General features: G+C 44.3%; 1 protein-coding gene across 2 annotated transcripts; it reads right to left on the reverse strand.

Annotated features, from left to right (window-relative positions):
- Nucleotides 1-3,559: 3,559 nt before the first annotated feature.
- CABP1 (calcium binding protein 1) lies at nucleotides 3,560-29,326 on the reverse strand. 2 transcript variants are annotated; one of them, XM_036741039.1, is made up of 6 exons: nucleotides 28,733-29,326; nucleotides 7,257-7,287; nucleotides 6,632-6,775; nucleotides 5,967-6,076; nucleotides 5,413-5,560; nucleotides 3,560-4,005 (listed from the first exon to the last, which is right to left on the reverse strand). In XM_036741039.1, exons 1-6 carry the CDS (start codon nucleotides 29,228-29,230, stop codon nucleotides 3,980-3,982), a joined length of 957 nt encoding a protein of 318 aa, XP_036596934.1. In that variant the 5' UTR covers nucleotides 29,231-29,326; the 3' UTR covers nucleotides 3,560-3,979. The 2 variants fall into 2 exon arrangements, with proteins under 2 accessions (XP_036596934.1, XP_036596935.1); XM_036741040.1 differs by lacking the exon at nucleotides 28,733-29,326 and adding an exon at nucleotides 12,027-12,134.
- Nucleotides 29,327-72,089: the final 42,763 nt, after the last annotated feature.

Consider the following 72,089-nt stretch of genomic DNA (forward strand, 5'->3'; position numbering starts at 1 on the left):
CATGTGCTTCCTATACAAGGTCCTCATTGCCCGACCTGTGGTAGAACATTCTGAGCTCGTATGGGTCTGACCAGCCATAGTTGGACACGCTGCACCTTGACTCTAACTTACTGGTGTCATTCTGGTCCTCTTCAAGAACAAAGGACAGCGACCAACCAACAATCTCCCCCAGTTGCTCGTGTCTCCTCTCTGAAATCACCTGTTTTTATTTTGCATATATTTGCATATATATCTTCTCTTCCCCAATCAAATGTCCTCCTCGATGGCAGGGAATGGTTCATTTTTGTCTTTGCCTCCCCAATGCCAGGCACATCAGAGCCACTTGATAAATGCTTGTTGGTTCAGCGATTGATTGCCTAGAACTCTTATGTTCTCACTGACTGATCAGTGTTCTGCCCCTTCCAGGTCTATTTTTTTCTTTTTTTAAAAAGAGGCCATCCTTTGCCTCATTTCTCATAAAGTCTTAATCACTGAATAGGCTTCGCCTCAGTCAAACTGAGACCTACTAAAGACTTTCACTTGAAAAGATCGAGGTTCCCACTGCATCCATCGCCATCTCCAGTTGTCCTGATGAATATCTGGCCACTGGACCCAGATGGCTCTGGAGGAGGAAGTGAGGCTGGTGACTTTGCACAGCCCTCTCTCACTTAAATCCAATTTACTTGCATGTCTTGGCATCACCTCCCTGATGTCATGGTCCTCTTCGAGAATGAAGGACAAACAAGACCCTCAGAGGCTAGGATTCACATTTATAGAACGTTGTTCCCTACACAGAATCCAGTACAGTGTTTTTCATCCAAAAATAGGCATTTTCAGTTCATGAATGAAAACCTGCTTTTAAGAAAGGCACTGCTCCCAGTCATTGACACCTTCACTGATACGAGCCAATACACATTTCCCCCAGCAATAGCTGCATTGCATGCTCTGGCTCTCCCATGAGGCTGTGGGCTTCTGAAGAGCAGGGTTTTTTTTTTTTTTACCATTCTTGTATCCCCAGAACTTAACACGATGCCTGGCACATGGTAGGTAATTAATTAATCTTAGTTAACTGACTGACTGACTGAAGTACTTGCTGCTAATTTTATAATAAAAGTCATCCAATTGAAGCCATCAATACATGGGTACTTAGCATGGTAAGCTGTGGTAGAGAGGTCTCTCACCCAGAAGACCTAAGAACTTCCATTACTGAAGCTGACAATGGCACGTCTCTGATTCATATAGAGTCAATCCCTTTTAATAACCCCTAAGCCCGTATTTAAACTGTGTTTAAACTGTGATTATCTTGCCAGTTATGGGGGGAGGGGGAAGAGAGACAGACAGAGACAGAAACAGATGGAGATAGAGACAGAAGCAGAGTCTGAGATAGACAGAAGCAAAGGCAGAAAAGACTGATAGAGACGGAGACATGAGATTATTTATTAAACACTACGTGCCGGACACTATGCTAAACTCTGGGGGTACAAAGAAAGGAAAAATCGTGGTCTCTGTCCTCAAGCAGCTCACATTCTAATGGGGAAGACAGCTCATGGAGAGCTGGAAAGTGGGTGGGGAACACATGCAAGCAAGGGCTGATTCGGTGATGGCAGAGGAAGGGAGGGGGAGACCTGAATCTGGTGATAGCTCATCTATCAGAGCCTGTGGTGGTTTCAGGGGCAGAGTCCAAGTTTCTGGTGGGGAGGTGACAGGGACAAAGGCTGGAGTGGAGTTGTGTGGGGACGTGGTTTGGAGATGGCTGAGTAGCAAATCTCACTATAGCCATCAATGAGCCCCATTCCCTTCTATTCCCCCCTGTTTTGTGAATCCAAATGAAAAAGAAGGGATAGGCAAAGAGATTTATCAGAAGGAGTATGGAGAAAAAAGCTGGGCTTGTCTTTGAAGCAGTGCAGAAAGTCCCACCTAAGATCAGGGCTCAGATTCTGCCTACCTAGGAGGGAAGTTTCTTTAGCCGCCCTGAGTCTAGAGGGGTACCAAGGTTCCACCCTGTTGACATAGTTGGCCCAAGTAACAGTCTGACTGAGCAGTGGAAGGATCTTCTTGGGGATTGCAAACAGGTACCACCTATAAGAACCAGATGGCATTGAGGGATGGATTGAGTGGTACATACGATTTGTCATGTAGCTCCACCCCTTCTTACCCAGCTCTAGGCCACCAAAGCAAGGCTGAAAGACTTATCTACTACAGAACGTCCTAGGCCATGTGGACCCAAGGGCAGCCATCTTCCTGTAACACCTTGACAATAGTTAGCTTGTTTAACATATAGGACAATACAATGATCCCTCAGGTCTACTTGGTTCCCTCATCTTTGACTTTCAGAAATTTATTTTGGATGAAAAGTCTTAATTGAGTTACAATTACTTTGTCTCCAGTTAAGAAAACTCCTAATGCCTAGGCAAAGATTGGGCTTATTATTTTTTTAAAACCTTACTTTTCCTTTCTCTCTGTCTCTGGTCTCTGTCTCTTTCCCTCACTGCTGTTTCTCTCCCTTGATGCTGTCTCTCTCCCTCTCTTTGGTGGTCTCTGTCTCTCTGTCTTTGTCTCTGACTCTGTCTCTGTGTCTGTCTCTCTCTGTCTCTGTGTTTGTCTGTGTCTGTCTGTCTCTGTGTCTCTGTCTCTGTCTCTGTGTCTCTCTATCTCTCTTTCTCTCTGTCTCTGTCTCTCTGTCTCTGTTTCTCTCTCTGTCTCTGTCTCTCTGTGAGTCTGTGTGTGTGTGTGTCTCTGTCTCTATCTCTCGCTCTCTCTTTGCCTCTTTTACTCTCTCTCTCTCTCTCTCTCTCTCTCTCTCTCTCTCTCTCCCCTCTCTGTCCCCTTGCTCTCCTCTCTCTCTCTCCCTCCCTCTCTCTCTCTCTCTCTCTCTCTCTCTCTCTCAGCAGAAACTGGATGACCATTTGTCAGGGAGGTTGGAGAAAGGATTCCTATAAAGATTGGGCTTGGATGAGCTGCCCCCCTTCCAACTCTGAGACCTTGGCCTTCTGTGAAGGAGGATCATCACTTTTCCTGGGCTGTGTGGACTCAGGGACTGAGGGCAGAGCTCTTCCAGAGCAGGTTGGGTTCAGCTGCCTCTGGGAGAGCTGAAGCTGGGACCGCCCCCTGGATACCAGCCCAGGATGGCCGGAAGCCAAGGATTTAACCTTGGAATTGGATTATTCAAGCAAAGACCATACTCAGAGTCCACTACCCCCAGAGACATGGCAAACATGAGGATTACCTCAGCCTCTAAGTGGCCCTGAATAGGGGATAAAAAGAGGAGGCAATAGCCCTGTTCTTCAGAGCCTAGAAAGTTCTGAGAGCCAGTGGTGAGATCCCTTCTTAGGCCCCAGTTAGAACAGGGCTTCTGATGGCAACTCAGATGCCTCTGGCTGCTTTTGCTCTTCTACCCAGCCTCAGTGACCATGGCTCCTGAGCAGGCCTACAGCCTCCCCTCCCCAGCTTTGAGCCCCTCTGTCTATGCATCTCAATGGAGAACACCACAGGGATATTGGGCATCCTGCCAGGGCAGATCCAGGGAGGTAGCAGCCCCCACCCACCTACCCCCATACACACCAGGGGCACACACCTCCACTGTCTTGTCTCTGAAATATTTATTGGTAATAGGGCCAAGGGAAGCTAAGGTAGGGTAAAGAGGATGAGGAGAGGATGTGGGAGGCTTAGGCTCAGGGTGAGACATGCCATGTGGGGGATCTGCTGGCAGGATGTCCCTAGCCCAACCACCATTAGCAACGACGGGGTGAGGGGCCGCTGGGGCCCTGCATGGCTTCCGCCTGCCTTGGCACTGCCACCTCATCCATGGGCACTGCCACTTCCAGTTGCAGGAGATTGTGAGTCTTTCACAGTGCAGAAGGGTGGGGGGCTCCGGGATGGGGCACCTCTCGTGAGCTTGGACAGGCTCAGTCTGGACGTCCTGTACATAGGAACGGTGGGGGGAGGTGCTCTTTTCTTTCTCCCTCTGCCATCTTGTCTGCGCTCGCAGGTCCCTGGACCCTCAGCGGGACATCATCCGCACAAATTCTGAGGAGCGAGAACAGAGGGAGAGAAGGATGAGGAGCCCCCAGACTCTCCCACTCAGAGTCTATCGGTGCCCTCACCTCTCCTTACCACTGGGTGAAGCTCTTCCCTCCTAGCCCTGAGTGGTTTAGACTGAGACAAAATGCGAATTTAGAAACATGAGCTTTCAGGGAAATGTTGAGTTACCAACAGTCTGATAGACTTAGATATTTGAGGGCTAATAGAGTATGCTTGAAATCAGGAAGACCCGAGTTCAAATCTAGCCTCAGACAATTACTAGTTTTGTCACTGGGCAAATCACTTAACCACTGTCTGCCTCAGCTTCTTCAACTGTAAAATGGGGATGATATCAGCACCTCCCTCCCAGAGTTGTTGTGAGAACAAAATGAGGTCACGTGTGTAAAGGGCTTTATGATAACACCTGGAACGTGCGCACTGCTTTAAAGTCTGCCAAAACACTTTATAAATACTGTCTTATCTAATCCTCGAAACAATCCTGGGAGGCCATCGCTGTGATTATCCCCATTTCACAGAAGAGGAAGCTGAGGCAAACCAAAGGAAAGTGAGAAGGGAAGGGAATAAGCATTTCAGCATCCTAGGACAGGCACTACATTAAATGCATTAGAAATAAAGAAATATCTCCTTTCATTCTCACTGTGAGGTAGGTGCAATTATGATCCCTATTTTACAGTTGAAGAAACTGAGGCAGACAAAGGTTAAATGACTTGCCCAGGAGACTTGAGGGCTTCACAGAGTATTGGACTTGAAATCAGTAAGACCCGAGTCCAAATCCAGCCTCGGACACATCCTAGCTGTGTGACCCTGGGCGAGTCACTCCACCCTGTTTGCCTCAGTTTCCTCATCTGTGAAATGAGCTAGAGAAGGAAATGGCAAACCCCTCCAGTATCTTTGCCAAGAGAACCTCAAATGGGGGCACAGAGAGTCAGGCACGACTGAACGACAACCCCCAGGCATAGGTGATATGCCACAAGATTCCCTGGCACAAACTACCTCACAGATGGTCTATATTACTTACGTTGGCATTTAATAATGACTCTTTGTCATTGTAAAGTCCAGGAGTAAAGTAACTGTTACACTAAATCTTGACTGTTCCTAATGGCGTGCCCTGCGCATCTCACTTCTGATACATTCTACACTCTAATCACAGGCAAAGGACTTCATTCCCCGTGTCACGTCTGTGAAGTGGGCCTAATGATGTCTGCTGTACCGACCCACACGGCAGCAGTAAGTAAAGAGTTCTACAAACCTTAAAAAGCCTCAAAAACTTGAGTTATTGTTCTAGCACGAGCTCCGCTGATATTCCACCAATGAATGAATGGATGGTGCCCCACGCCCCTCCCTCCCAGTTCCTCAGGGAAGCCCCACCCCCACATTGGAAGAAGTGCCTACCTTCGAAATCTACTCGCCCATCCCCATTAAGATCCACATCCCGGATGATTTCCTCGATGTCTCGGTGACCCACTTGGTGGCCCAGTAGCTTCCTCATGGCCTCCCGGAGCTCGTTGGTGCTGATCTCCCCATCACCATTGGTGTCAAACTGGAGAATTGGGGCGGGGGGAGTGGGAGGAAGAGGTACTCAGGTCAGGAAGACCAGCAGGGCTCCCCTGAAACTCCTTCTCTGTGGGCTTACTACTCTTCCCTTGGAGACAGCTCTTCTCCTTACTTCTCAGTCCTCTCTATGTTATGCTGCCCCTTTCATTCCCTAGGATTTTGGCTACATCTATCCCTGATGGTCTGAGAAAGAGCATCAAGGCTTTTTGCTCATCTATCCTGGGGTTCAATTCCTAGAGATGCCCTCAGTCACCTAGAACGTAAGCTCTTTGGAGTGGGGGTTGCTTTATTTGTTTCTTTTTGCTCTTGTCTCCCAGCACCCAGCACAGTGCCTGGAATGTAGTAAGTGCTTAATAAACACTCTACTGGTTAATTGATTGGGCAACACTCACCTCTCGGAAGGCATCTCGAAGTTCCTTTACCCCAATCATATCTGCTGTTTCTGCCAGGAGTTTTGGCCCCATCAACTCTACAAAGTCATCAAAATCCACATGGCCTCCCACTGGGAAGAAAGGTAAAGGTTGGCATGAAAGACATTCACCCCCCACATAGTTCTGCACCACCCCTGGGAATAGCCAACCCAATACTGCCATACTCACAACAGCATATACCATGCCCAAGAGTTGAGGAACAAGTGAGAGATTGTCTCTAGCTTATGAGGAGATGGATCAAGATAGTCATTTTGACAGAGCTAGATGGATGGATGAATGGATGAATGGTTGGACAGATGCATGAGTGGATACATAGATGGGTGAATGGATGAGTGGATGGTTGGATAAATGTATGGATAGATGGATGGATGGTTGAGTGGATGGGTGGATGGTTGGACAGATGCACAGATGTAGAATGGATGGATGAATGGTTGGATGGATGGATGGATGGATGGATGGATGGATGTCTGGTTCAATAGAGTATTCCTAGATTGATGAAGACAGTCTAGAAGGTAGAAATTGAAAGACACAAATGGGATTAAAGGGAAAGGGAGGATAAAAAGAGAGAAAAATTGGAGGATGAAGAGGAAAAGTGGAGGAAAAGGGGTGTTTGAGAGGAGACTCACAGTTCATATTGATTTGCTGAGAGAGTTCAATCAATTCCATCTCTGTAGGCATGTAGCCCATTGTTCTCATACAGTTGCCCAGATCCCTGCAGTTGATGTATCCGTCTTTGTCTTTGTCAAATTCTTTGAAGGCTTCTCTTAGTTCTAGGAAAGGGAAACCAAGAGGGACATTGCTGGTCACCCTGGCCATAAGTGGCTGGGGAAACAACTTCTGGGAATCAAGAACAGCCCAAGAGCTCAGACCCTCTCCTCCTCACCCAGTTAATTGCCCTGGATTAAGAAAAGTACTCATTGCCGCCATCTTGGAGAATTCTCCCAGCCTTCAATCCCTCCCCTCCAGCCCCTCTGCTGCTAATAGAGTCTGGCCCTGGAGCTGTCTAGTCATTCATAGACATTTGTTCCATATCAAGTATTAAATTTCAAAGGCTTCTGCTCATTCATTCATCCATCCATCCATCCATCCACATTCATTCATTCATTTGACAAATATTGATTAAGCGCCTACTATGTGCAAGGCACTGTGCTCAGGAGTCTGGGGACATCTCTGCCTCTCCCCACCAGTGTCCCCACCCAGGCAATCCGGGAGGACTTGACAGCAGTTTTGCCCCAAGGGGCCAAGTTTTACCTTCAATCTCCTCTGGCCGAAGCTCTCTGTCCTGCAACAAGAGAACACTCCCTGTTAGCACTTGCCAGTGGCCTAGAAGAGCCAACAACAAGGATCCTAGAGTCTCTCAGCTTCCTGGGGCCACAGAGCCCCAGGCCAATGGTAGAGAGCACAAGAGAAGAGAAATTGGAGAAGGGAAATGTCCGAGACCCTCAAACCCTCCCATGTGATCTCCTTCTCTGAATCACTCAAGAGCCGAGGGCACAGTTCCCAGCCCTCCTCTGGAGGGGTGATGCACAAGACCTCCACCACCACTCCCAGCTCTGCCCCAGGTCCTCCTGCCAGGACAGGTAGGAATGGGTGCTGCTGTGACCCTCCTATCCCAGATACTGGGAGGTGGAGCTCCGCAGGTTTGCAGGAAACAGAGAGCATCCAGAAGCAAAGCACCTGCAAGGAAAACAGGATGGGGAGAAGAGTCACAACTCAGAGAGAGGAAAGCAACCCCTCCCCAGAAGAAAGGAGAGAGGTGACACAGGACAAGAGATCTGGAATAAGAAGGAACCTCAGAAGCCAGTAACTCTGATCCCCTCATCTTACAGAGCAGGAAAGTACAGCCCAGAGAACTCCTAGAAGATTATAGTCTTGGGGTTGGGAAGGACATTGGAGGGCATCTAGTCCAATGTCCTCATTTGGCAAATGAGGGAACTGAGGCCCAAAGAGGCTAAGTGATTTGCCCAAGGTCACATAGGTAGTAGTAAGCTGGGATCTGAACCCAAGTCTTCTGAGTCCAAACCCAGATCTCTTTCCACTGAAGCATACTGCCTCCGATGAAGAAGAAAGAGCCCATAATTAAGAGGAAGAAGAGAAAAAAGGAGTGGAAGGGATGCTAAGAGGAAAGAAAGGAGGGGAACAGGAAGTCGAAAGGGTAATGGGATGGCAATGGGAGACGGGGGCTAGAGGAAGGAGGCAGAGTCAAGGACAAGCTTAGGGACTGAAGAAATGCATGGATGACTGGGGGCAGTGCCCGCCATGGCCAGGAAACTTGGAGAGGCCAATCTCTTTTCTCTTGATCTCTTCCCAAAAGATCCCATTTTCCTTCTACACCAGCCCCATCCTCCTACACAATTTGGACCATGAGAGATCCAAAGGCCATGTGTCTCCGGTCCTCAATGCCTTGAAAGGTAGTCTTCTGGACTCCTCCCCACCTCGCCCCACCCAGGGAGTTGTGAAAAATATGGGATGGTGGCAACAGATTCAGTGGAGGAATCCTCACTGCACAAGGCACCAAGAAATTGCAGGGCAGGGATCTGCTAGTATTAGGTAAGTTCCCTTTCACCCACCACTGGGGCAATTGGTACCACCAACTGGGTGGGACCATAGCAGAGAAGGCATCAATGCTCAGGTCTTTGGGGGGTGGGGAGCAGCATTAAAAACTCATACCTTTGGGAGAGAGCCCAGGTTTCCATAAAGTGCAGGTATAAGCATAATGGCGATGGGGTTAAGGGGAGAATGTCTGCTGTGGGGGGCTCCATGGGGGATATTCATGCATGTGTAAAGGGCATTTTATCAGGATGGACACGCTATGAACCATTTACAATCCACAGGGCTATACATACAGATTTTTGGAGAAGCCAACAGGTCTATGAAAAGCTGACCACTCACCCCAGATGGGCCCAGCATAAGGGAGCACAGATGCTCAGCATTGGACTCAGACCTGGAGGTGATCCATAAGAGGAAATACTGAGCCACATCTATAATGGGATTTCTTTCCCTGTAAGCATCATAGACCCCAAACTCCACCAAAGTGGATGAAGACATGAGGTCTACTCTGATGGCACAAACATGCTCACACTTAGTGGGCCAGCTAAAAATATCCAGGCCTATCCAATAATGTTCACTAATGAAAACAATGGACATCTTGGGATTTACATATAGATGAGAGATGATTTCTATGGACCTTCTTTGAGTAATTGAGTCTGGCACCTGTGGAGAGACGTTGCTTCCATCTTTATTCCATCTTGAGTTTCAGAAAGCAAGAGATGTTTCTGAATAGCAATTTTTCCAAGACTCTAAGCTTCAGAGGGAGTATGGATTCACACTGGTAAAGAGAAGTTTCCCTCCTGGAAGCTCTCTAGACCAATGCCACCACCAGTCCAGACCCTTTCCCTGTACTCACATATACATGTGGTCTCCCCCAGAAGAAGAATGTAAGCTCCCTGGGGACAGGATCAGATTTTTCCTTTCCTCATGCCCCTTAATTCCAGTGCCTTCCCTCTGTTAATTAGTTCCAATTTATGCTGTATAGTGCTTATTTATACATAGTGGTTTGCATGTTGTCTCCCCCACCCCCACCCCATTTGATCAAATAAGGATCCAAAAAGATATTTTATCCTTAATCGATTAGCACAGAGCCTGGCACGTAGTAGGTGCTTAATAAATGCTTATTCCTTCTCTTCCTCCCATCAATAGACTGTGAGCTCCTTGAGATCAGGAACTGTCTTTTGTATCCTCAGTGCTTAGCACAGTGCCTGGCACATAGTAGGTGCTTAACAAGTGCATATTGCTTCTTTCCATCTTGTCTTCATCAAAGTCAACTGCAAGTCATGTCATCATTTCCCTGATGTCATGGTCCTCTTTGCAAACAAAGGACAAACACAACAACCATCACCAATGAGAGGATGGGGGAAGAGGTAGGGTGGGAGAACTTGTGTGTATAACATTAGGACACAGTGATTATGCACTCACAGTTCAAATTATTCCTGTAACATCTTCTCAGGGAACCCTGCCCCACATTCCCCTAGCCTCGAGTGCTAGAAGGAGCTACTAAACATAACTGGAGACCCAGGAGGATGGGGTAAAGGAACAAGCACCTACTAGGGGTCAGGCACTGTGCTAGGCACGTCACCCATATTATCTCATTTGGAGAGGAACAGGATGGTACTTGCGACAGTGTCCATGTGTTCCTTCCCTCTCAGGTTTCCCCAGAGCATCTGGGCTAGGCAAGCCGTGCACTTTTCCAACAGCATGCACGGGGCATAAGCTGAACCAGCTGGGCATTGATCCCAGCCCTATGACCTCCCACTGTGCTTTGAAGTTTACAGATGAAATGAATCCCCGGGCTGCTCTTGGAGTGAGACCAGCCACATACACAAATACAGGGTGGAAATCTGTGTGCTCCCATGTTGGGGGGTTGCATGGAAACTGCAAATAATTATAGTAACCCATTTCTCTTTAAAGTTTACAAAAGCACTTTCCTCACATCAGCCCTGTGAGGGAGCTGCTGACAATAACTCACATTTGTATAATGCTTTAAGGTAGTTAGTAAGAGTATTATTAACCCTGTTTTACAGACAGGGAAACCAAGGCTTAGATTTCTCCCTCCACAGAATGTAATTTCTCCCTCCTTTAAAGCTGAGACAGGTTCAATGTCTTTGTGTTCACAGCACGAGGAAGACCCGGGTTCTGACACAAAGTAGCCATGTGACCCTGGGCTAGTTAATTAACTTCTCAGTGTTTTGGGCAGCTGTCAAGATAAGTTGCAGAGAGGGTGTTTACCTGCACTGAGGGAGAGGAAGTATCCCCACCTGGAAGTTCCCCATACCAATCAAATCACAGGTCTTAGTCCACGTCCCTATTCAAATAGGGCAGATTATAAATTCTCTGAAAAGGGGATGGTTTCATTTTTGTCTTAGAATCCCCAGTACTTAACAGTGGAGAGAGGGAATAAGCATTTATTAAGCACCTACTATGTGTCAGGCACTGTGCTAAGGTGATTTAAAAATATTGTCTCATTCGATCCTCACAACAATCCCACCAGATAGGTATTATCCCTATTTTACACTTGAGGAAACTGAGTCAGTTAAGTGACTTGCCCAAGGTCTCACAGTTAGTGTCTGAGGCTGGATGAGTGAGCAGTCTTACTGACTCCAGGCTCAGTGTCACCTAGCAGCCTCAGAATTAGAGTTTAGAGATTAGTGCTGGAATATGGCCAGTGTGGAGCAAATATTTATTGACTGATTGACTGACTTGCCGAAGGTCACCCAGTTAGTCAATATTGGGAAATCATTTCCCATCTACCCAAATAGTCAGTGGAGATTTGTAAGCAGATAGCTTTTCCAGGGAGTTGCAGCACCAGGTGCTTATAGAATATTTGTTGATTGATGGAATGGATGAATGGATGGATTTGTCCAAGGTCACCCTACTAGTCAATATTGTGGTCACCTTCTTTCTACCCCAATAGTCACTGGAGAGATGTAAGCACATAGCTTTGCTGGAGTTAAAGCAGTGGTTGCTTACTGAATATTTGTGGATGGATGAATGGATGGATGGATGGATGGATGGATGGATGGATAAAGAGATGGATGGATAGATGGATGAATGGATGGATGGATGGATGGATGGATGAATGGATGAATAGATGGATGGGTGGATGATTGGACGGTCTTGCCAAAGTTCATCCAGCTAGTAAATGTCAACGAGTTGTTTCTCCTCTATCCAAATCCACACTGGAGATCTCCAGTCAAATGTCTTTGCCAGGGAGTTGTGTCCTAAGCATGGGCCTCCATCACCCACCCAGTAGTCTGTGTCTTTGTGTAGGAGGGAGTAATTCAGGTGTGCCATGAGGATGGAAGGGGTAAGGTGAGTAAGTAACTTTGCCAAATGGATTTGAGCCACAGCTGTGTGTATGGAGCTGGTGTGTATCAGTGAGGTTTAGGGCTCCCCCCTTTATCCTCAGAAGCCTGGGTGATGGCCAGGCCTAGCCTCGCCCCACCACCAGGATAACTTACGTACAGGCTGCCTGTTTTCAGCGAAACCCTTGCGCAGGAAGATACAAGCAGGGCCCAGCAGGTTGTGCATGACCGCACAGTTCTGAGCCAGCATCATAAGTGGCCCAGGGAAGTCGGCAGCCACCAGCCCTTCCTCACTCGTCTGAACGGCTGTATAGCATGTCTTCTCCTCCTGGTGGATCTTCAGCCGGCACCAAGCAAATAACACAAGAGAGGAAATTACCTCCCCGGCTGACAGGAGTCCTTCCCTAGGGATCTCCAAAAGGGAGACAGGCTCTCTCCTCCAGAAGGGCTGGAAGCCCTGCAGACTTGGAAGATGGGCAGGCCCTTTACATCTGAGGGAAAGCAGCCCAGTTCCACTGCCTAGGACTCAGAGGGGCAGCTTTCAAGGGGCCCTCCCTCTAGCCCAAGGGGAGAAGGAAGCCTCCACTCCCTGCCCAAGATAAAACCAGATACCTCTAGAGAAAATTCATACACATACACACACATGTACACATACATACATCTATGTGCATGTACAGACAGAGAGGAGTGATTCTGCTGCAGGCGCTGAGGGGTGAGGGTAATGACCAGACCAATGATTTCATTGATGTGAGGAATTCCCAAGTGAGGAAACACCCTCTATCAATGCAGGTTGCCATCTTCTCTGCCATTTCTCATCTGAGAGCGTTGTCTTGAGCACTGAGATGAGATGGCTTGCCCAGGTCCACATACATATGTATGAAAATCCCCAGATCTTCCTGGCTTCAAGGCTATACATATACACAGGTATGTATCCATGCATACACATGTCCATGGACAGACAGTGGTAACCTTTCAACTGAGGGAATTGGATAAGGACAGGACATGTGGTTTCATTGGTATAAGGAACTCCCAGGTGAGGAAACACCCCTCTATGCAGGTTGACAGCTTCTCATCTTAGAGCTGCTTGGAGACTTGCCCAGTATGGGTCAGGGGCAGAACCTGAATCCAGGTTTTCCTGTCTTCAAGGCCAGTTCTCTGTCCACCAAGCTAGGCTGTCTCTTTTCACTGAGAGCTCGAGTGATATCTTTCCTAGGTTGGGGACCCTATGGTCTCAACAGTACAGTGTCTGAGACTGGGGAGTAACCTCCAAAGTCAACAAACTTTGTCCCCTACTTCCTCAGTCGCTGATCAGCCCCAGTATTCATGCTGAAGCCCGTGATCTGACCTGTAAGGTAGTCCAGCCTCACTTGGCGAGCCCTGCCCATGACCCTCACACAATAGTGGGGCCTAAGAAAGCTGCCACAAATGGACTTGGACTCTACCTGACCTTCTTTCTGGATTTTCTCATTTGCCTACCCCACCCACTCTTGCTGGTTTCCTCCTCACTCAGACCTCTTCAGTCCAGCCCAGCAGGCTAGACCCCAAGGGGCTGCGAGGCTGGAGCTTCCAGCTGGCAACAGAACTCATCCTTGCCGTATATAGCTGTGCTTCAGGGCCTGGGATGACTCCTTTTCTGCTATCGTTCCCATGAAGCTATAAAAAGTCAGAACTGCCCACTGGGCCTTCCCCCTTAGTGCAGCAACATCTAAACACCACGTTCCAGCCGTCCCCAGAATGCCGAGTATCCTCCCAGATGTCAGAAGGGAGAGGCTGGAAACTGACCTCAACACCCCACAATGTGAAATCTTCTTGCTTGGCTTCTGCTGATGGCATTAATCAGGTCAATTCAGGTACTGAGGATGTGTCCTCATCCTGGCACCCCAGAGGTACACTTTCAAAAAGAGCCCACCCTGACCTCCCTGCAGCTAATGCCCTTCAGGGGACTTCTAGTTCTCCGGTGGGATACCAGTATATCCACTAAGAAGGATTTAGTCAAGGGGCAGCTCAGCTCCCACAGCTAGGGAAGGGAATGACTCCTCCCCAATTACTCTTCATCTCAAACTCCATCGCTGTGAGACCAAAAAGGTCCCCAGGCTCAGTTCTCCAAATACTTCCTAAGAATGAGTGATGCTACCTGTTGGGGTGGGGGGAGAATCTTCTTTCTTTTCCTTTGTACCCCCAACCCTCAGCACAGTGTCTGGTAGAGAGCGAGTGCTTAATAAATGCTTCATTTATTATCTCTCTCAGAGGTTCTTGAAAATTATATTTTAAAGGGGTCTGTGAAATTAGGATTTAAAAAATTGTGATAACTATATTTCAATATAACTGATTTCTTTTGTAATCCCAGGCATTTTATTTGATGAATTTAAAAACATTATTCTGAGAAGATATCCATAGGTTTCACCAAGCTGCCAAAAAAAAATTTATGCCCTGAGGAAAGAAATACTTAAGACTCCTAGACAAGCATTCTTTTTCTTTCTTTTTCTCTCTCCTCCTCCCCCCACTCTCTCTTTTCCCCTTCTCTCTGTCTCTTCCTTTCTGAGTCTGTTTCTCTTCCTCTCTCTCTCCCTTCCTCCCTCTCTGTCTCTGTCTCTCTATTTATGTATGTGTGTGTGTATATATATGTGTATATATATATATGTGTATATATACACATCTAAATATATACATACATATATCTCTGTCGGTATGTATATACTTGGGGGAAGGGAGAGAAGAAAGGCATCTTGAGAGAGTGGAAAGAGCACTGTCTCTGGAGGGAGATAACTCAGAGGCAAATCCTACTTCTTGCGAGACTTTGGAAAAGTCACATAACTTCTCTGGCCTCAGTTTCTTCCTCTGTAAAATAAAGATGTTGGATCAGATGGCCTCAGGGGTCCTTTCTAGCTCTGGAGCTCTCTCTCATAATCCTGGGCCCTGACAGTATCAAAAAGAAAGGGATTCTGGTCTGGTTACCTATCAGGTTAGGTAACGGGAGGAAAGGGCAGTACATATAGTGCTCAAAGATTCCATTATATTTGGCAAATGTACTCAGGTCAAAGGGCAAGGCTCGAAGCAGATTTCCCAAGGGAAATCCCAAAAGAATCAGAAGGTGTGTGCTCAAGCACACACACTCACACACACACACACTCCTCCGATTTCCACAACTAAGGTTAGGGAAAGGCAGAAGGGGGTGGTGGAAGGTTGAGGGGCACTCTTTGAAGGCAGGGACTGTTTTTGCCTCTTGGCACAAAGCAGACACCTAATAAATCTGTGTATATCTGACCTTGACCCCAGCTGCAATTTCAGGGGCACCTGGACAAATATCAGCTTAAGCATTAGAAGAGTCTCCCAAAGCTGATTGTGTAGGGATCATCCCCAAGGCTTCTTGGGTTCCAAGATCAGAGATTTAGGGTTGGAAGAGACATAGTGATGGCTGAGACCCAACCCTCTCTTTTTTATAGATAAGGAAACTGTGGAAATAGGGTGGGAAATAACTTTCAGCTGGCTACAATCATATGAGGCTCAGAATGTGAACCGAGGTCTTTTGACTTCAAATCCATTGCTACTTCTCCTATATCGAATTACCTCTCGGTTTAAATTTCCATGAGCCTGGATCAAAAGCGGTCCATCCAAAGTGGAGGGAGGTATCTGGGGGCTCTGCTGGAGAGAGAAGCCCTTGACTCTAAGAAGCTGAAGAAGTCAGGTCCCAGAAGGCTGCGCTCAGCTCACCTTTGACTTATGTATGTCTACTTTCAAGACCTGTTTTGGAGGGGGGGTGAGGGTAGGGGTGATTCCCAAATCAATACAGAAATAAACGAGGCTCTCACAGCAGAGCATGGACAGTTTGACCTACGGAATGAACAGGGGATCCAAATGGCTAACATCCATAGTGATGCTCCTAACTCTAAAAGGGACCCTTAGACATCATCTAATCCAGCCGCCTCTTTACAGATGAAGAAACTGAGGGACAGAGTGATGAGATAATTTGCCCAAAGTAGCAGGGCTGAAATGCAATCTCGGTTCCTCTGATTCTAAACCCAGGGGCTTCTGCAATTCTCTGGCCAAAAATAACCCCTAAGAGAGTCTGGACAGCCCAGCTCCGAGCCCCTCACCCAGGACCACTTCTCCATTCCTGAGAGCTGAGAAGTTTCCCACAGACCAACTCTCTCTGTCTCTGGCAGTAGAGAGGCTTCTATCATAGGCTAGCAATGAGAAAGTATTACTTCTCTGCCTCTCCAGGAAGTGACCTTCTGGCCCAATGCTATGGAATATCACCAACACTCAAATTCTCAACTTTTAACAAGACTAATGCTTTTGGTGCTCAGCCCTGCTCCCCACCCTGCTCCTTGGTGCTCCCTTCTGCGGCAGAGGGAAGGAAGGGCGAATAACCAGGGATTGAGATAGGAGGAAAGCCAAGAGAGGCTCACAGATCTCTAGAGATGGAAGCCACTGTGGAAGGCTGTGGAGTCCAAACCCTTCCTTTTATACAGAGGAGTAAACTGAGGCTTACAAAGAAGTAATTGCCCAAAGTCACTGAGATAGTAAATAGCAGTGCCAAATCTCTGGAATTATCTCCAATTTATCCTGTCTCAATCCTGTTTGTCTGTAGGGCAGAGACTGCCTTTTGCCTCTTTGTATCGCCAGGGCTTAGGACAGTGCCTAGCACACAGTAGGTGCTTATAAATGCTCATTGATTGACCGACAGCAGAGAGATTCAGCTGAGATCAACTTCTTCCAGATGTAGTGTTCTTTCTCTCTTTTGGGGTGCTTTATTTCCCCTCCTCTTCATCTTTAGTAGATGGGAAAACCCTTTTGGGTTTCCCAAGGTTACTTCACACCCTCCTTCCTTCCTATTCTCTTCCTATTGGGTGGTATAGGGCACAAGGCTTGAAGTCAAAAAGACCAGAATTCAAATCCTGCCTCAGATACTTATGAGCTGTGGGACCCTGGGCAAGTCTTCTGTCTGCCTCAGTTTCCTCATCTATAAAATGAGGGGTTGGGCTGGATGGCCTCTAAAATAGCTTCCAACCCCAAATCTATGATCCGATGAGTTTTCTCCTTTCTTCGTGCTATGCTTACTCTTTTTTCCCTTCTCCAAATGGCAGATGGTAGGATGGAAAAAGTCGGGTGGGGAGGGGGAGAGAGAAGTTGGTAGCACGGGAGGACCCCAATAGGTTCTGACTTCCTCATTCAGGTCTCTGGATGAATCTGCCCTGCTGTGTTTGATTTCATTTCAAATCAGTCTGACTGTGAGCCTGGGGGCTATGGGCCGGCTCTTCCATGGGCTGGGACGCAGCTTCGGATTCTGAGCTCTGCTGAGCCGATGACAGGCTGAGGAGAGAGGTGGGGGAGGGAAGGAGAGCTTAAGGAAAACAATCAGTCCTCCGAGGGAGCCAGAGGAAGAGGGAAGATTAAGAGGGGTTTGATATGAGCTGCTTAGCTAAATAAAGAACAAGAGGGACAGAGATACTTGCAAATATAAGCCTGAAAAAAAGAGCCCATCAAACCAATCTTGGTATGACCAAAAAGGGATGAGGACGGAAAATCTAGGGGGAATGGGGGGCATGCCCCTTTAAATGAGCCCAGGAAATGAAAACCCCGGCTCTGTACACAAAATAATTTGGCCACGGCTATTTGCTTTACAGAAGGATTCAGCATATGATTTCTTGTTAGAGTAGACTTCCTCAGCCTAGAACATCTAAACTGAATTAATTTACAGAAACTGACTTGCCCCCTACTTTTAAAGAGCATAACTACAGTGTCTACAGTTGGAAGGGTACTTAGAGACCACCTAGTTCAATCCCTTCTCTTTATAGACAGTGACTTGCCCAAGATCACAAAAGCAGCAAGAAGCAACGACTCACACCAAGGTCCGGGGACTCCAAACCCAAAGCTCCTTTGAGTCCCCCAGACTGTACAGACCTGGCCTGGCCTCAGAAGGACCCGGTTCAGGGCCTGATCACTTGAGAACTCCAGACCTGGCTTGAACCCATGGCTAAGATTGTCAGCCCACATCCAACGGCTTTAGGTGGACACGTTAGTTACATCCAATCTCACTCTTTTGAAGAATGAGAATAGGAGCAAAAAAGGAAAGATCTGAGACCCAAGAAGGAAAAGAAAACCTGTAGACCTTCCATGCTGAGATGACCCACCCAGCTCGTCTCTATGGATCTGGCAGGAAAACTGAGGCCCCTGAAAACAGAGATCTACGGCTGGATCAAGTCCAACCCCGTTATTTCATAGATTAAGAAACTGAGGCAGAGAGGGGAGGTACCTTTGCTCAAAGTGCCAGCATTATTAATAAAAGATTAATTACCCAAGAATTATGTCTCTGGAACTTTTTGAACGTCACAGGTTTGAACCTAGGTTCTCTCCAAACCCAGCACTGCCTCCACTCTACCCGTGTGCCTGAGAGAAGGATTTACACCAAAGAAAACAATTCTCTTATTCAACACAACACCTATGGAGCGATCAGTGTTTCAGAACACAAGCGGGGCCAGGAAAAATATATACAGACCACACGCATGCCAAAGCAGGTTTTGACATCTGCCTGCTAGAACATGCACGGACAAAGATATTAACCAGAAACCCAAACAAGGAGGTGTGTTCAGACCCAAGCAGCCAGCTCCCTCCTATATGTCTACATGCACAGAATCATGAACACAGACATACTCTCTTCTAAGGCTTAAGTTCTGCAGCTGAGCATACCCCAAAGAGACAAAAAGACTTCCAAAGGAAGTTGGGGGGGTGGAGAACAGGGGCTTAGCAAGACTCTGATCCTCCTCCCTCCACATTGCAACTCTCCTTAGTCTCTGACGTGGCCAGCCGTGGTACCCCCTGGGTCTCCTCAACTCCACACCTACCTTTCTGGAGAGGTTTCTCAGTGGAGACTTCACACAGTTGCCCATAATATGCTGAGACTGCCTCCCCAGGGCACTTGTTCACAAGGGACTGGAGGTACCAGAATCCATGAAGGAGATTCTTTGAGGGGGCAGAGGGCCAAGTGGTCACAGCCAGCCCTCCTAGCCTCCTGCTCCAACTTGGCGGAGTCTCTTCCCACTGGGACTCACTTAAATGCTCTCCTGCGCCTGCTCCTTCTCCCTCGCTCCTCTCAAAATCTCTCTCCCTCTCTCTGTCTCCCTCTCTCTCTCTCTCTCTCTCTCTCTCTCTCTCCCAACCTCTCTCCCTTCTCTTTTCTATCTCTATTCCTGTATCTTCTCCTTTCTTTCTCTCTCCCCTCTCCTTGCCTCTTCTCTTTCTCTCTCTCCCTTCTCTTTTCTATCTCTATTCCTGTATCTTCTCTTTTCTTTCTCTCCCCTCCTCGCCTCTTCTCTCTCTCCCTTTTTCTCTCTCCCTCTCTTTGTCTTTCTCTCCCTCTTCCTCTCTTTGTCTCTCTCCTTTCTCTCTTCTATCCCTGTATCTTCTCCTTTCTCCCTCCCCTCCCCCTTTCGCTCTCCCTTTCTTTCTCCCTTTGACTCTCTCTATCCCTCTTCTTCTCTTTGTCTCTCTCCCTGTTGGTTTCCTTTCTCTCTTCTATCCCTGTATCTCCTCCTTTCTCTTCTCTTCTCTTCCTCTCTCCACCCCCACTTTCTCTTCCTTTTTACCTCTCTCCCTCTCTTTGTCTTTCTCCCTCTTCCTCTCTTTATCTCTCTCCTTTTCTCTCTTCTTTCTCTTTTTCTCTCCCCTCTCTCCTTCCCCCCTTCTCTTTCTCCCTCTCCCTTTCCCCCTCTCTCTCCCTGTTCCTGCTCTCTGATTTGTGCGTTTCTGAAGGCTAGATTTTGTTTTGTTTTGTTTTACTTTCTATACTATTTCTTGATGAGATTGAAGGGGAAGAGGGAGGAGCAAGCTGAAAAAAATCACTGAGTGAGAACAGGGAAAGCTGGAGAAGGTGGATGGATAATATACATCAGACTAACACTGCATCCCTTCCCCTCCCCACCCCCACCCCCTCCCACCAATCTGCAGGGAGATTGTCTCTGTGGCAGGGATCTGGAATGGCAGCTGCAGATGGGAATTAGGACAACAGTGCTCCTGGGAGCCTTGGGAATCTGGCTAGTTTAGGTCCCTGCTGCCCCCAAAGCCAACATATCACCCAGTTTCTGAGCTTGTACATGCACACACAACACAAGCATCCATGCACACAGAAGAAAATTAGAAACCCTGCAATGAGCCGTGAGCTCATTAGAAGCTAAAGCTGGTGACTCTTCCTGATAACCTCTTCACAGTAGATCCCAGGTCCTGTGTCTTGAAATCCAGTTTTTTTCTTCCCTCTAATTCACATTCATTTGGTTTGCTTTGGTTCAGACTGTACAGCCAGAAGGTAAAGCCTGGGGTCAAACCATCCCTGTGTCCTGGTGGCCACCAAGGAAAACATAGGGATGTTTCAGGGTATTTGTTGCTGGCAAAGAGGCTGAAGCCAAGTCCACCAATGTCCAAGGATCTTGCTGCACTCCTCCCTGAGAATCCTGAGGAGCTGGCTGCTGGACCCCAATCGGTCTAGCCTTGGTGGAGATGGAAGTATTTGAGTTGGTAAGCTATCTACTCCCAATCCCTTCAGGTTCCTGCTTTAGTTTAAGATTATTTCAAGCAGCTTGGCCTGGGAAGTCAAGGCCCTTTCGCTGGCTCCAAAACACATATTAAATCTTATAGTGTCACAGGGCCAGGCCAAGGTTAGATGAGTAAATCATCTGCCTGCCTCTTCAAGCCTTCCTCAGCAAGAAGGCCTATCCAGCATTTCTGGATCACAGCTCCCATGGTGGGTCATAATGTTTCTAAGTTGTTCTCCAAGGACTTTGTACCTCAAGATGAATAGGATTGGTCGGAATTCCACCTGCTGTCCCAGAGGGCCAGGTAGGGGAGGTGAGCAAACCTCCAATGTTCTTGGCCCCAGAGCCATAAGGACCTGGAGGTTAGCGACCAACTGTCATCAGCTAAGAGGAGGGGCTGTCAGGCAGTAAGTGAGACATCTACAGTGATTCCTCAGAGGCCCTGCTGTCATGGAAGCTGGTCCAGGAAAGAAGATGCCCTCCCCTCCCACTGCCTGTCCAGGAACCACTGGCATCTGAGTGGGAAGTCAGGAGTCAGCCTTAGGGAGGGAGCTCTGTCCCTGTCACAGCACAGACATTAATCAAGAGAGTTAGTTGGCTTTGGTGTTTCAGCCAGCCCCTGAGAGGGGAAGGCACTAGTTTTCCCTAATAGGAAAAGGAGGAGCCTGGCTGAATTAGAGTTCGAAAGGCTCAGAATGAGAAGAAAGCTTCCCTAGTGGTTGAAAGTCCTGGGGATGAGAAGAGAGCAGAGAGGGCAACCCAGATGGGTTCTTTGTACTCTCGCTCCATCACTCCCTCAGACAGAAGAGGGGAGGAAACACCTGTGAGGAGCACCAGGCTGGGGCAAGCTGAAAGTGCCCAAACTGAAGCTTTTGCAGGACTTAGGACCGGCAGGCCCATCATGTCACATATGAGAACACCAACCTCGGTTCATTTTGCTCCATCAAAAGACAATCTAATTGTAAACCCCTCTGCAAAACTTAACAAGCCAGATAGATGTATAATTATACTTATGGAGAGACTTGCCCAAAGTCTCACAGGCAGCAGGGATCAGAGGCAGAATCTGAAACTGGAGCCTCAATCCCAAATCCAGTGCTTTCTCCACTTGAAAAGTCAAACTAGGGTCTGCCAGCATTTATCACAGTGCCTGGCACATAGTAGGCACTTAGTAAATGTTTAGTGATTGATTGCCCATTTGTAAATTCAGAGCTTTATTCAGTCTAAGCTAGTAAAAGGCCTTGAACTCAGTAAATGCTTAATGACTGTTACTGATAAGACATGGCCATTCACAAAGTTAGAGAGAGGGAGTGGGTGGCTGTTGATCCCCAGAGAAGGTCTTGGGTTCATCTCATTATACTTACGTTAATGAATCCAGGGTCTGTCTTATCTCATCATTGAGGTAGGGAGTAAGTGATTCTGAGTTCATAGGAGTTTAGAGATAGAACTGGATCATGTGGCTTCAGAAGCCATCAAGTCTGACCCTCTCATTTTACAGAGGGAGGAGACTGAGGACCAGAGACATCACAGAGCCAGAGCTAGAAGGGACCTCGAAAGTTGGCTAGCTCAACATCTTCATTTTACAAAAGAGGAAACTGAGGCCCAAAGAGATTAAGTGATTTGCCTGAAGTCACAAAGCTAGTGAGAGGTAGAGTCAGGATTTGAATTCAGATCTTCTGTCAATCCAAGCTCTTGAAGGCTTTTCCAGTAGAGCCAACACTGGGATAGATTCTACTTCATTGTGGTCCTGGTGATGACAGACTGTGCCTGTTGGCTAGGGATCAACCTAGGGAAACACTTATGAAAGGTAAATTCAAACAAAAAAATGTTTAAATGGCTCTCTTGCCACACAGTCCCCTAAGGCTTCTGCAAGGGAATGTCAGAAAATGGATTTGGACCCAGTGGATCTGGGTTCAAACTCTGACCCCACCATTTACTAGCAGTATGATTTTGGATATATCACTTAAATTCTCTGGGCAGAGACAGCTTGGCACAGTGGGTGGAAAGCCAGCCTGAGAGTCAGAAAAAGCTGCATTTAAAACCCAGTTTAGACTGATCCTGGCTCTGCGGCACTGGGCAAACCACTTAAGCACTCAGTGCCCCAGGCAATTCTAACAGCATAAATTGCAGAAGAGGTAGTGAGGTCTCCAGTGAAAGAGAGGGTTTCCCCGCATGAAGATTCCTATGACGCTTAAATCACAGATCAGTCTTTTTATTTTTTCTTCAGTCATGTCTGACTGTTCTTGATACTGGAGTGGTTTGCTATTTCCTTCTCCTGTTCATTTTACAGATAAGGAAACTGAGGTAATCAGGGTTAAGTAACTTGCCTAGGGTCACGCAGCTAGTGTCAGACGCCAGATTTGAACTCAGAAAGACGAGTCTTCTTGACTCCAGGCCCAATGCTCTGAGCACTATGGAGCCACTTAGCTGCCATAAAATCACAGGTATGGTTCCCAAAAAGGGGGCTGAGAGTACTGAGAACTGTAATTTTTAGATAGCCTCTGTGTGCTAGAAACAACAAAATGGTATTTTCATTAAATTGTTTTGTTGTTGTTGCTTTAACCCTAAGGTGTGTTTTGTAGAGGGGAAAAGACTCTGCCTGCTCTCAGCAGCTTTTCCATTTCTAAGCTCAGTCCTGGGCCCACAGGGCAGTTCCAGTGTGAATGTGCTGTCCTCCTAAGGGCCCAAGGCTCATCTCATTTAGAATCACCAGAAGCATCCTTGGCCCTCCAGGGCCAGCTACATTGCAGCAGCTCCTGCCCCCTGGAGGCCAGACCTGAGCCAGACACCAGCTCGTTGACCTTGGGGGAAGTATCTCTGTCCTTGGGGAAAAGAGGGACTCATTGCCCATTGACTCCAGGCCAAAATGGCCAATCATGAGCTTTGGAGGATGCCCTGGAGAGAAACCCCTCCAGAGCAGCGAAGCCTCCTCAATAAAGGACTTGAGATAACTTGGGATGAGGGTGAGAAAGAGACCCAGGTGACCTCCTGCTCCCTAGAGCTGAAGCATGCGTATATGTGTGTGTGTATGTGGGGAGGGGGAAAGGTGACCTTAGAAGGCAGGAGGAGACTTAGAGCGCATCACAGAGCTGAAAGGGACCTTCGTCTCGTGTTCTTTCTTATTTTATAGATGAAGAAAAGAGATCACACAGTCGGCTTGTGGCTGAGCTTAAACCGGGGTCTCCTTACCCCAAGTGTACTGCGCTTCCTACTAATGGTACTGACATCATAGAATCCTAGATTTGGAGCCTTAAAAGACCTCGGGACCACCTTGTTTGACTCCCTATTTTTACCAACAGGAGACAGACCGAGAGCTTAAGTAATAACAGCCACCATTTAGACAACACTTTAAGGTTGGCCAAGCAAACTTTACCTAAGTTATCTTACTAGATTCTCGCAAAAACCCTGTGATATATGTGCTCTTATTGTACCCAATTTACAGTTGAAGAAACTGAGACTGAGAAGCTAAGTGATAATAATAATAGTTACCATTTAGATAGCACTTTAAGGTTTGCCAAGCAAGCTTTACATATCTTTTTGTATTCTCACAATAATCTAAGGTGCTCTTAACATGGCTATTTTACAGATGAGGAAACTGAGCCCAAGAGAGGTTAACTGGCTTGCCCCAGATTGCACAGCTAATAAGTATTTGAGGCAGGATTTGAATTCAGTCCTTTCTGACTCCAGATTCAGCATTCTATCCACTATACTAATGTGTATTGAATAAAATGGAACTGAATTTACTTACAGTAGATAAGGGAAAGGGTAGGGCTTTTTAGGGGGTCATCTTTCCTGGCCAGCTGTGGCAATAAGTAGCCATCAGGTTTAAGGAACATTAGAAATGGATAATTGGATCAGAGAGATTAGAAGGATAAACCCACCGCTGATTAGGAAGGAGATTGGCCTTTTCCCCTGATCCGTCTTATCACTATCCCTGCAGCCTGGACATAAGGCCAGCCCCCATTGGGAAAGGTCAGGGGGAAGAAGGCAATAAGTGTTTACTATGTACCAGGCTCTGGGCTAAGTGCTTTACAAACATTATCTCATTGGATCCTCACAGCACCCTGTGAGGTAGGTGCTGTTATTATCCATTGTACAACTTAGTAAACTGAGGGTAAGTTATCCACTTGCCCAGCTAAAGAGGATCCGAGACAGAATTCAAAATCCAGGCTCAGAGCGCTATCCACTGTGCCCCCCAGTTTCCTTTGTCTCATTCCCAAGGAAGGATAGGGGAGATAGTACAGTAGGATCTGAGTAACCCCTTCTACCCATTATGGGTCACTGCTTACAAGGATAATTGAAGTAGATGTGTTTGTTCCTGGGCTGCTGTGAATGTGGCTGCAGTGAGGTGCATATGACATAGAGTAATTAGCCTACTGAATGCCACTGAGGGCAAGTTTTCAGAGTCTTAGATTGAGAGCTGGAAGGGACATCAAATTCAAGCCCTTTTACAGCTAGGAAATGAAAAGTGACGAGGGGTCTTGAGGACAGGACCCTACAGCCCTTGGGTCTGAGTTGAGATTTGAACCTGGGTCTTTCCTGACTCCACTTCCAGCTCTTCACTATACCTTGTCAGTTGTTGTTTCCATTTGAAGGTAGAGATGGAGAAAGAACAATGAGGGAAGAGACAGACCAAGATAAATCAGTGGGGTAGGGAGCTCCCAGGGAGGAGCCTTCTCTGAATCACAGCAAGGGGTTCTGTGATTTTGCATCCTCACATCGTGGCCCTGGGGTCTTAACACAATGATGCACTGATATCATGGTCTTCCTCCAGCCTCCTCCACTTCATGCAATTATCTCTATTAATTAATGCATTTTGATTTATTTTGTTAAACGTTCCCCAATTACATTTTAATCTTGTTCAGGTTCCACTCCTGAGCACTGCGAGCCACATGAAACAGGCAGCCATGTGTCCTGATACCTCTGGCCTAAAGCACTGGAGGGGTAAGTGATTTTGCCCACAGTGACATAACCAGCAACCCAGGTCTTCCTGAGACTCCAAGGTCAGCTCTGTATCCACTACACCACGCTGCATTTCCATTTCACAGATGGGTAAACTCAGACCCATAAATGTAAAGTAATAGCTAGGTGTTGCAGGTATCTCCAGGAAGACCTGAATTCAAATCTAGCCTCAGACACTTACTAGCTATGTAATTCTGAGCAAGCTACTTTCTTTCAGGCTCAGTTTCCTCACCTATAAAATGGATGTAGCAACAGCACCTACCTCCCAGGGCTGCTGTAAGAATAAAATAAAATAATATTTATAAAGCACATTGTAAGCCTGAGTTTTGGCTCTTATTATCATCGTCACTATCGACAATAATAATAAAGCAATATCACATGACTCTTCCATGCCTGTGCCCAGATGGGAAGCCCAGATCTTCTGGACTCGAAGGTCAGTGCTCCTTCTACCATATCAAGTCACCTCTCCAAAGGCACACCCAAATAAGCTGGGCACTAACCCTGGCACGATGTCACTTTCCTGAAGCACCTTCATTGTCAGCCCTTCATTTCAGCCCCTGACTCTGTAATCATAAATAGGGATGGGTTGATGCTAAAAGCCCCCATCAGCAGCCCACCTCGCAACTGGAATCCACAGAGTTGAACTTGATAGCACATTTTCTACTGGCTTTATTCACCATGGCACAATTTCATCTAAACTAGACTTTGCTGGGCCCCTGATCCATCTATGGGGACTGAGAAATTGCCAGGGCAAATAGAGGTTAGGGAAGAATAATTGCTCTCTTTATGACAGGGGTCTGGAGGGTTTGGCACAAACAAACTATTTTTTTTCTATAAAAAGGAATCTTTACATTCTCTGCAGGGTGTAAACCCTAAATTAACTGGACTTTGAAGACAAAGCCCACAGCCCCGTTAGCCAGAGAGGCTCCCAGAGGGAGGTATTAAATATTTGATGGGACGTTCTTGCTTCACTGATTCCAGTGACCCCAGTGGCATTTCAGAAGGGTTGTCAGGGTACTGGGCTGGATTAATCTCTTCATTTACAGGCTAAGAAAGCAGAAAGCAGACCACGAACACACAGCTGAGCTTCTCTGAACAGCCACTGTAGAATTCCATGTCAATAAACACAGCAGGCCTGATAGCAGAGTCAACCATGGTCAGCAGAGAACTGAACAACAAGGGGGTTCTGCGATGCTGCATCCCTGTTTAGCCACAGGCTCACATTCTGGCCCTGAGGTCCTAACATCCTGATGCACTGATATCACAGCCTGTTCCCCCTCCCCTGCCCCCAACACCCTGTACTACCACCATACAAACTTGCCCTACACTGACACATTAATTAACTGCAGCAAGGGTCTCCCTGGAGCCAGCCCATCACCATGTAAGCTTTCATAGCCTGGCCTCAAGATCACCATCACAGAGAGCCATTTGCAGCTATATGCCACAGAGCACTCCCTGCAAGAATATATCAACATACCACTGTGCTACCAAGCCAAGTGATGGGCCACTGCTGCAATCTGGGGAAATGTGTTACTGCATTAATGTCAGACCTCTGCAATAATCAGCTGCTGCATAATAGCATTTGGAGAAGGGTTGTGCAATACCACGGCACAACCCACTGTCCCAATGGTACTCCCATATGTCAGAGAACCTAAGAAGCTGAAACTAACCAATTTGGTTTAGCTTAAATGAAACCATTAGGACAGTCAGGACAAAGCCTACTCTCAGAACACTCTATACAGTTTCTCCAAGCTCCAGTGAATACACTCCCAGGCAGGATGCTGCCGTCAGATGACTGCATTGCAACCTTCCCCTGACTGTAGCAACATCCTATCTCACTACTGCACCAGTGAGAGTTTTGCCTGAATCATACTCAGAGGATTGAAAGAAAGCCCCCCAAAAACATTTAAAAAAGAATGCCCAAGAACTGCTGGGGAGTTTAGTTCTCATTTCTCCCCCATCACCTCATTCCATTCTCTTGTCCCCTACTGCACCCTACTGCTAATGCTGGCAGTCAATTTTCAAAAGATAGACACCTTTCTGCCTAGTACTCCTGATCACAGACAGGACTATGACTGAGATGGCCTCTCAAGGGCCTTTTCAAACTTCATCCATCTGTACCATAGGGTTTGGATTCAGAGTGGCCACAAGCCACTTCAAAACCAGTGACCTAACTGCAGTCCCAATGGGATGCCCAAAATGCCAAGCTGCAGAACTCACCATTTCCTTCTATACTTCCCCATATACAGCCACAAGACAGTTTCCAAGCCCAGGCTTCTAACTTCCCCTTATATTACCCCATAAAAGCTCCCTTCTGCAACAGTCCCCTTCACTAACACGGAGACCATTTATTACCACTTCCCCTCCTAGTCCACATTCCTGGGAACTCGTGCAGACTTTCCCACTTCCTTTCTCTCTCCCTGGCTGCATTTGGCCTGGCTATCCATGCCTTTCAGTACGCATTGCCATCACAGACTCTGTGACGACAAATTCTCCGTCTAAGTTGCTTGTCCTTGACACTTTTCCCTGACCTGCCTCCCACTTAGTTCTCAGGCTGATTCAAACTCTAGGTTCCTTTGGGTCACGATAGCGTGGGCTGGGCGGGCGGACAGACGTACTGGAACCCCTTCCTCCAACAGACCTTGCTCCACCCTGCCCTGAACGGCACCTCACACCCTAGGTCCCACACAGTCCAGCAGCAAAGGTCCCAAGCCCAGCCCCCCTTTCCCGCGTCGACCCCCGTCTCTCGGTTTCTCCGGGCATGCTCCGAGCCCCGAAGTCCCGCTTCCAGGGCTGGCACTCATGCTGAAGGTTTCCAATGCCAATCGAGGGGCATCAGTGCCCTTAAACGAAGTGGACAGGAACGACAACTCCACTGACAGCAAAAGAACCGAGAGCCGGGTTCTTTGTGCTAGCTCAGAGCCGGGCAGTGGACAGCGCAGATGGTGCTGAATCTGTTTGGGAAGGGACGCAGCGGAGGGCAGAGAAAGGGACCGGAGGAACCGCGGGCCAGGGGCGGGAAGTAAGTACAGCGAGCGAACACGATGAGTAAGAGAAGGGGACAGCTGGCCAAAGAGCGGCAGATGTCGAGCCCAGGTCAGGAGAGGTGACGAGGGTGGTCAAGGGGCCAGAGAGTGGCTCTTTGGTGTTTGCTGGTCCCTCGACTCGCCCCTGAAGCCGCAGAGACGGAGCTAGCCCGTTTCCAACGTCTCTGCCCCCCAAGATGCCAACCCTCTCCTCAGCCTGTCCTCCCCCCGAGCCCCAGCTCGGCGAGTTGCTGGCGCCCGGCTGGCCAGGTGACCCTGGGCACAAGGTGGGATAGGGGGGAAAGCACTGCCTGACCCGGGGCTGGGGGCGGAGTGCCGGGCGCGGCCCTTACCTGGCCGAAGGCGGAACTGAGCATAGGGCGCAGCTGGTGGAGGAACGGGTCTGCCTCGGGCACCGCGGCTCCGGCTCGGGCTCCGGCTGCCCTCAGGGACTCCCGGGAGCGCTGCCGGAGGCCAAGCGCCGGGGACAGCCCCCGTTCCTCCCCATCCCGCCCGAGGGGCTGCGGTGGCGGCAGCGGCGGTGACTCCCGGCTGCCCGGGGCCGGGGGGCGCCGCCAGCTCCCCCGAGCCCCGTCCTCCCGTAGCCCCGGCCGGCACAAGGGCCTCCGCGAACTGGGGTCCCCGGGCGGCGGCGGCGGCGGCGTCCCGGGGCAGCCGGGCTGCGGGCGCGGGGGGCGGCGACCGTGGGGCCCCAGCTCCCGGGCCGGGCCCTGGCGGGGCTCCGCGCCCGCCGCCGCCGCCGAGCGCTGGGGAGCCCTGCTGCCCCCGCCCGCCGCCGCCGCCTTCAGCAGCGACGTTTTGGACTCGCTCTTGGCAATGGACGAGCTCATCGCGGCGGTGCCCGCGCTCGCATGGCCCAGCGGGGGCGGGGGTGGCTCGGCGCGGACCCCCCGCAGGCGGAGCCTGGGGCGCCCGGCGGGAGCCGAGCCAGAGGACGCGCTGGAGGCGGGCGCCGTCCCCCAGCCGCTTAAATGCGGCCCCGCCGCCGCCGCCACCGCCGCCGCCGCCCATGTGACAGCGCAGCCTCTGCGCCCCGAGCCCCGGGCTCCCAGCTAGCAGAGCCCAGCCTGAGGCTGGGGGCCGGGGAGGGGGGAAGGGAGGGGCCTGAGGCCGGAGGCGGCTCCCCCCCTGCCCCCGCCCCCGCCGCCCCCTCCACCCCCCCCCTTCGCCCGCCTAGGTGGCCCCGCCCCATCCACCCAGGGGAGGGCACTTGCCTTGGGGCTGCCCAGCGAGGGCGGGCTCTCTGCCCGCGAGGCCCGACCTAGAGGGATGGTCCGCTGGGGTCAGGGACCCTGTCTCGAGCCGGAGAAGGGCACTTGTAGGGCTTCCTCTGCCCCATCCCTGGCAACGGGCATCGGTGGCACCCCCCCTTGCCCTGCCTCGCCTCTGCTCTGCACCTTAACCCTCAAAGCCTCCTGAAAATGCAGCCCTCTTATAGATTCACCCGTCCACACAGACTTTTAAAGCCAAACTGGACAGGTGCTGAGATTTTGGAGTCAGAAGACCAGAATTCAAATTCCATGTCTGCTGCCTATTATTTGTCTTTCACCTGTGTGACCTTGGTCAAGTCCCTTTACATTTTGGGATCTGGGTTTCTTCATTTGTAAAATGAACTTGAGTAAGGATAGGACTAGTTAGATGACTTCTAAACTCTAAATCCTATGATCCTATGTACTGGAGACTTGAGAGTGTGTCATAGTGGAAAGTCAGGAACCAGCCTTGTGGGTGGCCCTCTGTTCTACCTCTGCTGTGTAGCCTCAGACTAATCAGTTCATCTCTGTAAACTTTTACAGGTAAGGAAACTGAGGCCCGGAAAGGATAAATGACTTGCCCAGGGTCACATGCCTCCTCATCTTCAGAATAAAAGGGGTTGATCTTAAAGTCTCTAAGGAACCTTCCAGCGGTAACATTCTAATTTATTCCTAGCAGTTCAGCTCAGTTGAATGCACAGTGGCCTAGGAAACTAGCTACCTAGAGGTCCAAATGAGCAGGGAAGTGTGGAAAATTGTTCCACAACTCACCATTCCCTTCTGTTGTAAGGGATTGAATTGCATGTCATAGCAATTCAATCCCTCTAAAAAGAAAGGAGGAAGGCAGACGGCAGCTCAGCTGCCCCAGTCACTGTTTGTTGGGTCTGTTCTAACAGGCAGGGTGGACAGAATCCATTCACCCTGGGGGATGGATGGAGTCAATCAATGTCCTGGCGGTTGCAGCCCTGTTATAATCGGGGTATGTCAGGATTAGCAGCAAATGTACATTCTACATAAAATACCTTGCTCAAATCCCTCCAGAGTTTCGATGGACTAGTGGGGTGTTTTAATCCCTGCTTTCTCCAACTCCCCGAATGACCTTGCCAAGATTCCCTAGGCTTGGTGGGCTGCTATAGTTTCTGTAAAAAAGCAAGAATTTTGTCACTTCATTTGCGAACATCAGAATACCAATTCGGCCCCATTGGGACTAATGAATGAGAGTCTAGTGGCTTGGTCTATACTTCTCCCCCCCCACCCCCAGGAACCTGATCTGTAAAATGAGGGAGTTACCTCACAGAGGGAGGGATAGCTAAGGAAAAGGAGGTCACTACAAAGTGCCCTGCCATTATATACGAGACAGTTATAATAGTTCCAATGCCAAGCTAGACTGGCAGCCTAGAAAGTGTGCCTGGCACATATGGGTATTTGAAGGGGCATGTGTTGTTTTGAGACGACCAGGTTTACCAAGAGTAAAATCGTATTTGGCTTGCTTGCTTTCTCATTTTTAAAAGAACCTTTTTTTTTTTCAGAAGGAGAGATAGAGGATTAAAGGCAAAAATCTTCAAATGCTTACTTTTATTTAACACTACCTAGCTTGTTAAATTCATTTGAACACTAATTCCCCTTTGCTACTAGTTAAGCATTTGCCATGTTCCCTAATCAGCACAGATCCCTAAAAGCCCAGGATGAAAATGCATTGAGAGTTTCTTTGACGGAATCTAAATGAATTCACTCTCTGGTCTTTCTTGTCTAGTTCATTTCTTTCTGCTGACTTCCTCTGTCCCCGGGATCAGATTTCATCTTTAATTTTTCCTCCCCTCACTTTGTTTTAAGAGGATAGAGATTGTTTGGTTTAAGAAAACTGGCATCCTAAAAGTGTTCCTAAAGGTGAAGCAGTGTTGGGGGCCCATAAGAGGTTGGGATAAGAATATTTCTGTGGATAGTGGACTAGAGGATTCCTTTGCAAGGATCTTCCTGAAGAAGGTTTTTGTAGCTTTTAAAATAAAATGTGCCAGGCAAATAGAAAAAAAAGCTGATTTCTTCTGAAACATGAGCCTTGATACTGGCAAGAAGAGAGGCAATGACTGAGATTCTATTAAGGACACAATTATCTCAGAGTAGTACTTGAATTGGCATTGTGTTAAAATTGAGTTTAAGATTATAGATTGATCCCCAATATGGCCCATTAGTTTTGCTGTGTTCCAAGGATATTAATCTCATCCCCTGACCATAGCTATCAATCTTACTATTACTTTGCTGTAAAGGGGAAAGATTGTGAATGGATTAGTGAAAACCCAGATTGAAAGCTGGAGGAATGTAGTCTAACCTGAAGAAATGGAGGCCAGTAAGCATAAGTGAACTAACCAAGGTCACACAGGAAGTAAATAGTAGAGTTGTGATTTGAACTCAGGAACTTGGTCTCCAAACCCATAACCCAGTTTCCTTAACTCTAAGGAGAGTTCTCTAACCTTAGCCACTCACCACTACTAAAAAAAGGGAATTCAAATCAAATTCAATAACCATTTATTCTTTGTGGTTATTCAGTTACTTCTTCAGTCATGTCCAACTCTTCATGACCCCATCTGGGATTTTCTTGGCTAAGATACTGGAGTGATTTGCCATTTCCTTCTCCAGATCATTTTACAGATGTGGAAACCGAGACAAACAGGGTGAAGTGACTTGCCCAGGTCACACAAGCAGTAAGTGTCTAAGGCCAGATTTGAACCCAGGTCTTCCTGACTCCTACTATTTAAAAGACACTATGCTCAATGTTGGGGACATGAAGAGAAAAAAAAAACCAGCACAATTCTTGCCTTTCAGGAGCAGCCCTAGTTCAGAGTCTCCTAGCATATGGGTCCTCCCAGGTATAGCTCAGTAGCTTCCTCTTCCTACAAGGACAGAATACTTGGATATTTACAGATTCTATCTTCCCTCAAAGTCTTCCTCTCTTTTTGTAATCTGGATCATCTTCTCTGCTTCCTGAGGTCGTGATTAAAGAGGGAAAATGGTCATCTTCCAGGCTTTGTGCTAGCAGCTGGGCAGGATGGTATCCAAAGGGACAAATTTAGATTTCCTTAGCAAAAAGTTGACAGATTCTAAAATTTCTAGAATTCTGCTTTCATTTGCACCCACCTAACTCCCACCCTTTAATGTTCCCAACTCTACACATGCCCACATTCAGACGGGCAGTATACAACGCAATGAAAAACATACACACATTCATAAACAATTTCCACTGGATGAGAGACAACTAAAAATTTACAGACTGTTAGAACTGAAAGGCATCTTAACCTTGACTTCTTCTTTATAGCGATGAGAAGGCAGCTCAGACAGTTTGCAAGCTTCCCAAGGTCACATAGCAAGGTAGTAGGGAACATAGAAAAGGGAAGAATCTGTGTCTCTCAGGCTTCTTCTAGAGTTTCCTCGCTTTCCTCCCTCCCCATAGTGTTCAGAGGAACTAAAAATAGCAAAAATCTCAAATTTCATAGACATATATCCTCTGTCAGGAGTTCTTAATCTTGTTTGGTTTTTTGGGGGGGTTGCCATGGACCCCTTAGCCTAGTGAAGTCTATGAACCCCTTCTTAGGATAATGCTCTTAAATGCATAAAATAGAGTATTACAAAGGAAAGCAACTATATTGAAATACAGTTATCAAAATAGGGGGGAATATACAAGTTCCCCAGACCCCAAGCTCTGAATCCCTGTCCTCTATTTTGATTTGATAAAATGATAATAAGCATAGCTAAGTGTCGAGACGTGGTTTTTCCTTAGATTAGTTCTGATACTGCCAAATTTACACCGTCCTTTCGATCCACAAATGAGCACCAAGTGTCCAAGCCTGCACTTTACCCCTTGGGCCCAGCCAACTTATTTCCATAGGCAAGAGGGTTCTGTGTGTAATTGACTGTAGACTTTATCCAAAATTAGAGTCAGCCAACAATGCAGTCTGTGAGCAGGGCGGTTACATCTGTGGCAGTTGGAGCTATGCCCGGCCCTATACTGAGCAGACCTACTGAGTACGGTGCTGTCAGAAACTGAGTGGGTACTGCAGATGAAGCTCTCCCTGCTTGAGTAATGGAGGTAGAAATATTAGAGTGAGAACTTCTAACAGGGTGTTTGCAACAGCTATTACTCTGAGTTCTAAGACTATAGGACTCAAAATAAACCTTAGCACTTGATCCCAGAGGCGGCTGTGTGGCTATTGTCTAGGATTTGGAGAAATGAAGATCTGAGCTCTAATCCTACCTCAGGGACTCTCTAGATGGGTAACCCTGGGCATCTCACTTAACCCCTGTTTTCCTCAGTTTTCCTCATCTGTAAAATGGGGATAAAAACAGCGCTTACCTGCCAGGGTTGTTCTAAGGATCGAATGAGATAATTGTAAAACATTTAGCAGAGTGCCTGGCACGTAGTAAGCCCTCTAGAAAGGTTAGCCATCAGCATTATTTCCGTCTGTAAATGAGGATAATAATAGCACCCACCTCACGGGGTTGTTATAAGGACCAAATCCACTATCAAGCACTCTATATAAATTCTAGCTATTCTTATTAGTAGAACACTGTTTATTTATGAGCTCGGATTCCTCAAATTCTAGGTAGAATGCTTAATGTGTGCCTGGCCTACAATCCTGTTTGACAAGGCTCTGCTGCTAGGAGGCTCACTCACTCATCATTAGCAAGTTCTTGGAAGCAGCTCCTGTCCTCCTGCAAGAGTGACATCACTGACCTAAAGTGGAACCCAGGGAAATTTACAGCGCTGACTAGGGGACAGTCATTGTGCAGGTGTGTGACTCACTTTGTGGAGAGCAAAGGACTAAGGGACCCGGTCAGGAAAACGGCCCTATTGACACGTCTCCATGCAGTCAGCCCCGAAACTGCTGCGTGTAACCCAGCAACAAGGAAGTAGATGGGGGCTAAGACCTAGGAAGCTACTCCGTCTCAAATGGGAAGGAACAATGTAGAGAGCCATGTTCTCCCAACTCCACTGTCAGTCCCTCGGTTCTCTGCCTCCCGCGCCTCTGATTAATCTGAGGATCAGAAGCTGAGTGGTGCCTGCGGAATGACAAAGAGCCAACTGATTCCCAGGAGCCAAATGTCAGCCAGCGAGCCCACTCCAGAGAGACCCAAGCAGCGTGTGTCTCCCGTTACCGCGAGCCTAGGAGTGTGCCCAGGTCTCTGCCTTGTCAACATCTGCCGATTCCTCAGGAGGACGGAACAAACCAGCGAGGCACGAAGATGAGATTATGTAACATCCAAAGGGTTGTTTTCCAAGAGGAAACAAATGGAACACATTGATCTGCTCAGGTTCAGTGTCAGAGACAAGTCACAAACCGAGACCGGTCCCTGTCTGCTCCAGGAGGACCTCATTAACCGGGGAATAGAAACCACACGCACAACATTCCATTTAGTTCCTCATGGCAATGCCACTTTGGGGAACTGAAGATGGTGCCGTTCCTAATCTTTGCTAGGGATTTGTGCAAAATCACAGCACATCCAGCTGTCCCTAAAGGTGCATAAAATCAAGCTACAATATTATCTATAATGTGACACTGGAGGAGTGACTTAAAGGACCAGAATTTAAGAATACTTCAAAGGACTACTGTGTGGTCCTTTGACCCACTACATTTTTTTTAATCCATAAGACAAAGAAAATAGATATAATAGGACAAAAATGTTTATTCTAAAGTAAAATTAATTTTTTGCAACAATTGACACACCTGGTCCTTCTAGTGTTAACCTCCCTGTGTCTCAGTTTTCTCATCTGTTAAATGGAGATGATAAGACCTAACCTCTCAAGGTTGTAATGAGAATAAAATAAGACATGTAAGGTATTTGGCAAATCTTAAAGTGCTATATAAACATTAGCCATCATCATCATCATCATCACCACCACCATTAATTTATCCACTATGGCTACCACTTTCCACTTCAATAAAATGCTTGTTAACTGACTGACTGACTTATAGTTTGATTCCACAAACATGTAGTGAATACATACTCTTCCTAGGCAAGGCATTGTGCCTATGAAGATGGGGGATTTCTTTTAGGCTTAGATGAGTAAAATGAACAAGGGCTGACCTCAGGGCTTTACAATCTAATCCAGGATATAAAATGCATTGATGCATTGATTTTCAAAGTTGGTAGGGATCTCCTGAGCTTGATCCAGCACTCAGTATAACTGACAAGTGGACATCCAATCTTTGCTTGAAGATGACCAGTAAGAGGAAGCTCACTCCCTCTGGGAGCAGCCCAGTCCACTTTGGGATGACTCTAGGTGTGAAGAAGTTTTTCTTTCCATCCAACTTAAACTTATCCCTTTGGGTCTTTCCTCTATTGCTCCCTATTTTTGCCCTTTAGTTCTGCACAGATAAGAAAATCCTAGGTACAACCAGATAAAAGTTTGATGAGAACAGAGAAGAGGAAGAGTCTGCTTCCAACTAGGGAAACAGAGGAGAAGTGGCATTTGACCTGAACCTGCAATGATAGATGGAAATATTTTTCTCAAGAAATATACTTTTAGGACCCATATGCAAAAAAATATTTATAGAAGCTTTTTTTCAGTAGCAAAGAAATTGGAAATTGAGGGGAAGTCTATCAATTGGGGAATGGCTGAACAAGTTGTGGTATATGAATATAATAGAATACTACTGTTTCATAAGAAATGAGGAGGAGGCAGATTTCAGAAAAACCTGGAAAGATTTGCATGAACTGATGCTGAGTGAAGTGAGCAGAACCAGGAGAACATTGTACATAGTAATAGCAACATTGTGCTATGACCAACTTTGATAGACTTAGCTTTTCTGAGCAATACAATGATCTAAGACAATTCCAAAAGATTCGTGATGGAAAATGCTATCCACATTCAGAGAAAGAACTATGGAGTCTGAATGCAGATGGAAGCAGACTATTTTTTCTTTCTTTTACTGTTTTTTGTTTTTTCTTTCTCATGGTTCTTCCCTTTTGTTCTGATTCGTCTTTTACAACATGACTAATGGAGAAATATGTTTAATATGACCATACATGTATAGCCTATATCAGATTGCATGCTGTCGTGGGGAGAGGAAGGGGAAGGGGAGGAATTAAGAACTCGAAATCTTATAAAAGTGAATGTTGAAAACTAAAAAATAATTAATTTTTAAAAAGATATGTACTTTTATGGGGAGGGAGGGAGACAACACATACATTTGAAAGAGTTGAGCTACAGGGCAGATAGAAAGGCTTACAGGTTCTAAGGGTGCAGCAGTGGGGTGGATGGCAAATCCCAGCAACCCTTAGCAGGCACAGGTAGGTCACATGGAAGTGCTCTGGGTCTGGAGGGCTTAGCGCCAAGGTAGCTAATAGAATACAGGTACCCCATCTTACTGAAAGATTGTAGTTGGTGACTCCCAGCTCACCCAAGCACTTTTATTTCTTAAAAAATTTTTTTTTCAATCAATGAAAACCCACTTTTTCCCCTTCCTTTTTCCCCCTTCCCATTGTCTCATACCTATACATACAATTTTGACAAGAGGTAGAGGGTAGAACTCTGGGCAGAGGGTCAGCAAATGAAAGCACCAAGGTGAGAAATGACAGTTTATGTCTGGGAATGGTCAGTAGGAATCACAGGATTTAAACGGCAGGGAATCTTAGAGATCACCTAGTCCAAGCCCTCATTTTACAGAGAAGGGGAAGCAACTTACCCAAGGTCATACAGACAATAAGTAGTAAAACTGGACTGTGAACCCAGATCTTTTGATTTCAGATTCGTCACTCTTTCTACTCTCTGAGTCATCTACTCCATTCAGAGCGTAGGATCATTGAAAAGGCAAAAAAAGACATAAAGGTAGATTAGACAGGGTTTCTCAATATAAGCTCCATGAACTTTCAAAATTATATTTTAATAATTCCATTTTGGTATAATTGGTTTCTTTTGCAGTTCTTTGTATTTTATTGTATGCATTTAAAACCATTACTCTGAGAAGACTTCACCATAGGGGTCCCAGGACACCAAAAAGATGAAGAATTCCTAGATCAAGTCTTGAAAGACACAATGAAGATTTTATTCTGTCAGATAATAGGATCTAGGCCTAAAAGAAAACTTAGAGATCCAACTCCCTCATTTTATTAAAATGAAGCTCAGAGAAGGGAACTAAGTGTTCCATCTTCTATACTATAGCTAGCTGCTAATGATCTTTAATCATATTGATGGAATGCTAATAAAGCTTCCCCTAGCTCCAATATTCTACCTTCCTTATAGGCACCATCAAACAGCAGGCCCATTGTCCCTACCTACACACACACACACACACACACACACACACTCAATATCCTAACTTCTTCATATATGATCACTGCTCACTAGAACAACAGGTGTGTCCATGAACTCATATTTCTCACAGAACAGCAGGCCTGTCCATGTGATGGGATCCCAACCACCGCCTCTAGCTGGCTACTGCCCCAGACCCATTTCTCACATTTGCCACAGAAACAGCAGGTGTGTCCATGCACTCAACCACAACCACATCCATCTAGTCCCAGACAGGACCACAGTACTCAGCCAATCAGAAGGCAGCACCACCAGGGTGCCCAAGCAGGATGCAGACCCCAAAACAATAAAAGGGACTTTCTCTAAGTAGGTGCCTGAGCAGTAGTAGTAAAGAACTGACCTAGAGTGAATTTATGATGTAAAGAGGCTGTAAAGATGTAAAGAATTCAATGGGTTTTTCTGTATGCATTGTGGGTAATCGCATGTGCAGTCCCACTGAGGCTGGGACCCCTCCTCTATTACCTAATCCCTTAACAAACCCCTCCTGCTCTTTAAGATACAGGATCTCTGTTATGTAATTGCATCTTTACCGTATAAAAATCCATCTTGCTTTCTCTGAAGTTGCTGGTTCCTCTTGGAACTTAGCCTGCTCTATGAGAGGCATCAATCTTAATAAATGCCTGTAGTTGGATTAGAGGTGGTCTGACTCTGAATTCTTTGAGATGGTTCCACCACAACACGTCGTGAAAGCACAACAGTTTTTGGCATCCCTGGGTGGGCAGAGTCTAAAATGCAACAATATTAACATGCTATTCTTAATATTATCATAATATTAATGATATTAATAATCATTAATGATTATTAGGAGGCAGCTATGATGTAACACAGCACTGAATTCTCTGTCAAGAAGATCTGAGTTCAAATCTTGCCTCAGCTGCTTACTAGTTGTGTGACCCTGGACAAAGCATGTAATCTCTCTCAGTCTCAGTTTCCCTATCTGTAAAATGAGGGAGTTGGATTTTATGACCTCTAGCATCCCTCACAGACATAGATCTATGATCACATCATTTCTATAAGATCACCAAGGTCCTAGACTGGCCTCTAAAGCAGGTGTGTTCATCCCAGATCTAAGGAACATATGGCCTCCTCTGGCATCATCGAATGCTTTTGATCTAAGGAGCGTTGTGACGTGTTGTGAATTACATGGCTCAGAAATGTATATCGTGCTCCATCTTGTAGAGGATATGATGAGGAGGAACCTGGTCAGTGTTAACAAGGTTAGAAAATGAGACCTCTGTTCTGACCCTGAAAATGTCTCCCTGTGAAAGGTATGAACATTTCCATTAAAACTGTATTTGAAACTTTGCTCTAGCACCGATCCTCCCTCCTAGGTGGGGTGTGAGTAAGTACCCTGCTCTTGGCCCCCAGCACCCTAATAAAGGCCATTGAATAGGGTAGCTACGTAACTAGGTGGTTCAGTGGATAGAGTGCTGGACCGAGAAACGGGAAGACCTGAATTCGAAGATGCCTTACCACCTGTGTGACTCTGGAAGTCACTTAATGTCTCAGTCTCAGTTTCTTCATTTATAAAAATCTGTAAAGTGGGATGAAAATAACAGCACCTACTTGAAAGGGATGTTGCAAGGATCGAAAGATTGCACTTGTAAAATGCTTTACAAACACAGTAGTAGCAACAGCAGCAGTGGTGGTAGTGGTGGTGGTGGTGTAGAAGTAGTAGAAGTAGTGGTAGTGGTGGTAGTGGTAGTAGTACTGCTGCTGGTGGTGGTGGTGGTAGTAGTAGTAGTGGTGATGGTAATGGTGGTAATCATGCACCCTGGGAGTCCCACTTTAAAAGGGAGCACAGATGCAGAATTCAGAGAAATTCTGAGGATGAAAGCTAGTAGACGAAGAGAGGATGTGAACCATCTCAGAAGCACAGACTTTGGGTCCCTGGAGAGAAGCCTGATGTGACCCCATGACCCTCCAAGAAAAGGAAGGACTCCATGATGACAGAGGCTGATATCATGGTAGACAAGCTGAAGAGTCTAGCACCAAACTTCCCAGAGAAAGGAGGAGGGAGTTCAAGACACTGCTAGGTGTGTAGACCAAGGAAAGAAGCTCTAAGCTAAAAGAAGCCGAGGAAGAAGAGATGAAGGCACTATGTGAGGTGTAAACCCAGTCCTTGCCCTTCACTGTGTTTTAGCAGAGACAGCTAGGTGATGGAATCCACAGAGTCAGGAATCCTGGAGTCAGGAAGACCTGAGTCCAAATTTGGACTCAGACACTCACTAGCTGTGTGACCCTGGGCAAGTCAGGGTCTGTTTGCCTCAGTTCCCTCAACTGTAAAATGGGGATAATAACTGCACCTACCTCTCAGAGTTGTTGTGAGGATCAAATGAGATAGTATTTCTAAATTGTCCGGCACATAGAAGGCATTATTTGAACGTTATTCCCTTACCCTACTATAAGTCTGTAGGAGTCTGGGGAGGTGAAGCAAAGTTTTTTTTTTAACTGTATATGCGTTCAGGCGCTAGTTTTTATGGGGTTCCATTTTCTGTTGAGTTAAATAAAGCCTACCCTATTCATTCTATTGTTAATCGGAGAGCTTGTGTGGAATCTGAAGGTCCTTTAATTTTTTCTATCAGGAACTAGACATAAGCAATATTCTACTGTTCCCAGGAAAAATCTTAGGTGGGAAAAGGAACCCCAGAAGTGACCCTCAGTGGTGTAACCCCAAAGCTGCTGTTCTGGGATACGGGTTACCTATCTAAACAGAGTAGTAACCCGGATTTGAAGAAGGGGAACAATGTTTTGAGACCCAAGGGAGTCCTTTCCACTACCTAGAGCTCTACTAGGTGCTGGCTACTTCATATGTATTTACAGTGAATTTTACCTTAATTAAGAAAATCAGATTATTGTAGCTATGAGATTCCATTGCCCTATAATTTATGAACCCTATCATAAATGACTGCGGTCCTAAGGCTCTAGCCATTAAATCAGCTACAAAAACTCTGGCACAGATTAATTAATTAATTCAACAAGTATTCAGCACCTACTATGTGCTCATTACTGCTCTAGGCACTCCTGCTGATTTCCTTAAATTGGTAGATAAGTCATGCAATGTGATGCCCTCTTCACTTATCTTTTTGTAAGGATGGCATAGCATTTTATAGAGCTGATCTATTTCAGACTTATAACACCTATTTTTGTAATGTTCAAATATGAGATGTGGATTTTCATACTAGTGGGATTAATTTCAGGATCATTTTAGGATAAAACCAGAAAATTCTGGAAAGATCATGTAGTAGTAGTAGTAGTAGTAGTAGTAGTAGTAGTGGTAGTAGTAGTAGTAGTAGTGGTAGTAGTAGTAGTGGTGGTGGTGGTAGTAGTAGTAGTAGTGGTAGTAGTAGTAGTAGTAGTGGTAGTAGTAGTAGTGCTGGTGGTAGTAGTAGTAGTAGTGGTAGTAATAGTAGTAGTGGTAGTAGTAGTAGTAGTGGTGGTGTTAGTAGTAGTAGTGGTAGTAGTAGTAGTGGTAATAGTAGTAGTAGTAGTGGTGGTAGTAGTGGTAGTAGTAGTAGTGGTAGTAGTAGTAGTAGTAGTGGTGGTGTTAGTAGTAGTAGTGGTAGTAGTAGTAGTAGTAGTAGTAGTGGTAGTAGTAGTAGTAGTAGTGGTGGTAGTAGTAGTGGTGGTGGTGGTAGTAGTAGTAGTAGTGGTAGTAGTAGTAGTAGTAGTGGTAGTAGTAGTAGTAGTGGTGGTGGTAGTAGTAGTAATGGTAGTAGTACTAGTGGTAGTAGTAGTAGTGGTAATAGTAGTAGTAGTAGTGGTGGTAGTAGTAGTAATGGTAGTAGTACTAGTGGTAGTAGTAGTAGTGGCAATAGTAGTAGTAGTAGTGGTGGTAGTAGTAGTAATGGTAGTAGTACTTGTGGTAGTAGTAGTAGTGGTAGTAGTAGTAGTGGTAATAGTAGTAGTAGTAGTAGTGGTAGTGGTAGTAGTGGTAATAGTAGTAGTGGTAGTAGTGGTAATAGTAGTAGTGGTAGTAGTAGTAGTAGTCATCTTGTCTAGATTTGAATCCAGATCCCACAACTTTAAATTCAGCAAGTTGGGTTTGTTTGGGTTTTTTTTGTGATACCATCTTTTTAACCATAAAGATAATGTGTATAGAAGTAGGTGTCCTGACTTTGATTCAAAAGCCAATCCTTTTACATTTCTCTAATTGATCTGCCATCCCACTCACCAGAGCAGCTTATCCAAAATCTTTTATCTCTCCTCAAATCTCCCATGGCTTCCCCTCTTCCCACCCTCTCAGCTGAAAATCTTGCCTCATATTTCACTGAAAAAAATTAAGGCCATTCTTCAGGAGCTCCCTCTCCTCCCCTCCTCCTCACTTCCCATCACTCAAATGGCTTCCACTATTATCTCCACTTTCACTTTGTCTCACAAAATGAGGTGACCAGGGCTGACCCCCCTTTCCCCTCCCTATCATCCCCACTCTCCCATTTATCTTCAATCTCTCCCTGTCAACTGGCTGCTTCCCTACTGCTTATAAACATGCCCATGTCTCCTCATTCTCCAAAAACCCTCACTTGATCTATTCACACCCACTGGCAGTTCATTTCTCCCTTCTTGTGGCTAAACTCTAGGAGAAGACCATCTACAATAGGCACCTCCACTTCCTCCTACACTGTCTCCTCCTCTCCTTTCAACCTCTCTCTAGTCTGGTTTCGGAATTCATCATTCAATTGAAACTGCCCTCCTCTCCAAATTTACCAATGGTGTCTTAATCACCCAATCTAATGTCCTTTTTTGTCAAACTTCATCCTTCTTGACCTCTCAGAAAGCTTTATCTCTGTCAATCATTCATTTCTCCTTGATCTTCGCTTCTCTCTGGGTCTTCATGACACAATTCTTTGCTGATTCTCCTCCTGTCTATCTAACCACTCCTTCTTAGTCTCTTTGGCCAGATCTTCATCCAATTCATGGCTACTGACCACGTGTGTCCCCCAGGGCTCAGTCCTGAGCCTTCTTGTCCCTCTATTTTATTTCACTTGGTGATCTCATCATGAATCCCATGGATTCATTTATCACTTTTGTGTTGGTAGCTCTCAGATTTCCTTATCCTGCCTTAACCACTCTCCTTATCTCCAGATTCACATTTCCAACTGCCTATTAGACAACACAAACTGGATGTCCCATAGATATCCAACCTCAATGTGTCCAAAGCTGAACTCATTATCTTGAAATTCTCCCCTCTTCCAAACTTTCCTGTTACTATCAAAGGCACCACGATCCTCCCAGTCATTCCGGATTCCATCCCACATGTCATCTTTGACTCCTCACTATTTCTCATCCCCCAGTCCAATCTGTTGCTAAACCTGTTGCTTTTACCTTTATAATATCTCTCTAACATGCTTCCTTCTCTGCTCTGACACAGCTGCCACTCTGGTGCAGACTTTCATCTCCTCACCTTTGGACTAATGAAATAGCCTACTGTTGGTGGTCCCTGCCACAAGTTTCTCCCCGCTCCAGTCCATCTTCCATTCAGTCTCCTGAAGCACAGATCTGACCATGGTCCCCTACCCTCATTCAACCATTCTAAGTCAGTTCCCTATTGCCTCATAAAATCCTCTGCTTGGCATTCAAAGCCTTTTACAACCTGGCCACTGTGAGCTCCTCAACAGCAGAGTCTGTCCTTTGCCTTTCTTTATATCCCCATCACTTAGGAAGGCACATGGCATACAGTAGGTGCTTAATAAATGTTTTTTTTGCCTGATTTCAACAATTTGTATAAAACTTCATTTAATACAATAGATATATTCATGAAAAGTTGACTATCAGTAATTTTTTGGCAAATTTAACACATTTTTGAATACTCTAGGGGAGTTCAGTGTTTTATGTGTAACTAGGGACTGATCAATGAATCCAGTATTTATGAGCACATGCAAAGTGCTTGGCCAATGCAATTCTCATGTGAACTTTGGAGCATGCATAGATATTTGATCACTAGCTCCAGTCCAATAATCATATGAAGAGAAGCCTTTTTGATTGGCTAAGGAAACTTCTGGGTCTATTGATATTTTTCCCTGATCCTGACAACTTCTTAAACCTCTCCAAAACAGAAATTATGCACTAGAACTAAAACAACTTCAGCTGTCTCCATGGTCTAGGGCACCCAGAACTCAAAAGAAGGTTAAAAAAATATGAATTTGACTCATTCAGCACTCCCACTCCTATCACCTCCTAAGCTACTGGCAGCAAGGGTACACTAGCAGGCCCAAGGACCAGACCCTTGGAGTTACAAACAAAACCCACCCTCACACTCCAGTCCCACTCTCCTCCCCACCTTCCTTTTTCCAGGGCTGGGGCCCAAAATAATCAGTGCTGAGTCAGCATTCTGTGCTGCAGATCTCTTCGGGAGAATAGAAGAATAGAGAGAAAGAAGTAGGATATGTGTCTGGATTTGAAATAGAGCTCAACAACTCACCCACCCACTTCCTAATCTTTGGAAACCCAAACTCCAAAAGACAGAAATCACCCCAGGCTATAGAGGCACCAGTATGTCAGTGCTCTGAACTGTCAGGCCAGAGAACTGAGGAATAGAGGGAACAGGACAAGACACTGTGGGGGGGAGGCACCCCCTTAAGCCTGAGGGAAACAGCTCAGGATCCAGCTGGGGACAGTTCTGTCCTTCTCAAAAGTCACTTGGGGCAAAGACCTAGGCTGGTGAACCATGAATCGCCCATCATGAAAAGAGATTGAGATGCTTTGAGATCTTACTGCCAGGGAAACCACCATCAGAAGGGAAGGAGTCAGAAAGTGAGCAATATGGGGAAATAAGCCAGAAGTCACCAAAGATGTCAAGGAAAAAGAAAACTCAAAGACCTTGAAAATAAGCAGATAAATCAACAGGGAAAACATTAACATCAGAAGGAAACATAGCCTCCAGTTCTAGTAAATGAGTTCAGGTATCTATGAATAAAAACTGCAAAGAAAGGAAAACTATCCAACACTCAATGAGACAGAGGACCCTGGGCAATATGAGGAAAACATGGAACTACAACAAGCTGTTCCTAAGTGGTCTAAAGGTAAAATGAGAATTATGAGAGCAGAATTGATTGGTTAAGGGGCTGGAACTGGGACTCATTCAAAAGACAATAATCACCCAGGACCAATTCTTTTGCTCAGACCTCCTTGCTCTCTAGAGGCTTCCTAGTCAGGGAGGAGAGACAGTGTTATAAAGGGAGAGATTTCAGGCTGATCCCCCTCATCCTAATTCCAAAGGCAACATGTGATGATCCTCCATTCTTTGCCCCTGCATTTCACCCCCTGTTTTGAGGGAAGGAAATTGAACATGGCTTTGACTTTGTGAGCTTTAAAAGATTAAGAGCTCAAGCTACCATATCTAGTAGCTGAGTCCATGCTGGGTTTATTGGCCAGCCAGTTCAGCATTGATGCCCCAAAGAAAAACCTTTGGGACCTATGAGTAATAGCCAAGATGTAGACTCAACTACCTACTGGCCATACCATATTTGGAAGTGAATTTGGTGGGGCAAAAGCCATGTAGAAACTCTGTTAAGTCTAAGCCTACTCTCTCCAGGGACTGAGCTGGTGTAGTGGAGAATATGCCCCAGGCATTGGGGCAAAATATTTATAACCTCTGTTATTGCTGTATCTTTGAAGTAAATATTCTTTTGTAAAAGCTACTTTGTGTTAATTGATTACATGAAATTAGGGCACTAGTCACTGCTAATTAAAAGGGAAGGGGAATGCACTGTGCTGTTATGGGGACTTGAGCCAATAACATCAGAAAAAGACACTATTAGTCCCTCAGAGATACCCCTAAAAACTGATGGGAAAATGTAGCCATCATTGCTCTGGAAGATTAAAACCAGAGCATTGGTATATAAAGAATTATTTAGTGAACCCTATTAAAAAGATAAACGACCCTCTAAAGTAGAAAAAGTATTACTTAATTTATCTTTTTTTTTAATCCAGCTTTTCATATAATGGGCTTGCTTAAAACCAGACTCACCTATGTTTCTTAATACTTAAGTAGGAGAATTATAGGTCTACTGCAGTGAGGTTAGAATAAAAGAAGCTATCACACGGAACAAGGAATAAATAAGAATTCTGTTAGCCCTTTATTTTCCATTTCTGAAAATCCTATACTGCCAGCCCAATGTACTTCCCTAATGGCCTGAATCTTTCAGGGTAGGGCATTCCTTCCAGTATGACAGTCCAATACAAAGCAGAGAGAAGGGGCCCCTAGATGATGGGAGAGACCTAATTCTGGTTGCTAAGGCTCCGCATAAGCATCCCCTCAGGGAACAGCGTCTATTGGAAAACTAATGATTGCATCCGTGTAAGAATGTAGGACTCTGCTATTTTCATTATAATTTGTGAAAATACAATAAATTAGGAATGCCCTAGCTTCCTTGTGAATTGAAAATACTGTTGGTGGGGCCCACACATTACACAAAACTGCTTTTTAAAAGTAGCCTGAGGTACAGGTGTAGAATTAAAATTAGAAATTATTTCTTAAATTAGAAAACTTGGCTACCATTAGATGTGTGACTATGGAAGGTTTGGAGCAGTTAATTCTGTCCCTTCTATTGACTATTTGGGTCTAGACTTATGATAACATATTGCTTTTGGCTAGAACCCCAACACAGATGTAGGTGATGCAAGATACTATATAATCATGGTTGTGGAGTTATTTCAGACTCTTCGTGACCCCATTTGGGGTTTTCTTGGCAGAGATACTGGAGTGATTTGCCATCGCTTTCTCCAGCTCATTTGACAGATGAGGAAACTGAGGCCAACCGGGTGAAGTGACTTGCCCAGAGTCACACAGCTAGGAAATGTCTGAGGCCAGATTTGAACTCAGGAAGATGAGTCTCCCTGAATCCAGGCCAGACACTCTATCCACTGTACCACCAAGCTGCCCTCACCAATAGTCTTTAGGTCCTGCTTTTTAGGCAGAAGCTTTGAATACTTAGTTGAGATGATTGGCCCATTAGGTCTGTTTGTAACAATGTCCTACCTATGACGATGCTGTTAAAAATTAAACAACTCATTGTAAATTCGTTAAGCTGTGAGAAAGAAAAGAACACATTTTGCTCTGAACAAACGGAAGATTTCCACTCTTCTCAAGAGATCTATGTTGTTCATGTGTTTTAAAGGCGCCCTCTTCACAAAACATCTACAGTGGGGTTTGTAACTCCTGATTATTCCCAGTTAGCAGGAATAATGAATCCCATGCAGTGATAGCATTATTCCAATTCACACTGTATACACTATCTCCATTGACCCAGAACCAATTACCATATTTGATAGAATTATACTTTTCAAGTTCTGGGGCCACTTCTGGGGATTCACTATTTGCTCTAATTGGGGCCTAGCTCTTTTCCAATTGAATGATCATATTCGACTGAAGTCCATCAGTATGAGCTATCACCTTCTTTTAATCTCAAGTTGCGTAACTAGAGCAGAGATGGTTAGCTCCAAAATTAGATACACTTTCATCCTTCTTTCTACTTGTCCCCATCACTAGCATCTCCCCATTAGAAAGAACTGGGGTGGAAAGAAGCAAAAAAGTCAAATCTCTAATTTGCTTTTTTTTTTTTTTGGTTACCTGCTCTTTTTAAAAATCTTATTTCTATTGATAAAGAAACAGCCTAAAATAAAGCATAGAGAGCTGACCTTGAAGCCTTGAAGAGAAAACTGGGTTCAAGTCTTGCCTTTTACACAACTGGCCTGTGACCTTGAGAAATTCACTTAACTTATCAATGCTTTAGGCAACTCCCTTAAGTTACCAAGAAGGTACTGACCTCCATTGCTGAAGAGGATTTCCTTATTGTAGCAATTTTTATCTCCATCGGCACTGGTATCTTCTCACAGAATAGGTAGAAGGGATCCTTCATTTACCACCTGGGGGAACTTTATGAGAACTCCACAAAGGGAGAAAATAACTTTTAGTAACTTAGATCTGGGGCTCATCCCTTCACCACATACACATCCTACAGGTGTCTCATCAATATTGTACTCCATGTCTGTGCCCGCTGTTTCCAAGAACCCGTGTTTATTTGTGGAAGATTGTGTCCCAGATTTGGTAGAAATTATTCTTCGTATCCACTGTCCTTGCAATACTACTTTAGTAAATGCCGTTAGTTAAAAGTTAATTAAGCTGGGCCGATCAAATGATAATTAATAGAGGGGGGAGCATATTGGTGGGAGCTCATGAGCTATAGTCTTATATATTTCTCTGATGCCTCAGGGTTACTCCTAGGACTCTGAGGGGAGGAGTCATCTGCCTCCTCTGTGCTGGCATAAGAATAAAAAGTGTTTCCAGAGGGCATGCTATTGACATAATAACTGAGACAACCCTGTGGTCATTAGTATCAGGTGAGACACTTAAGTCAGCCTTCACCACTGTCATGGAGGAGATCTAGCTTATTGTAGAGTCAAAGTTGAGGTGGGATTCCCTAGGGGTGGTGAGGTCCTACACAGGTTTGTGGATGACAATGTGCTGATTGTCTTGAGCCCTAGCACACTGCAGGGCTCCCTAAATGAGGTCCATGATCACTGAAAAGAGCTTGGCCTAATTATTCACAAAAGAAAATGTTGTAAGGAGAGCCATGATTCCAGCCTAGGTCTTCAGACTTCAAATGCAGAGTCCTTGCCATTATATCATACTTAGTACAAATGATACCATGGTGCTTTCTGTGACTTCCCATGTCCACAATGGCACTCAGTCTTTACTATCTGCCCCCTGAGTTATCTCTTCTCTAACCTAAATATCTCCAGGTCCTTTAAGATAACATAGAATGATATCTATGCCCTTCCACATCCTGGTTGTCCTCTCTTGGACAGTCCTTTCACTGAATACTCTCAGCTTAACAATGACTTTCTTAAATCATGGTCCTCAGAAGTAAACACATAACTCTAATGCGGTCTAACTAGGACAGAGTACAATGGGGCTATCACCTCCCTCTTTCTCAACTTCATGCCTCTTGATGAAGCCTAAGATCAAATTAACTTTTTGGTTTATATTAAACTTGAATCAACTAAAATTTCCATATATTTTTCAGATGAACTGCTATGTAGCCTCAATTCTCCATCTTGTTTTTGGGAAGTTGATTTTTTTAAACCAAGTGTGTCATTTTATATTTATCCCTCTTAAATTATTGAATTATTAAATTCAACTCAGTATTTTTTTCTTTCTGAGATCTTAAAATCTTGACTGTCATCTAAAATGTGCATGACTACACCAAGTCATCTGAAAATTGGAAAAGCATGCTGTTGGCAGCCAGGATGGAAACTCAGGATGGAGACTCTAATGGTTCAGAGTGAAGACTGGGACAAAGAGGAGAAATTCCATTGAACAGTTAACAAAAGGAAATTTACCTGACCATAGCATGAATTACTACAGCAAGAATACAACCTTGATTCAGTTGGGAGTGGCTTCCTTGCTTCTGTGTTGGCCATACTGATTTGCTGGTCATTAGCCTGAAAAAGGAGCTCCTGACTCTTCATGTGTTGGTTTGCTTACTTAGGCCACCAGAAGACTATTCCAATGATTCAGCCTTAGGCCCATGGACCAATTAAGTCTCAAAGACGGTTTTAACATCTTTAAAAGAAGAACAAGCCTAGCTTTTGTGGGTCTTAGGATAATGGTTCTACCAGGCATACCATTGGTAAGAGTGTTAAACATTACAAAAGTAACCAACAGAATAACCACCAGACCTCATACCCATAGGCAGGTATCTGCCCCAAGCATGTGAAGACTTTCCCTGGAGAATGGGTGGATGAGAACAATTTGTTCCAGTGGACCATGAAGGCATACCATTGGTAAGAGTGTTAAACATTACAGAAGTAACCAACAGGCCTCATATCCATTGGTGAGTTAGGCAGGTATCTACCCCAAGCATGTAAAGTCTCTCCCTGGAGAATGGGTGGATGAGAACAATTTGTTCCAATGAGCTGTGAAGGCAGCTGAAGCAGGCAGTATGGAATACTTAGAACTTGGTCAGACTTAATGTTATCCAAAGCATCTTGGTTTGTCTTGATTTTTATCTTGCCACTGGACTTTGATGACTCTGGAAGAGAGAATGAGGCTCACAGCTTTGTGCAACTATGCCTTACTTCAATCCAATCAATGCACAAGACATCACATTGTGATGTCGTTGGTCCTCATTGAAGTGGAAAAATGAACAGCAAATACTACAGGACCATGGACAGATCCCTGAGAGTTTCTGCACTTGGGACCTTTCTCCCAGTTGTCGTTGACTATTGCAGCCATTCAATCAGCCATCAGTTACAAATGCACTAATCTTTGCTGCTTTTTTGCCCACATCTCCCCATCTTCTGCACAACAATGACATGAGAAATATTTTCAGTTACTAGACTATGATCTCCATGAGGGCAGAGAATGTGTCATAGCTAAACTTTTATCTTCTGAGCCATTTTCTTCACCATGTCCCTATCTTGTACACCATGTCCACCACCGCCATCTTGGACTCCACCCCTGGGTCCTCCAGCTCTAAGAGATGAACTTTTGCCTTATCTGGCCCTAACTCTGGCTTCCACACCAGTTCTGGGCCACGTCCACAGATACACAGATATACTAGATACTCCTCTCTTCCCACTTCCCAGCTCCCCCTTATACTTTTGTTATCTTTCTCCATTAGAATGTAAATAGCATGGAGGACAGGAACTATCTTGCAAGATTTTCTTTGTATCCCCAAGTGCTTAGTTCAGTGCCTAGCACAAGTAGACACTTAGTAAATTCTTTATTTATCACCGATGACAACAAGCTGGGCCCTGCACACAGTAAGCACTTGACGTTATTTGGATTATATTATGACTGAATTATCTCACCATGCTCCAAATCGACTGTGCTTAAAATCAAAAGTGGCATTGCCAGAAAGCTAGATTTCCCCTGAGACTTAGTACATCTGTATAGGAAAGCATTTGCTGAATTAAAAAAAAAAAAAAGCAAAGTATTTACTAATTTGGGAAGGTGCCCTATTTTATTTTCATGTTGTTTTTTTTAAATTGTGGTCCTGAAGCTGGGGTATCTCTGGATTAAAAGAAAAAGACAACAAAACCAATTTCTACAACATTTTAATTTAAAGGTTTACAAGGTGCTTTCCCTCATAATGATTTTGTGAGGTAGATAGCCCAAGATTTTTTTATCTCCATCTGGTTGTTGTTCAGTCACTTTTCAGTCGTGTCCAATTCTTTGTGACCCCATTTGGGGTTTTCTGGGCAAAGGTACTGGAGTGGTTCTCCATTTCCTTCTCCAGCTCATTTTACAAATGAGGAAACCGAGGTAAACAGGGTTAAGTGACTTGCCCAAGGTCACATAGCTAGTAAATGTCTGAGGCCACATTTGAACTCAGGTCTTCCTGACTCCAGGCTCGGCACTTTATCCACCTGGAGACTGAGGGTCAGAGAAGTGATTTTCTAGAAAATACATGGCTATTAAGTATCAGAGGCCAGCTCCATGCCTCGGCTCTCTGGCTCCAAACCTGAAGCTCTTTCAAAGACATTGCAAAGCTAACACTGAAGCAAACAGTGAATTTGACTTCTGAGGGACCAGGACACATTGGTCCAGCCTTGGAGCTGTCAGATCTGAAAATGCTGGGCTGGAAGGGGCCTCAGCAGCATCTGGGCCAACCTTCTTCATTTTACAGATGAGGAAATGGAGGCCCAGAGAAGCTCAGGGAAGCCCAGGGTCACACACCCATTAGGATTGGAATTCAGAATTTTTGACCCAGAGACTAGCGGCCTTCCATCTCTAAATCTTATGCTTGAAAGAGTTAATTTCTGTATTGTTGCTGTTCTCCTCCATTCCACTCCAGTCTGCAACCAGAGTGAGCTCTTTGAGGACAGTGATTATCTTTGTCCTAAGGCCCCTCCCAGCCCTGACATCCCCTGTTCTAAGGCCCCTCCCAGCTCTGACATTCTCTGTTCTAAGGCCCCTCCCAGTTCTAACATTCTCTCTCCAAGACCCTTCCCAGCTCTGACATTCTTTATTCTAGGGTTCTTTCCCAGCTTTAAATCTTGTGACCTTGTTAGGTCTCTGCTCTGCACAGCCTCCTTCTCCTTCCTGCCTCCCCAAACCCTCTCCACATAAGACCCTGCAAGTGGAGACAGATCCCCAGACATGAATTCCCCCTCCATTTCTGCCCAGCCCACATGTGAGCAGCCCTCCTCGCCCTCTCCTCTGGGGTCCCACCCCATCTATTGTCCTACTGCACTTGAGAAGCCCTCTCTCTTTCTCTTCCTCTCTCTGCTGTTCTGAGCCAGCTGGGCTCACCCATCTGGGTTGAAATACACAGAAACCTGACCATCCAGTCATAGGGTTCACAGCATCACAGGCTTTTTCAGAGTTGAGAGGGACAGCCTAGTCCCTGACCAAGAAACCCCTCTATGATATCCTGGACAAGTGGCCATCCGGAGTCCGCCTGCAGACCTCTGGGGAGGGAGAACCCACTAGCCATGATCCCACTTTGGGGTAATTCTCCTCCAAGGCATTTTATGACCATGAAATGACAAACAAAGATGTTGCAGCTGGAAGTCAATTTTCCATGGAAACCAATGGGATGAGAATCACAGCTATCATAACCAAAGCTAATAGGACAACTAATACTAATGGAATTTTAATTAAGTAACACAAAGTTCAAAATGAATGCTGCTTTTCTCGGAGCATCCTTACAAGTTTGCTTGCTTTTGCATAAAGTATCATTAGCCCCCTTACTTATAAAAGCTTAGACAGAGTTCCAAACTTTTAAAGATGAACTCACTGAAATAATAATAATAAATAATAATTTATGTAGTACCTACTAATATCTCACTCGATCCTCACAAAAACCCTCGGAGGTAGATGCTATTATGATCCCCACTTTACATATGAGAAAACTGAGGCAAGCAGAGATTAAGTGACTTACCCAGGGTCATGTAGTGAGTAAATGCCTAAGCTCAAATTTGAACTCAGGTCTTTGAGATTCCAGGGCCAGTTAGCATCAGAATTGCAGGGTGCCCTCAACACCTGCATTTTAAAGAGAAAACTGAGCCCCAAAGTGCTTATGTGAATGGCCTGAGGTCACACACCTCAAAAATAACAAGAGCTAGGATTTGCTCTGACTCCCTCTCTACTCTTTTTATTCTAACATTCTGACTGTTCCCCTAGGGGTTTATGGTCTTTGCTCATTTTTTAGACCCAGTGGCCAAATATCCCATGAATTTGTCACTGTTGTTGTTGTTCCCTTATGACCTTGTGCCCTGAACTGCTGCTGTAGCATTCTGGTTGGCCTCCTTAACTCAAGTCTCTCCCCAGTCCAGTCCATCCTCTCACTGCTCAGCTACAAAGGTCATGTTTCTTTTCTTTTCTTTTCTTTTTGGAGAGGAGAAGGCAGGGCAATTGGGGTTAAGTGACTTGTGCAAGGTCACACAGCTAGTAAGTATGTCAAGTGTCTGAGGCCGGATTTGAACTCAGGTCCTCCTGACTCCAGGGCCAGTGCTCTACACACTCTGCCCCCTAGCTGCCCCAAAGGTCATGTTTCTAGACTGTATCATTTCTCCACGTGATAAACTCCAATGGCTCCCCATTACCTCCAGGATCAAATACAAAATCACAATCTAAATTCACAACCTGACCCATCTTGCCTTTTTAGTCTATTTACATTTTATTCCCCTCTGAGCTACACTCTGATCCAGCTACACTGGCTTCCTTATTCCTCAGAAATGAGGAATGAGGCACAAAATTCCATCTCTTTTTTCTAGACCTTTTCACTGGTTATCTCTCATGCCTGGAAAGCCTTCTCTCCTCACTCCACCTACTGGCATCCTTAGCTGCCTTTAAAACAGCTCAAATCACACCTTCTGCAAGAGGTCTTTCCTAATTCCCTCTCTCTCCCCAAGTGTTTTCTCCTCTGAGATTACCTCTTTATGACCCATTTAGCAAACTTACTGGAGTTGCTTGCCATTTTCTTCTCCAGCTCATGAGGCAGATGAGGAAACTGAGGCAAATAGGGTAAAGTGACTTGCCCAGGGTCACAGAGTTAGTAAGAGTCTGAGGCCAAATTTGAACTCAGGAAGATGAGTCTTCCTGACTCCAGGTCTGGCACTCTATCCACTCTGCCACCTCGCTGCCCTGCCTGGCATATGGTAAGTATTTAATAAATGTTTGTTGGTTGAATGATAGGGTGGAGAGAAGGGAATGCATTCAAGAGATGTTACTGATGTAGAACTGGCTAGATTTGGAAATTAACTGGAAAAATGAGAGAGGAAGGAGTTGAGGATGACTGAGGTTATAACCTGGATGAATGGGAAATGATGGTGTCCTCAACAGAAATAGGAAAGTTTGGAAGAGGAAGATGGCAGTAGGGAAATTACAAGTTCCATTTTGAACACATTGCATTTGAGATGCCAATCAGACATACAGGTGTAGGCGGGAGACTAGACTTCTTAAGAGAGACAAAAGCCTTGTAGATAGATTGATTCATCCTCAAGTATGAATGGGAGCTGTCAAGATCTCTAAGGGATAGAATTTAGTGGAAGAAGCAGGCTAAGGAAAGAACCATGGGGATACCCACACTTATAAGGCAGAATGTATAATGAACCAGCAAAGGAGAAGGAAGAGTGATTAGATTGGTAGAAGAACCAAGAGAGAGAAGATCATGGAAGTCAAGGAAGAGGAGGGTGCTCAACATCATCAAAATCTGTAGAAAGAAGGTTAAAGTCTGAGAATAGGGCATTGGGATGAACAGGTAGGAGATCATGGGAAACTTCTGCAAGAATCATTTTCATTGGGAAGGGGGAGTGGAGGTCAAGAATTTAGCAGGAAAGGAGGTGACTAATGTATGGGACTCTTTTTAGGAGTTTGGCCATAAAAAGAAGAAAGATGTAGGATTATAGCTTGAGAGAATAGAGGGGTCAAATGAATGATTTTTGAGACTGGGGGATATCTGACCTGGTAGTTGCCTAGGAAGGAGTCAGTAAATAAATATTAAAAAATGAGAGAAAGGAAATGATTGAAGCTGTAATTTCGGGGAGGAGACAAGAACTGATAGAATCAAGAGTACAGGAAGAGAGAGGGACTAACCTTGGCAAAGAGAAGGCTACCTTTTCCTCAGAAGGAAAGAGGAGAAAGGAGGAGAAGAGGAATAAAGGTATAGGAGGGTTAAAGGTGTTGAGTAGAGGAGATGAGGGAAAGTCATAATTGATGACCTCAAATTTCTCTCAGTAAAGCAAGAGGCAAGGTCATATGAGTTAGACAGAAAATAAGGGGAGAAGGTTTGAAAAACTCAGAGAAAGTCAATCAGGAAAAAATAAAAACATTGCCCGACAACAGTGAGGGCCCAGTTGAGATTAGAAAAAAAACCCAACAAATTTGTAGTAGATCCAATCAGCTGAAGCTGCCTAACTTACAGCAGCAGCTTTTAATAGTTCAGGAGTGGGAGTAAAGAAAGACGGTGGTGGGGGGGGGTGACATGAGACTGAGAATTAGCAGGGCACAAATCATAAAATAGGAAGAGGACAAGGGACCCGAGAGAGCAGGAAAGTGCGCTGTTCAACTAGAATCAAGATTTTTTTAATTCTAAACAAGAAGTTTATTTAAACAAGAAGATGTTTGACTTGAAGGGAAAACTATCCAGGATCAATTTCTTTATAGTAATTTATCCCTGCTGAGAGACAGAGGTTGCCCTACATATAACAGCCACATACAAAAAAAGTTATAAAATGATCCTTGGTTTTACAACGATAAAAGAATAAATTGAAATTATCTAATCAAACAAGGGATGCAAGGATTTTTTGTGTTTTGTTGTTGTTAAACAGTGAAAGCAAAATAACTTACTGGAATATAAAGATAAAATTTGAATGAACATGCCACTAATGGAGAAAAGGGATATTTTCACAGAACCAGTTTGTTTTTTCCCTCCCCATCTCCATTTGATGTTGATCAGAACATACCATTGGTCATTTAGTTAAAAGAAATGCATTATGCCTGTGTGCATACACCAGTTACTTTATGTACAATTAAGGAGTGGGGGAAGGGAATCAAAGAAGAGAGAAAACTATACTGCAGTAGTCAGGATGTGGATGAACCAAATCTTGGTTTTCTGATTGTGAATGTATTGTTTTCCTTGGGAGCACAGTTCTGGAGAAGAGCTGTAGATTCTTTTTAGTAAGTGCCTCCTGTCTGCTGCTGGAATACATCAATTGTATCTTCATCCTCCATTTCCAGCTGTGCAGGTGTGTCTGTTTCATTGATTGGTTGCCCATCAAATCGGAATCTGATCTGCCTCATTGACAAACTCATAGACAACAGGTTTTCATTAGTTTATTAAGTAGTGTGTGCCTCTTAATCTTAAATTGCACCACCAAACCATCTTGCCCTGCCACTTTCAAACTAATGTGCTCGTTGTTTTCAATCTTGACTCCTGCCTTCGGCTTTTCGTCAGCCGTGATGAATCCAGGGGTCTCCTCAGCCACTGCTTCACAAAAAAGGCACCAGAATGGTCTGTTCCAAGGGAATGGGGGGAGAAGCAGCAGCAGCAGGAGCAGGAGAAGGAGGAAGAGGAAGATGAGGAGGAAGAAGAGGAGGAGCTAGAATTAAGATTATTAAGAGAGGGAGGTGAGGCCAGAGCAAGGGTGATATAAAGAACAGGGAGGGAGAAAGGGACTAGGTTGTGGAAAGGACAAAGAACAGATCTAGGAGTGAGGCAGAAGGAGATATGGAAGGACAGTTAAATATTGTCTGAGAGGGGAATTTTCAGAGTTTAAGGTTAGAGGGGTGATCCAGTTGTGGGCAATAGCTGGATCTAAAGTGTAACCACCCTTGTGGGTGGCTAAAATAGAGCAGACTGTAGGTCTTAAGAGAAGAGAAAGTGGATGAATTTGGAGACTATGTTATTTATAGGAACATCAATGTACATTTTGAAGACCCCCAAGTATAAGGGCATTGGTTGCAGTGGAAAAGAAAACGGAGCTGGTACTGAACTCCTTGAGAAGGGACAGAGACTGACTTGGAAACATCTAGCTTTGGTTCCCAGAGTGGGTGATACAGCCCCTTGGGGGGCACTGGAACAACGGAGGGGGCTGGTAGTAACCTTGGGTGCAATTAGGGGGTATTTAATAAAAATAAGGGAGCAGTGGAAACATAAGGAAATAAGAAAAGATAAGAAAATTTTGAAAAATCATTCTTCTTTTATTGTTAGTTTACAACACTCAATTCCACATAATTTTGAGTTCCAGATTTTCTTCCCTGCTCCCCCCTCCCTCCCCAAGACAGCATGGAATCCAATATATATTCTACATATAACTTCGCATTGAACTTATTTACACAATAGTCAAGTTGTAAAGAAGAATTATGACCAATGGAATGAATCATGAGAAAGAAGAAACAAAACAAAAAAAAAAAAGGGAAAAAAAGGCCAAGCATAAAGTATGCCTCAATCTGCATTCAGAATCCATAGTTCTTTCTCTGTATGTAGATAGCATTCTCCCTTGTGAGTCCTTTGGAGTTGTCTTTGCACTTTGTATTGCTGAGAAGAGCAAAATCTATCAGGGTTAGTCATCACAAAATCCATATATTTGTGGTTGTGTATAATGTTTTCCTGGTTCTGCTCCACTCGCTCAGCATTATATCATGTAGGTTTTTCCAGGTTATTATGAAGTCCATATCATCCCCATTTCTTATAGCACAATAGTATTCTATTACCTTCATATACCACAACTTGTTCAGCCATTCCCCAACTGATGGGCATCCCCTAAAGAACCACTATAAATATTTTTGTACATATGGGTTCTTTTCCCACTCGTATGATCTCTTTGGGATACAACCCTAGAAGTGGTATTGCTCAGTCCAAGGGTATGAACATTTTTATAGCCCTTTGGGCATAGTTCCAAATTGCTCTCCAGAATGGCTGGATCAGTTCACAACTCCACCAGCAATGTAACAAAGTTCCAATTTTCCCACATCCTCTCCAGCATGTATCATTTTCCTGTTTTGTCATTTTAGCCAATCTGACAGGAGAGATGTGGTACTTAAGAGTTGCTTTGATTTGCATTTCTCTAATCAACAGTGATTTGGAGCATTTTTTCACATGCCTATACATATCTTTAATATCTTCCTCTGAAAACTGCCTGTTCATATCCTTTGACCATTTCTCAACTGGGGAATGACTTGTATTCCTATAAATTTGGCTCAGTTCCCTGTATATCTTAGAGATGAGGCCTTTATCAGAGACACTAGTTGTAAAGATTTTAGCCCAATTTTCTGCCTCCCTCCTAATCTTTGTTGCATTGGTTTTTTTAATACAAAAACATTTCAATTTAACATAATCAAAATTATCTATTGTGCATTTTGTAATGCTATCTCGTTGTGTCATGAATTCTTTGCTTTTCCATAAATCTGATAGGTAAAGTATTTCTTGCTCTCCCAAATTGCTTATGGTATCAGCTTTTATTCCTAAATCATGAACCCATTTTGACTTTATTTTGGTATATGGTATAAGATGTTGGTCTATGCCCAGTTTCTGCCCTACGATTTTCCAATTTTCCCAACAGTTTTTATGAAATAGTGAATTCTTAGTCCAGAAACTGGATTCTTTGGGTTTATCAAAGAGTAGATTGCTATAGTCATTGACGACTGCGTCTTGTATACCTATCCTCTTCCACTGATCCACAACTCTGTTTCTTAGCCAGTGCCAGGTAGTTTTGATGACTGCTGCTTTATAGTATAGTTTAATATCTGGTATGGCTAGGCCACCTTCGCTAGCATTTCTTTTCATTAATTCCCTAGGTATTCTAGACCTCTTATTCTTCCAGATGACTTTTGTTATTATTTTATCCAGCTCTATAAAATAATTTTTTGGTAGTTCGATTTGTATGGCACTGAATAGATAAATTAATTTAGGTAAAATTGTCATGTTTATTATATTTGCTCGGCCTAACCATGAGCAACTGATATTTTTCCACTTATTTAGATCTGACTTTATTCGCGTGAAAAGTGTTTCATAATTATGTTCATATTGGGGCAGCTAGGTGGCGCAGTGAGTAGAGCACCGGACCTGGAGTCAGGAGGACCTGAGTTCAAATCCGGCCTCAGACACTTGACACTTGTACTAGCTGTGTGACCTTGGGCAAGTCACTTAACCCCAATTGCCCTGCCAAAAAGCAAAAAAAAACATAAAATAAAATAAAATAATTATGTTCATATAGGCTCTGGGTTTGTCTTGGCAGATAGACTCCCAAATATTTTATAGTGTCTACAGTAACTTTGAATGGAATTTCTCTTTCTATCTCTTGCTGTTGGGCTTTGTTAGTAATGTATAGGAATGCTGAGGATTTATGTGGGTTTATTTTATATCCTGCAACTTTGCTAAAGTTGTTTATTATTTCAAGTAGTTTTTTACTTGATTCTCTAAGTAAATCATCATGTCATTTGCAAAAAGTGATAATTTCATTTCTTCTTTGCCTATTCTAATTCCTTCAATTTCTTTTTCTTCTCTTATTGCTACAGCTAACATTTCTAGTACCAAATTGAATAGTAGAGGTGATAATAGACATCCTTGTTTCACCCCTGAGCTTATTGGGAATGCATCTAGCTTATCCCCATTACAAATAATGCTTGTTGATGGTTTTAGGTAGATGCTACTTATAATTTTAAGAAAGGCTCCATTTATTCCTATGCTTTCTAGTGTTTTTAATAGGAATAGGTGCTGTATTTTGTCAAAGGCTTTTTCTGCATCTATTGAGATGATCATATGGTTTCTGCTAGTTTTGTTATTGATATGATCAATTATGTTGATAGTTTTCCTAATATTGAACCAGCCTTGCATTCCTGGAATAAATGCTACCTGGTCACAGTGTATTATTCTAGTGATAAGTTGCTGCAATCTTTTTGCTAATATTTTATTTAAAATTTTTGCATCAATATTCATTAGGGAAATTGGTCTATAATTTTCTTTCTCTGTTTTGACTCTACCTGGTTTGGGTATTAGTACCACATTTGTGTCATAAAAAGAACTTGGTAGGACTCTTTCTTCACCTATTTTCCCAAATAGTCTATAAAGTATGGGAATTAATTGCTCTTTAAATGTTTGGTAGAATTCACATATAAAACCATCTGGCCCTGGAGATTTTTTCCTAGGGAGTTCATTGATGGCTTGCTCAATTTCTTTTTCTGAGATGGGGTTATTTAGGAATTTTACTTCCTCTTCTGTTAACCTGGGCAATTTATGTTTTTGTAGCTATTCATCCATATCCCTAAGATTATCAAATTTATGGGCATACAATTGGGCAAAATAATTCTTAATCATTGTTTTGATTTCCTCTTCATTGGAGGTGAATTCACCCTTTTCATTTTTAATACTGGTAATTTGATTTTCTTCTTTCTTTTTTTTAATCAAATGGACCAAAAGTTTATCAATTTTATTGTTTTTTTTTCATAAGACCAGCTCTTTGTTTTATTTATTAATTCAACAGTTTTCTTGATTTCAATTTTATTAATCTCTCCTTTGATTTTCAGTATTTCTAATTTGGTATTTAATTGAGGATTTTCAATTTGTTCTTTTTCTAGCTTTTTCAGTTGCATGCCCAATTCATTCCCCATTCATCTCCTTTTTCTCTATTTTATTCATGTAAGCATTTAGAGATATAAAATTTTCCCTAAGAACTGCTTTTCCTGCATCCCATAAGTTTTGGTATGTTGTCTCATTATTGTCATTCTCTTGAATGAAGTTATTAATTGTTTCTATGATTTGTTCTTTGGCCCACTCATTCTTTAGGATTAGATTATTTAGTTTCCAATTAATTTTTAGCTTATTTTTCCATGGTTCTTTGTTACAAATAATTTTTCTTGCATCATGATCTGAAAAGTATGCTTTGACTATTTCTGCCTTTCTGCACTGGATTGTGAGGTTTTATGCTCTAGTACATGGTCGATTTTTGAGTATGTGCCATGTACCATTGAGAAAAAAAGTATATTCCTTTTTATCCCCATTCAGTTTTCTCCAGAGATCTATCATATCTGCCTTTTCTAAAATTCTGTTCACTTCCTTAACTTCTTTCTTGTTTATTTTGAGGACAAATCTATCAAGTTCAGAGAGGGGGAGGTTGAGGTCTCCCATTATTATAGCTTTGCTGTCTATTTCTTCCTGTAATTCCCTTAACCTCTCCTCTAAGAATTTGCATATCATACCATTTGGTGCATATATGTTAAACAATGATATTGCTTCATTGTTTATGGTGCCTTTTAGCAGGATGTAGTGTCCTTCCTTATCTCTTTTAATTAGATCTATCTTTACTTTTGCTTTGTCTGAGATTAGGATTGCTACCCCTGCTTTTTTTTACTTTAGCTGAAGCACAATATATTTTACTCCAGCCTTTTACCTTTACCCTGTGTGTATCCCCCTGTTTCAAATGTGTTTCTTGTAAACAGCATATTGTAGGATTATGGTTTTTAATCCATTCTGCTATCTGCTTCCGTTATATGGGAGACTTCATCCCATTCACATTCACAGTTATGATTACTATCTGTGTCTTTTTCTCCATCCTATTTCCCCCCATTTATGCTTTCATTTCTCCCTTTCCCCTTCCACTCCTCAACAAAGTTTTGCTTTTGACTGCCACCTTCCTCAGTTTACTCTCCCTCTTGATTCCCCTCCCTTATCTTACCATTTTCCACTTGCTACTTCTTCCCTCCCTTGTGCCCACCCCCCTCCCTTTTTTCTTCCCCTTTCCCCTCCTATTGCCTGTAGGACAAGTTAGATTTCTATACTTATCAGGGTATGTTATTGCCTTCTTGAACCAAATCCGATGAGAGTAAAGCTCAAATACTGCTCTTCTCCCTCCCTTCTTTCCCTCTACTATAATGTGTTTTTGTGCCTCTTCATTTGATGTAATTTGCCCTTTTCTACTACCTCCTTCCCTCTTCTCCCAGAACCCTCCCATTACATCTCTTAATTGTTTTTTATCCTTATATCGGTTATTTTATACAGACATCCACAGTCTATGTGTATCCCTTTCAATTGTCATAATAACTGTACTATTCTCAAGATTGACATATATATATATCATACATAAGATGATATAATCTTATATAAAGATGTAAATAATTTGCCCTTATTGATGAAAAAGATTTGTGGGGGTTTTTCCCCCGTTTACCTTTTTATGTCTTTCTTGAGTTTTGTATTTGAAGATCAAATTTTCCATTGAGTTCTGTCCTTTTCATCAGAAAGGTCTGGAATTCTCTTATTTCATTGAATGTCCATCTCCTCGCCTGAAATATTATGCTCAATTTTTCTGGGTAGTTGATCCTTGGTTGTAGTCCCAGCTCCTTTGCCCTTTGGAATATCATATTCCAATTTCTCCTGTCACTTAATGTAGAAGCTGAAAGATCCTGCATGATCCTGACTATAGTTCCACAATATTTGAATTGGTTTTTTTTGGCTGCTTGCAGTATTTTCTCCTTGACTGTGTAATTCTGAAATTTGACTATAATATTTCCCGGAGTTTTCAATTTGGGATCTCTTTCGGGGGTGATTGATAGATTCTTTCAATGACTATTTTACCCTCTGGTTCTAGGACTTTGGGGCAGTTATCTTTGATAATTTCTTCGAAGACACTGTCAAGGCTCTTGTTTTCATTGTGGATTTCTGGTAGACCAAAAATTCTTAAATTGTTTCTCCTGGATCTATTTTCCAGGCCAGTTGTTTTTTCGATCAGATATTTCATATTTTCTTCTATTTTTTCGTTCTTTACATTTTATTTTACTACTTCTTGATGCCTCATAGAGTCATTAGCTTCTACTTGCTCAATTCTAATTTTTAATGAGTTGCTGTCTTCATTTTGCTTTTGAGTCTCCTTTTCCAATTGGTTGATTTTACCTTTCAGGGTATCATTTTCTCTATTTAGATTCTGAATCTCCATAGTCATTTTGCCTATCTTATTTTTTAAAGACTTGATTTTGTCAGGTTTTTTTTTCCATTTGTTTTCCATTTTTTATTTTACCTCCCTAATTTGGTTTTTAAAATCCTCCTTTAGCTCCTCCAGTAATGTTTTTGGGCTTGAGACCAGTTCACATTCCCTTTTGAGGTATCAGATGTGGGTATAATGTCAATGCTATCCTCTTCCAAATTGGTATTTTGATCATCCCTGTCTCCATAAAAAGAATCAATGGTCCTTGGTTTTTTCATGTTCTTCTTCATGTTGGTTAGCTTTTTCCTGGCTTTACAATGGATTTCTGCTTTTGAGGCTCAGGGATCTTTGTCCCAGATTTCTTGTTCTGGGGATTGTGAGTCTAGTTACTGGCTTTGTGTATTATAGCCTTCAGTTTCCTGAGGTGTGGGGGAGGGGTCTGACTGCCTGAAGTCTCCTTTTCCCCTGGGGCTGCTCTCCAACACTGTTGCTCTTCAGCAATAGTCTCAGCTGTTTGTTGTCTGTGCTGGTGTCTGCCACTTCCCCTGGCAGTGCAAAGGTATGTCTGGGCTCCTGCTGTTGACCCCTGCTGGCTCTGCCCCTCTGGGACCTAGGAATTCCCACTGCTTGGCCACTGAAGCCCCACTTCTGTCTCCTCTATTCCAGCATTTTTCCCAAGGAATTCTCTGGGTCAGGGAGGGAGGGATTAGAGCCATCTACCTGGACATTATGTCTCCTGGAAGTTCAAGAAGGCACATTTCAAACCTTTGAGCTGTAAGCCTCAGGAGTAGATGTCTCATGGCCAGAGGCGTTGAGCTGCTCCCTCTCGCTTTGACAGACTCTGGTCCTGTGTTGAGAGGCCTGGGGGTCTCTGCCGGTTTCGGGTGCCCAGCTCTCTCCCAGCCTGGGTGGCTGGCTGGTTTCCCCAGATGCTTCTGCTTTAGTGCTGTCTGGTGCAGCTTTGCATGCCGAACGCTCTCCCAGCCTACAGATCCATCCCGTCGACCTTTTGGACTCTCCTGGCTTGGAAATTTGCCCCACTCAGACTGCTAGTGGCTTCTAACTCTCTCAAATCTGCTCAGATTCACTTTTTTAGAGGTATCTGACAGAACTTGTGAGAGAGCTCCAATAAGACGCTGCTTTCACGTGGCCATCTTGGTTCCGCCGCCCGAGCTTCCTCTTTGAAAAATCATTCTTAATGTCTTATCTGTTGTGTAACAGAGATAAAGTCATAGTGATTAAATTATTTTCCAAATAAACACACAAAACGCAAGTTATAACCCATCAGCGGTCAAGTCCACTGACAGGTCTTAACAAGCAAGTGTCGGCAAGCGAAAGTATCACAAATTGTCAGGAAATCCAATATACATTGGCAGGAATATGTTCATGTAATGACTTGTTTACAATATGATACTATACATTTACATGATGCAATATTGCATCATCAACATTTTAACGGAGGAAAAAACCCACAAATTTACAATAAATTAATAAATTTAAGATGCATCTTTTTAAAAATATATTTTATATTTTTTGCAATGGTGCAAATTTTTTAAAAAATTAAAAGTTAAAGGGTTAAAGAAAGTAGATTTCCAGGAAGGCAATGAGTAATTTTTTTTTTTGAAGGGAGCAGCTGGCCAAATAAATTTGGGAACCTCCAATCTAGAGCAATAATAATAATTGACATTTATAAAGTGCTTGACATAAATGATCTCATTTGGGCCTCATAACTACCCTCTTGCTATTATTATACCCATTTTATAGATGAGGGAAACTGGGGCTCGGAGGTATTAAGTGGTTTGCCTATCATCACATAACTAGTATCATAGCTGATTCCTGCCAATTGGGATTTTAAAAGGCCTGAAGCCCTCGTCCGAATGCAATCAGAATGTCTGCTATATGCGTGTGATGTATTCCCCCATGCCTTTCCCTTTTCTGTTCCACATAGATTGTTCATGACATCGTCCCTTGAAATATCTTCTTCTTACCACTTACCATTTACGTGACCTTGGGAAAGTATCTTCTCCTCTCTGGGTCTCAGTTTCCCTATCTATAAATTCCAGCTCGGAATCTAGGATCCTATAATTCAACAGCTTCTGTTTGTTCTTGGGAAAGACAGTCCAGAGTTCTTTGATAGCTCAAAGATGACGACCCACTAAATTTGAAGCACCCCTCCGAGCCAGAGGCCCAGGTTAAATGGCCCTCCTCACCTGTCTCTGACTGACCCTACCCCAAATTTGGTGAGAGTAGTCACCTTCCTTCAATCCTTTCCCAAGGAAGATACTTTGCAGAATAATTGTGATAGGTCATATTTCTATGCCTTAGTGTATATTTCTAGTGCTTGAAGACTTGAAAAATACTTTTCTAGCAATGATCCTATGAAGTCCTGTGGAATTGATAGTAAAATAATATTATGCCCACTTTACAGATGAGGAAATTGAGGTTTGGAAAACTTATGCAAGTTTAAATCTGGCCTCAGACATTTACTAGCTGTGTGACCCTGGGCAAGGCACTTCATCCTATTTGCCTCAGTTTACCCATCTGTCAAATGAGCTGGAGAAGGAATGGAAAACCACTCCAGTATCTCTGCCAAGAAAACTCTAAATGGGGTCATGAAGAGTCGGACACAACTGAAACAACTAAACAACAACAACAAACTTAGAGGCAGCTGGTAGCACAGTGGATACCTAAGAGTTAGGAAGATCTGAATTCAAATTCTGCCTCAGACACTTATCAGCTATGTAACCTTGGAAAAGTCACTTAAACCTCTTTGCCTCAGTTTCCTCAACTGTAAAGTGGAGATAATAATAACACTAATAAAAATAATGATTATGTAAAAATCATTCCTGACACACAGTAGGCTCTCTACAAATGCTTATTCTCTTCTCTTTCACCTTATAGAACGAAGAGTCGAAAAGGATTTTAAGTATCATTTTGTCCAATGATTTCTTTTTACACATATGGAAACTGAGACCCAAAAAGTTAAAGAACTTGCCCAAACCCACATAGCTCACAAATAGCAGAGTCAGGATTTGAACCCAGGGCTCTCCTGGCACTAAGTTTAAAGCTTTTCCCATTCTGCCATAGTGTCTCAGAAACCAGTAAGAGGTTGAAAGTCCAAGGAGTATCTCAGAAAGATCTCTATACTAGGATTCTTAGAGACCTAGGTTCTAATCTTGGTTCTACCATGTAAGGTAAATCATTTTCCATACCTCATGAGCCCCCACCAGTATGTACTTTTAATAAACCAATCAGAGAGGATACATTAGTTTAAAGCAAAAGACATTTAATTAAATGGCATAACAAGATGTTTCCTCGCCTGTAAAATGAGAGAATTGGACTGAGTACTCTCTAAGGTCCCTCTGATCTCTAGGAATTTGTGAATCTATAAATAAAAATGGGATCCTAAGACAAACCCACCTCCAGCAGGGATGGACTAGGGTGAAAAAATCCTCCCAGGCATTTATAGCTCCAAAAGCTATCATTCAGTACTAAGCCTGCAACTCCCATCAGGCTTCTCCTTTTGAAGGCAGACTATTATACAGTAAGTTTCTTCTCAGAGCTCAGTATCACAAGTGATGTTTTATCAGCTGTTCGACTAAGCCTCAGTATGTCAGGTTTTAGTTTTGGAGTTTCACAGAAATGGAATATGGAACATATTGCAGAAATCTGGCATGTGGGTATATGCTTTAGCAAAGAGCTTGGCAGGGCAAAGGTCTTGGAAGATGAGGGTCTTTTTATGTTTGACAGTGATTCAAGGTAGAAGATGGATGCCCTTGAGCAAGATGAGACAGAAATAAGCTTTGGGGCTAACCCAGAGTTTCCCATTTCTATAGCCTACAAGACAGGGAGCCAAATCAAGTAGGTAACTAAGGCTGTGCCTCCCTCTCTTCCTGGCCCCTAATCTTGAGGCAAAGCAGCATGAAGAAACAAAAACTTCTTCCTCCACTGGTAGGGACACATAAATAATAGATCTTGGAGTTTGGACCCACAAAGTACCTTGAATCCACTGCCCCCTCCCAGAATTTAACTTGTGAGTATGGGTTAGATAATTCTGATGGGAATGCTGCCTGAGGTCTTTCTGTGATGGACCTGGAGCTGGGAAGACCTGGGTTAAAATCCTGCCCCCCATAACAAAGAACTAGAAATAAAATTTGTTGTTATTCAGTATTTTTCAGTCACGTACAACTCTTCATAACCCCACTTAGGGTTTTCTTGGCAAAGATACTGGCGTGGTTTGCCATTTTCTTCTCCAACTTATTTGACAGATGAGGATACCAAGGCAAAACAGGTAAAGTGATTTGCCCAGGATCGTAGGGGTAATAAGTATCTGAGGTCAGATTATAACTCAGGTCTTCCTGACTCCAGGCCCAGTTCTCTACTCACTGCACCAACAAGTTGCTCATCATTTGATGAATTGCTAAGTAAACTGTGGCATGCAAATATTATGGTACCATAAGAAAAGATGACTGAGGAATACAGAGAAACATGGAAAGATTTATATTAACTGAAGAAGAGTGAAGGGATCAGAACCCCAAAAAGTATTTACAAAAATGTAAACACAAAGGACAATGAAATGAACTGAATGATGTGGAATTATAATGAACCATCTTGGCCCCAAAGAGGAGATAAGGAAAATTAATGTGGAGAGGAATATTGTAGACCCTGACACAGGAGAGTGATATTCATTGATTTACTTAATGGCTTTCTTTTCTTTCTTAAAAGGGAAGGTTCACTTCAGGTGGGCAGTATAACCAGAAAAAAATTAATCTTTGCAATATAAGAACAGGCACCAATAAAACTGTTCTTGAAATCCTGACCTGGATTCTTGACAGCTGTGTCCCCTCAAGCAAATCATTTAACCTCTCTGTGCCTCAGTTTCTTATCTATAAAAACTGGGATAAAAGTGCCTGTAACACCTACCTCAGAAGGTTGATGTGATGATCAAATGATATATGATATACTAGAAGTGTTTTGCAAACCTTAAAGCACCAGACAAACATTTGTTGTTATTATTATTATTATTTAGTAGACACTCGATCATATTTGTTTGAATAAGCAAACAAATGAATGAGTAAATGAGTAAGTGAATGAGTGAATGAATGAGTGGATGAAGAAGTAAATGAGTAAATGAATGAATGAATATTGGTATAGCCCCACCCAGATCCTAGGAAGCTACTGTGTCACTCTTAAGCAATTAGGCTTTATTTCCTATACTAGGGATACAAAGGGGTTTTGTTTTTTTAATTGACATGGCCCTTGTGACCAGGATTTCCCTGATATATCTTTCTCCCACCCACAACATGGCAAGCCTTTACCTAAAAGAAGACAAAGGTCTGACTGGCCTTGGCTTCCCTGAAGCAGCTTCCTAGTCATTTAAGGGCAGAAAAAGTCCCAGTCACATGAACTCTACACCCCTTGGACTTACTGGACTTCTGAAGCCAGCTCCAGTAACATCATTCTGCCCCACTGACCGGAAGACTTTCCATATGGGAATGAAGTTGAGTCTAGAAAAGCTGGGTACCGCTACATCCTTCTTGTGTATTCTTGCTGTGCTTGGGCAAAGTCAACCTCCTTGTGCTGGAGTTTGTATGCAAGGTAGATTCTACTGTAAGTAAGGGAGATTTTGTTATTCTTTTTTAGATAATAGTTCCCAGGATCCATGGCCAAAACAATCACTAGTTCCCAGGATTTTACATTATAAGCAAGTTCTACTGCCACTGCAAAGTGAGATATAACAATGAGATAATATAAACATTTGAGTTCAGTTGTAAATAATCCATTGCGCATGCGCTATGCTAAGTCATTATGATATTGCTAAAGTTAATGTAAGCTTGTGAGGCCATGGCTGCCAAAGTACCTTCTTTGTGTGCTTCTCCATAAATCAAGCAGGTGCTGGACAATAAGTGGGGAATAGGAATGCACAAGGGGAATGTTCATGTGTGCATGCCTCAACCAGCCCCCATTGAGGCTTACAGGGGCAATGCCCTAGCAGGAATGGTGTTCGTGTCTTGATTAGCCCCCATGAAGGCTTGGGAGGATTTGTGAATATGTGTGCTTATCTCGATCAGCTCCGCCCCTCCCCACCCCCATCGAGACTTAGGGGATCCTGTAGGAGTTGGAACTCCCATTATCAGCAATCCTCTAATAAATTAAGCCTTTATTATGTCTCTAATGCTGTCTTCCTGTCTGACCATATCAAGGGTGAACCTGCTAGAGGCTGGAGCCCAAAAGCTCCTGCTCCTGTGTCTCCCACCTTACAATTGGCTTAGTCAGTGTTATCTGTGTTACAGAGTTCGATGACTTCTGAGTGCCTCATTTCATATCAATTCTTCTTTTTTGAGAGAGAGAGAGAGAGGAGGCAGGGCAATTGGGGTTAAGTGACTTGCCCAAGGTCACATAGCTAGTAAGTGTGTCAAGTGTCTGAGGCTGGATTTGAACTCAGGTCCTCCTGACTCCAGGGCCAGTGCTCTATTCACTATGCCACCTAGCTACCCCTATTTCATATCAATTCTGAACCTGATCTAAGAGAGTGGCTAGTAGTCTGGGTCCTCATAGAGCTTATGTTCTACTGGCGGGAGGGGGCCAACAGTGCCTGACATATTCACTTTTCCAGTTCTCAATCCTTTCATCATACAACTACCTGAGTTTAATATAATGCAAGACAAGGCATGATGCAGATAAAAGGAGAGATACAGACAGTGCCCAAAAAGAATTGAGTTCTGTGGACCACATGTGGGTGTCCTATTCTGCTAGGAAATCATTTGGAAAAACAGAAAACGTCCTCAAACAAAAGAATCACTTCATCACTTGGTTAAATTTAACACTTTCACCTGATGGGGGGGAGGGGAAGTGGGGAGTGGGAGGGAGGATGGGAGGGAAATAAGGAAGGTAACATCTCTCAGATTTATCTCCTTAGTTGTTTCAAACTCTTCGTGACCTTATTTGGGGTTTTCTTGGCAAAGATACTAGAGTGGTTTGCCCTTGCCTTTTCCAGCTCATTTTAGAGATGAGGAAACTGATGAGGAAACTGAGGCCAACAGGGTTAAGTGACTCACCCAGGGTCATACAGCTAGTAAGTATCGGAGACCAGATTTGAACTCAGGAAGATGAGTCTACAGGCCTGGCACTCTAATCTACTGCACCACTTAGGTGTCCTTTATATCCTTAGGCTACCACCGTATTCCAAACTCTACTATCTCCTAGTTTCCCTATCTCCAGACCCTTCCCCTTCAATTCACCCCTCCCCCCCCTACCCAATTGCCAAACAGATATGATTCCCAAAGCACAGATCTGAACATGCCACTCCCCTGCTTAAGAAGTTTCAATGGCTCCCCACTGAGTTTAGGATAAAACAAAAATCCCCTTTGGGAATTGGAAGCTCCTCACCAACCTATCTCCTCAGACTGAATTCACATTACTCCCCCTCATCCAGTCTATGCTGCAGAAAAAAACTGGCCTTCTTACTGGTTGCTACACATGCCATTCTAATCTAGGGCTTGCATGACTTTGTCCCCAGTGCCTTGAAATACTCCCCCTCCTCACGTCTACCTTTTGGAATCCCTGTCAAGGCTCAGCTTCAGCCTGCCTTTACTCCATCCTAATTCTAGGGTTATTTCCTATTCTCCTAGATGTTATTGCTCCCACTCTACACCCCACCCCACCCCAACAACAACAACAAATAAATAAACACTTGTTTTTTCTTATGCACATATTTTGCATTTGTTTACCTGTGTACGTATTATTTACCTCCCTGTAGAATGTAAACTCCGTGAAGCATGGACTGTTGGTTGCATTTTTCGTTTTTATATTCTGCCAAAGACTAAGACAGTTCCCGGTATATAATAGTTGCTTAATAAATACTTGTTCAATTTCATTGATTTGAATTGACCTAAACTGGGTTTTGAGTACATGTTGGTGTGCAGTAAGGTTAAAACAATTTCACTTGGGATGGGGGGAGAGGGGAATCAGCGTGTCTTGAATCCATCTTTTTTCTCTACTCATATGGCCAGCACTCTAGTTCAGGCCCTCATCACTTTCTTGTCTAGAGCTAAAGAGGTGGAGACCTCCCTGTGCTTGGCACACTAAGGCATTTACCTGAGATCATACAGCTTGCATGTATCAAAAGCAGGATGGGTCTTCCTCATCCAAGGTCAGTCCTCTCTCAACCACCACACTTTGATGTATTAGAGAGGCACACAAAAAGTGCATAGACCTTCAGGCACTTACATATATACACAAACCACTCACATTCTTACATATTGGACATCCAGACCAAGCTTGGGAAGAGATCAGCCAGAACCCTAATGGTGGGAGAAATCTTGTCAGCCCAAATCAGAACCAGAACCAAGAGTAAAGGAAAGACCCCTGAGAGGAAAGGGGTGTGAGGAGAAGGGAATCAGCATCTCTTGAATCCATCCTTTCTCTCTATCCACAAGACCACTACTGTAGTACAAGCTCCCATCACTTCTTGTTTAGAACTCCAAATGAAGAAAATTCCCTCTATAACTCCCACCCCACACCCCACCCCCAACTGTAAATTATAACTTACAGTCTTAGAGAATTAACCTAGAATACTAAGGTACTTGCCTGAGGTCATATAGCTTGCATGTTTCAAAAGCAGTATTTGAACGTCAACCTTCCTCATCCAAGGTCGGCCCTCTCTCAACCACCACACCTTGCCTCTGATATATTAAAGAGGGACACAAAAAGCACACAGACCTACAGGCACTTACATATACACACACATACATCACTCACATTCTTACTTTTTGGGTACCCAGACCAAGCTTGGGAAGAGATCAGCCAGAATCCTAATGGAGGGCAGAAATCTTGTCAGCCCAAATCAGAATCAGGACCAAGAATAAAGGAAGGACCCCTGACAGGAGGGGGCGTGGATGGAAAGGTTGTGGTTTGTCTAAGGCAGGTCCAAATAGAGTGATGGGACTATGAGATCCCTGCCAGATTCTGAGACAGCGCTGGACACTCCCAGGTTTAGACACCAGAAAAGGGAGACTGTTTGTGCTGGGCAAAGGGCAGCAAAAAAGGGAGGGAGAACGAAGAACCGAGAGGAGCTTTCACCAAGATCCCCTATGAAGCCCTGGAGAGGGGCACCAGTTAGCCCCAGGTAGCTGAAGCAAGCAAGCAGGTGGTGCTGGGAAAATTGCTGGGAACCTGAGGGGGTAGTTATAAATAGCAACTTCTCCCTGCAGCTTGGAAGCTACGCTCTCTGTCCCTGTGTCCCTTCGAATCATCAGCGGGAGAGCC

The sequence above is a fragment of the Trichosurus vulpecula genome, chromosome 1 (assembly GCF_011100635.1).
Source record: "Trichosurus vulpecula isolate mTriVul1 chromosome 1, mTriVul1.pri, whole genome shotgun sequence".
NCBI classification, from domain to species: Eukaryota; Metazoa; Chordata; class Mammalia; order Diprotodontia; family Phalangeridae; genus Trichosurus; species Trichosurus vulpecula.

Bases quoted from the DNA above. Each gene is read 5' to 3' on its own strand.
- CABP1 (XM_036741039.1), bottom strand. From the start codon at position 29,230: ATGAGCTCGTCCATTGCCAAGAGCGAGTCCAAAACGTCGCTGCTGAAG. The intron at 6,776-7,256 runs GTAAAACTTGGC...TCCCTTTCCTAG, and splicing joins TCGGCCAGAGGAGATTGAAG to AACTAAGAGAAGCCTTCAAA. The intron at 6,077-6,631 runs GTGAGTCTCCTC...CTTTCTTCCCAG, and splicing joins TCAGCAAATCAATATGAACT to TGGGAGGCCATGTGGATTTT.